Source organism: Lolium perenne, chromosome 5, assembly GCF_019359855.2.
Source record: "Lolium perenne isolate Kyuss_39 chromosome 5, Kyuss_2.0, whole genome shotgun sequence".
Lineage (NCBI taxonomy): Eukaryota > Viridiplantae > Streptophyta > Magnoliopsida > Poales > Poaceae > Lolium > Lolium perenne.
This window is the reverse complement of record NC_067248.2, coordinates 42,259,765-42,331,853: the sequence shown is the minus strand read 5'-3', so window position 1 is coordinate 42,331,853 and position 72,089 is coordinate 42,259,765. Positions and strand designations below refer to the sequence as shown.

Genomic DNA, 72,089 nt, shown 5'->3' with positions numbered 1-72,089 from the left:
ATGATTACTTGTTATATTCTTCAAAAGAATAACTTTTGAAGAACAGGTTCTTTAATAAAGAACAAGTATGATAATTAGACTGGTGGGGTTCTATGGTTGACTATGGTTTCATCTAGTTTCTGAAGTAGTTATTAGATGGATCGCAACCTAGTTGGATTCATCAGCTACTAGGCTGGTATTGTTGAATTAAGCCTAAGCATATTAATTACCAATAGTTGCTATCAAGGTGGTATACCTTGTTGGTGATAGCTGGCTAGGGTTTAGAGGTTCTTATAAGCAGGGTTGATGATGATTCTTTATTTACTTCAAAAGAATAACTTTTGAAGAACATACTTCTTAGGTAATAAGAAGTATTTCAATTATTGGTGTGTATCTAGGGTTTCCTATTGGATTTACTAAGTAAAGAATGGTGGTTTCCTAAATAGGATGATTAATAATTATCTCACACTAATAGGGTTTAGTGGAGTATGGTTAGGTAATGCAAGATACTGGGCATGGTTGCTATTAGGGTTCATCACCATGATGTGATGCTAATTAAAGTTACTTTAGGTTGATAATTCTAAGGATACGAGCTAGGGTTTGCATTTGGTTGACCCTATTTGATCAACCATGTAGGATAGGGGTACATATATGGGGTACTAAATGATTGATAAAAGAGCTCCTACATTTTATGTGGACATAACAAGTATTTAATTGCTAATTATGGTATTGTGGATCAGAACTAAGTACATGATCACATATTCTAACCTAGGTTTAGGTTTAGAAGCAATTTAGGGTTTACATGTAATAATGGAGCTAGGGTTCCTAATGATATTAGGGTTTTAAGGATCACATGAGATGATGAATTCGTGGTTCTATTACTTATGAAATTAGGGTTTTCTAAATACCCTATGGTTCTATGATTAATAACTTCATGGTAAAGTTGAAGTTATTAGTAATTTTGAAATTAAAATAATATTTAATTTGGTATTTTATTATTTTTAATTAATTAATAATTAAGGTAAATATTAATCAGGGTTTAAATCTCTCTAATAATGATTTAACAAATAATAAATAAAGAAAATTAGTTTTAATGTTTTCTTTATTTATTTACTGGTTTTTTATTTACTTTTGGAAATTTTTACTATTTGTTGAATTTTAATTGAATTTAGAATTAAAATTAAAGGTTTAAATAACAAGTAATAAATAATTGAATTTTTATTAAAAATATAAATTTCCTTTTATATTTTTATTTTATAGATATTTCTTTTATAGGAATTTTAATATCTTATATTTGTTTTTCTGAGCTATTATGAATTTTCTAGATTTATTTGAAGTTGCAGCAGTTTTTGAATTTGAATTAAAATGAAAAGAACTGCTAAATGTACCCGGCTACGCCTACCCCCACACACTGATTAATGGGCCCGTGGCCACGTCACACGCCACGGTGGCGTCGACATGGCTTGGGTTCACGGTGGCCGGCGGGGCAGTCGCCCATGGTCGCCGGCGTTCCCGGGTTCCCGCGGGGACGTGCGTAGGCGCGTTGTAACGAGGACGCCGAGGCGAACCTCATGATGGTGGCGCCGCTCCGGTTTGGTCACCGGAGCGTGCCCGGCGACGAGGTATTGCGGCGGTGCCCACGGACTAGCGATGCGGCGGCGCTACGGCGTGTAATCGAGCATGGCGAGCTTGCCACGAGGTAGAGTGGCTCACCGCGAGTATGACGCGCGTGACGGCGAGGTGGATGAAGACTTGTATCGCCGGATTTCATGGTTCTGGCCGTCGGAGTAACGAGGTTGACGACGGCGCTACAAGCTGCTCCGGCTCGATTCCCCCTACACGGTGATGATGTCGAGCATGGCGGTGACGACAGTGGTCACGGCGAGGCTTGGGGCTTCCCCAATCGGCGGCGAGAGGTGGCGGTCCGGGAGCTAGGGTTTCGTCCATTTTCGGGATAGAGACAGAGAGAGGGGAAATTTGAGGGCTAGGGTTTCATCCATGGCATTTATACTTCCCCTCGCAGTCGTCGGCGTTCACGGGGTCAACAATTTCGGCCGGGACGTGGAGCTCCGTCGACGCCGCGGTGTCGATCCCTGGCGAGAGGAAGAAGACGGTTTGCTTCTCTGCCTTTATCCAGACGAAGGGTACGGTGGGCTGTGATGGGCCGGGCTGGGCTCCAGCTGCTGGGCTGCTGGTGGGCTACTCCACGGTCTACACGGCCAGGTAAGCCTGGTAAGTCCTTTTCTCTTCTTTTCTTTTTCTGTTTGATTTTCTATTTTGTTTTTTTTCTATTTGAATTCAGATTTGTATTCATAGTTTAACTCTTTTCTGTTTTGCAGGTATTTGACAATTGGAATTCCATAAGAACTAATACAGGGATCATTGTATTACTGTATTGTTTTTGCATAAACATAATTATATGTGAGTCTTGTTGCAATATTTAATTAGGCAAGACTTTAGGTATTCATTTTAATTTCCTTTCTCATTTGTAATATAACTCCCTGTTGAATAATTAGAGTTGGTTATTCCTTTTCCAATTGTTTTGGAAGTTATTATTGGGACTTGATTTCATATTGGAGGAATTGATCAATGCACATGATTTTATGTGAGCTCCAATGTACTAGGGTTTTATAGTTTCTATCATAACCCCCCTTATTAAGGTAATGCTATTATTATATTTAAAGTATCTAAGTAGGTATTGTTTCCCTCATGGTTCATCTTGATTACAAAGTTAAATGGTTGTTAACCATACCTGGTTTAATTAAGGACTCAGCATTAGGTGGCTCTTTTGTTTTACAATTGAAGCATAGAATCTGATTAATGAACCATTAGGGTTCAAATGTTATTTACCTAATGACACCTGGTTTGAATCTCAATTATGGCCTGGTTTTATAATTGGAGTCACCCAAGTTATTTACAACTAGGTTTGAGATATACTTACGGGTTGTATAGTTGAGATGACACCATATTGCATGTGCTAGGGTTTAATCTCCCCCTAACCATGATAAGGTGGTTGTTTACTTAACATTTTAGGTTCTCCTCTAGTTATTATGATATTGAGAATTAGTTTTATCTTCTACCAATTGGTTTCTATTATTAACCTCAATTTATCATTTAAGTAGCTACATTGATTATAGTTCTTTTTATAGTTAACTTTGGTCTTATGGATATATGGTTTCTCACCATATAAAGTATAGAGTTTAACTCTAAGGTTTGCTTAGTTCCTTTAATTGGGGAATAGTTGGAATATAGATGTGACAGGGTTCTGCTTATGATCACCATGTGGTTCACAAGTTAAAGATAGGATATAAGCCTAGGGTTGCTTACTAGTTATCTTCCTATAATTTTATGTGGGAATGAGATCTACTTATTCTATTAGGTTTAACTTATCCTCACATATCTCAATAGCATGATCATGGATTAGGCATGATCAACTTATTCTTAGTATCTACCTCAAGTTCTTATGGTTTATGATCATCATTCAATTTATAATGATCAAGGGTTGGCTTCCTAATGATCTCTCATTAAATGGGTTTCTCACTTCCATGATCAAGCATTGTCTTGATGAACTAAGGTGTAGCACTTCTATTTTATTTTCTAGGATGAGCTATTATGGTGGCCTCTATAATTGATATCCCAGGAGATTGCCTGAGATATTTCTTAGGATTCTTTCCAGGGAATGATGATATAATCATCTGAGTATATGGATAGCTCTTTTTCCCAAGTCCAAGTGTTGCCTCATTAATTTGAGTGTAACACCATAACTTGAGTTCTCTAATATAGGAATAGTTATTCCAGGGTTTATGGTGTACTCCTAATATTTTAGTGCAATGGTTGTCCTTTATTCTTAAATAGGTAAAGCTAAGATTGGCATGATTGGTCACTCTCTTATTTGGGAAAGACTTTAATACTAACCTAAGGTTAGGCTTCCTAGAGGTTGATGTGATCATCAATGTCTATGTTAAATATAAATGATTTATCTCTCTAGGAATTGTCTTGGATAATATCCTAGGGTTTCTCTTAGAGATGATGATTTGAATACTTGGATGTATATCCAAGGTTTAACTCAAGGTTTGTTATTGCTTCTCTAATATTTATAACAGAACTCTCACCTCTCTAGGTTTGGTGTGTAATAACTTGGAATGGAGAAGAATATCTATTTCTGAAGGGGATCTTCTTGTTATAACTCCAATGTTGAAGTGGAGTGAATACCCTGAGGTTTCATGGTAGGATTAAGGATTAGTTTAAGACATGGAAAAGATAAGTGAAGAATGGTTTCTCCATTTTATTGTTACTTGGTTTGCAGTTGAATTGGTGTTCATATGCTATGGCAAGGATTACCTTATTATGATCTGTTATAAGATCAAGCAATTGATCATTGATTAAAGTGTTGTTGTGTTGATTATTAGTTCCATTTGATCTAACCCCTTAGATCAAATCATCTCTACCCAAAACAAGGTTTTAGCAAAGTCACATTGAGGTTTATGGCGCTTGACTTGATGAGCTACTTCAATTCGACCAAGGTCAAGTGAAACTTCAGTTACTGTGACTGTTTTACTTTAAAGCGCGAAAATTCCCCAGATTTTCTATGCATGAATGCAATGCACACATCTATTTCCTCTATATTTGTAACCCCAATACCTGGGATATTACAGTCTCTACCCCTTAAACTAAACTTCGTCCTCGAAGTTTGATCTCTCTCACGTTTCGGAGTGTTGATCTGACTTGTGCAGATTACGAATTTTCTCGGACTCCGTATTGATCTTACTGGATATAATTGTATATATCCCTTGTCCAGGTTCTTTCTGGAATCCATTAGTATTGGTCTCTGAACATTAGTTTCTAACTCCAGTTCTATGATTTTCTTCCGGGAATCTAATAATACCTGTCTCTGAACCATGGCTTTTAATTATTTGATTTCTTTCAACTATTATAATCTTGTTTCCTTTCTCATTGAATATTCAATGATTAGGACTTCTTCTGGTCCTGACAGTCTTAATTGAGGACTAATTGGATAACAATCTCCTATTTGAAAAAATAGGTCTTTGTTTTCCCTTACTACCAAAAGTGCAGTAATGGTACTTGGTAAGGCACTTACCATGGGAATGGTTGTGATGGTTTATTTCCCTAGGAATGGATTAGACTCATTTAGTCCATCCAATCAGAGTTTATAATTGATACCTATAACTATTTTGGGTTATTTAGGTTCCATGAAAGGAATCATTCTATTAGTCTGTGGTTCTGGTATGGTCAATTTCCTTCGGTCTTTGGGTCTTCTTGAGCTTTATTTGGTCTCCTACAATCCTTCATCCAACTTCCTTAGCCTTAATTTACTTGGGCTATCATACTTCTGAGTAAATATTACTCACTTTCTCAAGTTATAGTCCACTTCTTACTTCCTCGAGGTATGTTCCTCGGCTTCTGGTCTGACATCCTTCTGAAAGTAATGTTCAACAATCTTATAAAAATAAGATCGAACTTCCTCTCAGTTCAGACCTTCTGCTACTATCTAGCTTAGAGTATTGAGTTATTGTACATCAAACTCAATCTTTACTCTACCCCTTAGAGTTTTCTTATAGTCTTCAACTCCTTTTCTTCCAACTATTGGACTTATGGTTGGAATATTGGTCTAAGCATAGCTTTGGTTTGTACTTCTTCTAAGGTCTCATGAAGAATGTTCGTGGTATATCCACTCAGTTGTGGACATCCAATGTGAATCCTTCGACTAAATGATTATAGATCTAGCTATTTGGCTGGCAAGATTTTTATTTGTTCACAAACTTTTGTTACAAATAATTAAATCGTGGACTATTTGTAGTACCAACTGATACCAGCTGTGGTTATTATACCAACTGTGGCTATTTGATATCTAAAAATAGATTCTATTATAGGTTCTGATCAACTGGACGAGATATCTTCTGCTTTATCTTGCAGTATTGATCCTATATCAATTGTGGTCTTCTGATATCAACTATGGTCTTCTTATATCCTCTATGGGTTCATAGGTCATCTTTCTTTCTTCGAGGGTTTATTGTTGCAAGAAAACCACTAGCTGACACTATGATTATAGTATTCGAAGTGATTTCCTATGCATTCCCTCTTCTATGTTGACTATGGATCTGCTTGAGCTTCACCATAATCTCCAGATTTCTCACCTTCATGCTTCTCTTGTACTAAAGTACTCCTCTGTTGAGGCTAAGCATGAGTTTTGATTGATACTTCCTTCCAAGGATTGTGGTTGCTTCCCACAATTCTGCTTACTTTATCTGATGAACCTTCATCTAGTCTTCAGAATCTTCAGAATTCGTCACTTCCTCACACGATTACTATTACCCTCTAGATCTATAGCATCAAGTAAGAACTTGATATAGCAACATGCATTTGCATATCGAAGTCTAACTTCATGTATGGATCTAGTCAAACAATGAAAATCCAATAAAATCCAAGAAGATTCAGCTTTGTGCTTATAATACACACCATCATAGGCCTGAATAAAATAGTTGAGTAAGACATCTCTAAACATCAGGCTCTGATGTGTAGTATATAACACCACATAGTTAGGTTTATATCGTGATACTTAGCACGATTATATGGGATTCTACTATTTGTCTCAACATTTACCTTAATTGCACAATTGCAATGAGATAAACTTGAAACAAAGTGGTCTAGGGTAGTTAAGATTAACTTAACTTCTTTGGAAGTACTACTTAACTTCCATTTTATTGAAGACTATCTCACATGATATGTCTAGGTTCTCACATTGCTACTCTAAACACATAACTATGGAAATATAGCTCCTATACTTCCAAGAGTTTCTACCATAATACTATGGTCATGATGTGCTTGGCACACTTCCCATGGTTTTGGTACATAATTCTTACACTACTGTTTAACATCTGGCTTCTTATTATACTCATCCTACATGCTTATGATGTTCTAGTCTGTAACATAATGACTCTCATGTGAATCTTATATGATTACTATCTCTATCATGTAAGTCGGCATATTTTATTCCTATCTATCTTCCTTACCTCCCATGATTGACTCATCATGGTCTATACTACTTCATATAACTTAGAGTTATCATTTACTATCAATTGTTTCACATGTCTAGATAATTTTAATTACTCATTACTTAACTTGATCTACATCTTCTATTAGGATTTCTTAACTATCTTTATCACTTGATTTACTCCTATTACATGTCTGAATAATTCTTACTTAACTATAACACGTGTTGGTACACATCTTCCAATAGGATATCTTCCTTATGGTTGTATCCTCTCTTTGGACTAACATGTATTGTATACCAACTGTGATCTACTCATCTATTGTTTTAAAGACTTAATGGTATACTACATATTTGGGATTAGCTGACTAACTTTACTTTATCTTGGTAAGCTAGGTAGGAAATGTTGACTCAAGTGTGTCAGGATTATTCTCAAGTGAATATCCATCTCAAGTCATAAGAAGATTTGATTCAACTAAGACAACTTCCTATAGACACTACCAATCCTATAGGTCTCCTTTAAAGGGTTTTAATCCTAAGGTCAAAGCATTTGCTCTGATACCAACTGTGGTGACCCGACATACCACTGCATGGTGTAGTATGCAAGTCTGATATAACACCAATGAAACACCGTTCCACTAGTATTATATCGCTCAGAGTGGTACAACAGAAACATATGCGGGTCCAAGGTATGTCTATAGAATTACAACACCGACTCTGTTACATAAGATCATCACAGCCTCCTACTTTACAATGAGGTAAAACTGCAAATAACTCCAGAAGAACGACTCGTAGTCTAATCTTATCACGAACTCTATTTGTAGAGTATTTAACTAGCTACAGAGGCTAAGAATAGATTCTAGCTAATTAGGAGCTAGGTTTAGGAAGCTAGTTCCCTTCTATGGCTAAACTAGGGTTTCTCCTTGATGGATGTGGTATCTGACTCCTCTGACAAGGTCCTGCATCTTGAAGTAGTTGTTGACTCCTCGTTCTTTGGGTTGCTCTGTAGATACTCCTTCGATGCCTCCATATCTAAGCAGGGGATTTAAGAGTGGGATGAGTACGAGCGTACTCAACAAGTTCATTATAGGAAAGAGGTGTTTAATGCACTAGCTACAGCATTAGACCAGAAAGTCTAATACCAATGCAAGTTTTCATAACCATTTCTTCAAAAGGTTGCTTTTATTCAGAAGAACTATGTCCGTCAGCCTTCACCGGTTTACTAGAACTTCATGGAGCTCCTTTCCGGCCGCGTTCGCGATTCCATATCCCGGAACGAGGAGTGACAGGTCACGGTTCTTTACACTCTGCAGAGGTGTGTTGCTTTACCCATAAGAGATCTTAACCTTGGTGCCAACCGGGCGTACTCCCCGTCCACACTTCCTTTGGTGTGAGGCCCGGTATAAGGTCTAGCCAATCATGTTCCTCCGCTACCTCGAACACCCACCCTTTGTTGCATGCCCCGACCCTGGGTCCTCGTCGGTCCTCTTATACCACTTAAGGATGGACCCCGACCACGACAACAGTTTGGGACTCGTTAACCAAACTCCTTCGCCGGTAGCTGCAACCCATCATAGACCGCAATACCGTGGGGACTTTAGGCTTCCCCAGCCCACCGCTTGCACTTCGAGCGACAAGTGTCTACGGACTATGCCGTGGGGACTTTAGGCTTCCCCAGCCCACCGCTTGCCCTGACAGATACAAGTGTCTACGGTAAAGCGCATCCGTTGATGAACGAGAGGTGGAAACACTTTTGACTACTCCGTCCCACTCCGGATCTTATGGTTAACACGGATATTACGGCACAAGAATCACTGGCGACATTTGTTGTTTAATCCTAGATGGATATAAGCCCGCGCAATGGAACCTCCACCATATCAACACAATCCATGGTTCCATTGCCCACCACATAGTCATATTCATAGTTATGAAAGTAGTGGTTTTGATTTTTATGCAATAGTGATAACCATAATACTTTGCAAGTAATTTGATAGAAATACACAAATGACATGAGCAAGTGATGAACTTGCCTTTCTTGGCTGCAAGATTATGCAGACAAGGTCTTCGATGCGTAATAACTCCAAATTCTGAAATAGCATCATCGTCCGGTAAGGACGATGTTTAAAAGATTGGCAAGGATGCAATAATGCATAAGAATGAGATGCAATCGCTCTAAGCGTGACCTAACCCCGATGATTTAGGATTAGTGAGTGGTAATAATTGATTCAGGGTGTGTTGCACTTTTAGAGTGATTCACAAACAAGGTTCTTATTCAGGTGTGATTATTTGGTATCATGAACAGGTAGATAACAAAGTACAGTAATCAATTAAGCACTCAAAGAATGATAATTGGCATAATGTTAACGTGTAAAGAACAGTTGTCAATTTTAGTACCATATGGCATGGTTAATGATTACTTGTTATATTCTTCAAAAGAATAACTTTTGAAGAACAGGTTCTTTAATAAAGAACAAGTATGATAATTAGACTGGTGGGGTTCTATGGTTGACTATGGTTTCATCTAGTTTCTGAAGTAGTTATTAGATGGATCGCAACCTAGTTGGATTCATCAGCTACTAGGCTGGTATTGTTGAATTAAGCCTAAGCATATTAATTACCAATAGTTGCTATCAAGGTGGTATACCTTGTTGGTGATAGCTGGCTAGGGTTTAGAGGTTCTTATAAGCAGGGTTGATGATGATTCTTTATTTACTTCAAAAGAATAACTTTTGAAGAACATACTTCTTAGGTAATAAGAAGTATTTCAATTATTGGTGTGTATCTAGGGTTTCCTATTGGATTTACTAAGTAAAGAATGGTGGTTTCCTAAATAGGATGATTAATAATTATCTCACACTAATAGGGTTTAGTGGAGTATGGTTAGGTAATGCAAGATACTGGGCATGGTTGCTATTAGGGTTCATCACCATGATGTGATGCTAATTAAAGTTACTTTAGGTTGATAATTCTAAGGATACGAGCTAGGGTTTGCATTTGGTTGACCCTATTTGATCAACCATGTAGGATAGGGGTACATATATGGGGTACTAAATGATTGATAAAAGAGCTCCTACATTTTATGTGGACATAACAAGTATTTAATTGCTAATTATGGTATTGTGGATCAGAACTAAGTACATGATCACATATTCTAACCTAGGTTTAGGTTTAGAAGCAATTTAGGGTTTACATGTAATAATGGAGCTAGGGTTCCTAATGATATTAGGGTTTTAAGGATCACATGAGATGATGAATTCGTGGTTCTATTACTTATGAAATTAGGGTTTTCTAAATACCCTATGGTTCTATGATTAATAACTTCATGGTAAAGTTGAAGTTATTAGTAATTTTGAAATTAAAATAATATTTAATTTGGTATTTTATTATTTTTAATTAATTAATAATTAAGGTAAATATTAATCAGGGTTTAAATCTCTCTAATAATGATTTAACAAATAATAAATAAAGAAAATTAGTTTTAATGTTTTCTTTATTTATTTACTGGTTTTTTATTTACTTTTGGAAATTTTTACTATTTGTTGAATTTTAATTGAATTTAGAATTAAAATTAAAGGTTTAAATAACAAGTAATAAATAATTGAATTTTTATTAAAAATATAAATTTCCTTTTATATTTTTATTTTATAGATATTTCTTTTATAGGAATTTTAATATCTTATATTTGTTTTTCTCGAGCTATTATGAATTTTCTAGATTTATTTGAAGTTGCAGTAGCTTTTTGAATTTGAATTAAAATGAAAAGAACTGCTAAATGTCTCGGCTACGCCTACCCCCACACACCGATTAATGGGCCCGTGGCCACGTCACACGCCACGGTGGCGTCGACATGGCTTGGGTTCACGGTGGCCGGCGGGGCAGTCGCCCATGGTCGCCGGCGTTCCCGGGTTCCCGCGGGGACGTGCGTAGGCGCGTTGTAACGAGGACGCCGAGGAGAACCTCATGATGGTGGCGCCGCTCCGGTTTGGTCACCGGAGCGTGCCCGGCGACGAGGTATTGCGGCGGTGCCCACGGACTAGCGATGCGGCGGCGCTACGGCGTGTAATCGAGCATGGCGAGCTTGCCACGAGGTAGAGTGGCTCACCGCGAGTATGACGCGCGTGACGGCGAGGTGGATGAAGACTTGTATCGCCGGATTTCATGGTTCTGGCCGTCGGAGTAACGAGGTTGACGACGGCGCTACAAGCTGCTCCGGCTCGATTCCCCCTACACGGTGATGATGTCGAGCATGGCGGTGACGACAGTGGTCACGGCGAGGCTTGGGGCTTCCCCAATCGGCGGCGAGAGGTGGCGGTCCGGGAGCTAGGGTTTCGTCCATTTTCGGGATAGAGACAGAGAGAGGGGAAATTTGAGGGCTAGGGTTTCATCCATGGCATTTATACTTCCCCTCGCAGTCGTCGGCGTTCACGGGGTCAACAATTTCGGCCGGGACGTGGAGCTCCGTCGACGCCGCGGTGTCGATCCCTGGCGAGAGGAAGAAGACGGTTTGCTTCTCTGCCTTTATCCAGACGAAGGGTACGGTGGGCTGTGATGGGCCGGGCTGGGCTCCAGCTGCTGGGCTGCTGGTGGGCTACTCCACGGTCTACACGGCCAGGTAAGCCTGGTAAGTCCTTTTCTCTTCTTTTCTTTTTCTGTTTGATTTTCTATTTTGTTTTTTTCTATTTGAATTCAGATTTGTATTCATAGTTTAACTCTTTTCTGTTTTGCAGGTATTTGACAATTGGAATTCCATAAGAACTAATACAGGGATCATTGTATTACTGTATTGTTTTTGCATAAACATAATTATATGTGAGTCTTGTTGCAATATTTAATTAGGCAAGACTTTAGGTATTCATTTTAATTTCCTTTCTCATTTGTAATATAACTCCCTGTTGAATAATTAGAGTTGGTTATTCCTTTTCCAATTGTTTTGGAAGTTATTATTGGGACTTGATTTCATATTGGAGGAATTGATCAATGCACATGATTTTATGTGAGCTCCAATGTACTAGGGTTTTATAGTTTCTATCATAACCCCCCTTATTAAGGTAATGCTATTATTATATTTAAAGTATCTAAGTAGGTATTGTTTCCCTCATGGTTCATCTTGATTACAAAGTTAAATGGTTGTTAACCATACCTGGTTTAATTAAGGACTCAGCATTAGGTGGCTCTTTTGTTTTACAATTGAAGCATAGAATCTGATTAATGAACCATTAGGGTTCAAATGTTATTTACCTAATGACACCTGGTTTGAATCTCAATTATGGCCTGGTTTTATAATTGGAGTCACCCAAGTTATTTACAACTAGGTTTGAGATATACTTCTGGGTTGTATAGTTGAGATGACACCATATTGCATGTGCTAGGGTTTAATCTCCCCCTAACCATGATAAGGTGGTTGTTTACTTAACATTTTAGGTTCTCCTCTAGTTATTATGATATTGAGAATTAGTTTTATCTTCTACCAATTGGTTTCTATTATTAACCTCAATTTATCATTTAAGTAGCTACATTGATTATAGTTCTTTTTATAGTTAACTTTGGTCTTATGGATATATGGTTTCTCACCATATAAAGTATAGAGTTTAACTCTAAGGTTTGCTTAGTTCCTTTAATTGGGGAATAGTTGGAATATAGATGTGACAGGGTTCTGCTTATGATCACCATGTGGTTCACAAGTTAAAGATAGGATATAAGCCTAGGGTTGCTTACTAGTTATCTTCCTATAATTTTATGTGGGAATGAGATCTACTTATTCTATTAGGTTTAACTTATCCTCACATATCTCAATAGCATGATCATGGATTAGGCATGATCAACTTATTCTTAGTATCTACCTCAAGTTCTTATGGTTTATGATCATCATTCAATTTATAATGATCAAGGGTTGGCTTCCTAATGATCTCTCATTAAATGGGTTTCTCACTTCCATGATCAAGCATTGTCTTGATGAACTAAGGTGTAGCACTTCTATTTTATTTTCTAGGATGAGCTATTATGGTGGCCTCTATAATTGATATCCCAGGAGATTGCCTGAGATATTTCTTAGGATTCTTTCCAGGGAATGATGATATAATCATCTGAGTATATGGATAGCTCTTTTTCCCAAGTCCAAGTGTTGCCTCATTAATTTGAGTGTAACACCATAACTTGAGTTCTCTAATATAGGAATAGTTATTCCAGGGTTTATGGTGTACTCCTAATATTTTAGTGCAATGGTTGTCCTTTATTCTTAAATAGGTAAAGCTAAGATTGGCATGATTGGTCACTCTCTTATTTGGGAAAGACTTTAATACTAACCTAAGGTTAGGCTTCCTAGAGGTTGATGTGATCATCAATGTCTATGTTAAATATAAATGATTTATCTCTCTAGGAATTGTCTTGGATAATATCCTAGGGTTTCTCTTAGAGATGATGATTTGAATACTTGGATGTATATCCAAGGTTTAACTCAAGGTTTGTTATTGCTTCTCTAATATTTATAACAGAACTCTCACCTCTCTAGGTTTGGTGTGTAATAACTTGGAATGGAGAAGAATATCTATTTCTGAAGGGGATCTTCTTGTTATAACTCCAATGTTGAAGTGGAGTGAATACCCTGAGGTTTCATGGTAGGATTAAGGATTAGTTTAAGACATGGAAAAGATAAGTGAAGAATGGTTTCTCCATTTTATTGTTACTTGGTTTGCAGTTGAATTGGTGTTCATATGCTATGGCAAGGATTACCTTATTATGATCTGTTATAAGATCAAGCAATTGATCATTGATTAAAGTGTTGTTGTGTTGATTATTAGTTCCATTTGATCTAACCCCTTAGATCAAATCATCTCTACCCAAAACAAGGTTTTAGCAAAGTCACATTGAGGTTTATGGCGCTTGACTTGATGAGCTACTTCAATTCCACCAAGGTCAAGTGAAACTTCAGTTACTGTGACTGTTTTACTTTAAAGCGCGAAAATTCCCCAGATTTTCTATGCATGAATGCAATGCACACATCTATTTCCTCTATATTTGTAACCCCAATACCTGGGATATTACAATATGCTAGATGAATTGAGTGGTGCTGCTGTGTTCTCTAAAATTGATTTGCGTAGTGGTTATCATCAAATTAGGATGAAAGAAGGGGATGAGTGGAAAACAGCCTTTAAAACAAAATTTGGTTTATATGAGTGGTTAGTAATGCCTTTTGGGTTAACTAATGCACCTAGGACTTTCATGAGACTGATGAACCATGTTTTGCGTGAATTTATTGGCAAATTTGTGGTTGTCTACTTTGATGACATATTAATCTACAGCCGCAATGAATCTGAACATACTATACATATTCGACATGTTTTGCAAGTGTTGCGTGATAATCAACTCTATGGTAATCTTGAGAAGTGCACATTTTGCAAAGATAAGGTCATATTTCTGGGTTATGTTGTCTCTAAGCATGGAGTAGAAGTAGATGTGTCTAAAATTGAAGCTATTCAAAATTGGCCTACTCCCATGAATGTGAGTCAAGTAAGAAGTTTCCATGGTCTAGCTGGGTTTTATCGCAGATTTGTGCCCAACTTTAGTACTATTGCTGCACCTTTGAATGATTTAACTAAAAAGGGTGTTGTTTTTGAGTGGGGCGTAGCCCAAGATCATGCTTTTGATGAACTTAAGAGATTGTTAACTTCTGCACCGTTGTTTGCACTTCCTGATTTCAATAAGCAATTTGAGATTGAATGTGATGCTAGTGGTATTGGAATTGGTGGTGTGTTGATGCAAGAGGGTCGCCCAATTGCATATTTTTCTGAGAAACTTTCTGGTGCTAAGTTGAACTATCCTATATATGATAAAGAATTGTATGCTTTAATTAGAGTTCTTGAGGTTTGGCAACATTACTTGTGGCCAAAAGAATTTATCATACATTCTGATCATGAAGCTTTAAAATACCTGAAAGCCCAATCTACTTTGCATAAGCGTCTAGCTAAGTGGGTTGAGTTCATTGAGTCTTTTCCATATATTATTAAGCATAAGAAGGGAAAAGATAATATTGTTGCTGATGCTCTATCTAGGAAGAATATGCTATTAACTCAACTTGATGTTAAAATTCCTGGTTTAGAGATACTATGTGATTTGTATGCTACTGATCATGATTTTGCTGAACCATATCGCTTATGTGCTCTTGGTAAAGCATGGGAAAAATATCACATACATGATGGGTTCTTGTTTAGAGCTAACAAACTATGTGTTCCAGAATCGTCTGTGCGTTTGCTCTTATTGCAGGAATCACATGCTGGAGGTTTGATGGGTCACTTTGGGCGTGAGAAGACGCTACTCATGCTAGCTGACCACTTTTATTGGCCAAAGATGAGGCGGGACGTGGATAGATATGTGAGGAGATGCATTACTTGCAACAAATCCAAGTCCAAGCTGAAGCCTCACGGTTTGTATACTCCTTTACCGGCACCTACTACACCATGGGAGGATATTAGTATGGATTTTGTGTTGGGATTGCCGCGTACTAAGAGAGGCCTTGATTCTATATTTGTGGTAGTGGATAGATTTTCTAAGATGTCCCACTTTATTGCCTGCCACAAGAGCGACGATGCGTCGCATATTGCTAACCTGTTTTTCAGGGAGATTGTACGTCTACATGGAGTCCCGAAGACTATTGTTTCTGATCGTGACGTGAAGTTTATGAGCTACTTCTGGAAGACGCTTTGGAGAAAGCTGAGGACGAAGCTGTTGTTCAACACTACTTGTCATCCCCAAACTGATGGTCAAACTGAAGTGGTGAATAGAACATTGTCACAATTGTTGAGATCCATGATCAAGAAGAACCTGAAGGAGTGGGAAGAGTGTTTGCCGCATGTGGAGTTTGCTTACAACAGGGCGGTACATTCTACCACAGAGCTATGTCCTTTTGAGGTGGTGTATGGTTTCAAACCCATTACTCCACTTGACTTGTTGCCTTTGCCCATACATGAGAGAGTTAATATGGAGGCATCAAAGAGGGCAGATTTTGTGAAGAAGATTCATGTGAAGACTAAAGAGTTGATTGAGAAGAAGGGCAAGAGCAATGCTGCAAGAGTGAATAAGAAGCGCAAGGAGATGTTGTTCAAGCCTGGTGATTTGGTCTGGGTACATTTTCGCAAGGATAGGTTCCCGAAGCTGAGGAAGTCTAAGTTGAAGCCTCGTGGTGCTGGACCTTACAAAGTGCTTGCCAAGATCAATGATAATGCATACTCGATAGATCTTCCAGAGGATGAGTTTGGTGTCAGTAATTCTTTCAATGTTGCTGATTTGACACCATATGACGGAGAAGACCTTGGAGCGTCGGGGTCGACGCCTTTTGAAGGGGGGGGGGAGATGATGAGGACATCCCTACCTCACTACTACCTCCGTCATTACCAACAGAAGATGAACTCGTGAAGCTCAAGTCCAATGAAGTCAGGATTGGACCAATGACACGAGCTCGTGCGAAGCTACTTAAACAACAGGTGAACTTGTTCCTAAACGATACCTTGATTGATGAGAACTTTATACTACCTAAGTCCTATTACTTATGTATCATCAGGTATGAAGAGGAGACAAGCATCGCACGAGGAGGAGAGGAGCAGCTGGACGTGAAGATGGACGTGAAGCTGGACAAGGAGCTGGACATGAAGATATCTCATGGACGCGCGAGGGAGGAGCGGGAGGAATGCGCGAGAGGAGAAGAAGAAGTCCAGGCCGGTCCAGCGCCGGTCGACCGGCCCCCACGCCGGGCCACCTGGTCCCCAGCCCGGTCGACCGGCCGCCAACCGGCCGCCAACCGGAGGAGTGCATCGTGCGGGCAGAAACCGGAAACTTCGCAGTTTCCCGGTTGGCGACCGGTTGACCGGACCACCGACCGGACCGGCCGGTCCACAGCCCGGTCGACCGGATTCCAGACCGGACCAGTCCGAGTCTGTCTCGACCAGATCTATTCTGGGTCGGTTTTACTTGTATTTTTCGACCAGAACTCGTCCCGGACGCCTATATAAGTGCCTTGGACGACCCCCTAGCTGCTTTAGACCACGTTTAAGATAAACCCTAGTTCTTAGTTGTTTGCTCTGCAAAACTATTGAATTCCCTACACCATATTGCTTGGATATTGTGTAGATCCTGTTTAAGTCTTGTGTGATCTGCTGTTCCATTGGGAATTAGACGATTGCAACTTACCGCTTCGTGGTCGGCGGCTACGTGCGCAAGTGTGTGGAGTTGCGAATATCTTGCAGGGTTGAGAGCTGTTGCATCTGGCGACAGGGACCAATCGAGAGATCTCGTTGCGTCATACAAGTTATCATCCACTACATCGTCGTGTTTCTCCGCTGCCATCACCCCGTAATCATCATCACCACCGTTGCTTACTGAGAAGATCGGGCCACCCCTTATCAATGCAAGTTCTACTCTGATGCTACGTTTGCGAGTGATCCTTCAGATCGACGGCCCCTTTCAGCCTACTTTATTTTTCTTGGTGGTTCTCTCATTCCATGAAAGACAAATAAGCAGACCGTTGTTTACCGTTCGAGTGCAGAGGCTAAGTTGCAATCTATGACTCTTTTGACTGACGAGGTGACTTGGTTACGGTGGTTACTTGCAGATTTTGGTGTCTCCGTTAACCGACTCCTCTCTTGTCTGATAGTACAGGTGCTATTAGTATTGCACGTGACCTTGTAAAGAATGAACTTACCAAGCATATTGGTGTTGATGGGCGGTGTGCAGGATCAGCTTATTGCGCTGCAGTATATGCCTTCAAAGTTGTAGTTGACGGGCATAGCTTTCTACTCTCCAAACTCAGTATTGTTGATTCACCATGAATTTGAGAAGAGGTGTTAAAGAGATATTTTAAATATTGTAGTTTCCCTAGTAGCTAGGGGGTTCCCTAGATATTTCCAAAGTTTTAAATAGCCGGCTATAGCTCCGCTATAGCTTTTTAGGAGACCTGCCCGCTGCGGCTATGCTATTTATAGGCTAAATGAGAACACCTCTAATAGCCGGTTATAGTTCTATTTAGCCTTTTAACGCTAAACCTCATGTATTTTGAATTTCTCTTCTAATTTCTTTTTTATTTTTTCTTTTCTGAATTTCCGTTTAATATGATCAGATAAAATTTGTGAGTTGAATAATTGAATACTTGTTTTCCTTGAATAGTTTTCATCTTTCTTTCTTTTGTAAGATATGACTGAACTATTTCAAAAAAAAAAAACGCTAAATGGAATAGCCCACTATAGCCCGACTATAGCCTTTCAGAGCCTTCAAAAATTTCGAGGCTAAATAAAATAGACCGCTATTTTAAACCATGCATATTTCACACATATACATGTACTACATATTCTTGCTGACATACGACAGGTTTTGGAATTGATTTATGAAATGCTCATTCTTGAGCTAAACAAGAAGTGGCTACCCAACACCTGTATAACACACACGGACACATACACACATATTTACTTGCTAACCCTACATCACACAATACTAATCCAGCTGAATAATGCAACAAGTGAATATAGTGAGTGCTTATGAAGAGAGAGAGAAAAAGTAGACTAGAGATATTTTTCCTGATAAAAAGGGGAGCAAAGCTCCCCAATTTTATTTCAGAAACTGCATGCCAACATAACACCCCAGCAGAGTACACAAACAGTACTGTTGATGTGAAGGAGCTACACTTTAAACAAACTCAGTAGGAGATTCACAGCACATTGGCAGTTTGGCACACCTCCATCAGACTGCAAACTATATGATCGGCAACAGACATCCCTGAATTAAGCCTAATATGTGCCCAGGCAGCCATATTACAGACAGTAAAAGCTTCCTCTAAAGGAAACAGCACTCAATTTACTAGCGGTACTTCTTCTTTGACAAAGTTTCACAACAATTAGATCCATTATGCAGCCAAAAAAATATCTGCATAACAGTCACATGTTTTTTCCCCAGCTAAATCTGCTACATGTGTGTGTTTATTATAACAACTTCATGATATCCAGACAGCCAGATTCAAGTCATCTATTGTAGAAAAAACATTGTTCAAATTACTGACAATACAAACAGTTTGCCAGCTGGGAATCACGGACCAGATTCATTATTCAGGAAAACAACATTAGCATAACAATCCCTGGTTTTTTCTTGGCTAAGTATGTTACACGTGTGTGTTTACTCAAACAACTAGCAATAGCAAGCGTGCTAGCTCCTACATCCAGAATGCTGCATGCAAAAATGTCTGTAGATGCCTGGGCACAGCATAGGATTTGGTGGTGCGGCGGTCCGTAACTTGCAGCTCCCCCTTACGATCGTACTTGAGGCCAAAGAAGCTGACATGGAGCGCGCAGCCGTCTTCCAGCTCCACATCTTCGTGTATCACCCTCTCGACGAGGCAAAACTTGCTGTCGCCCATGTAAGTGAGAGTGGCCCCGAGGTGTCTCTCCGGGGACACCTCCTGGAACAGCTTGCCCTTCACCGTGGTCCATTCCGGCTCCGCCCTGCCGCTGCGCAGGGGGCGTGAGGCGACCTGGCAGGCGCAAACGGAGTAGCCACGGTGGCCGTGGCGGAGCCCGACCCACGCGTCCAGCTCGCGGTCGAAGTAGCCCTGGCCGAGGAAAGGCAGCACCCACCGCCCGTGTGACCTCCACTCCCCGCGGACAGCATGGAAGGAGTAGGTGCACCCGCGGAACCGGTCGTTCGGGTCCTTCATCTTGGTGGAGAAGAAGATGGTGGTTTCGTCCGGGTGCACGGCGTAGGCCGCCATGGACTCTTCGGTGCCGCTGAACGGCGCCGGAGGTGGGGCGTCGATGTCCCAGAACCACCTGTGGGCCTTGTTGCTCGATAGCCCTCCGCAGCGCACCCATGACAGAACCTCGAAGGACACCCGTATGTCGCCGGTCTCATCGCTTTGCCCCGACAACGCATACAGCTTCTGCTGCTGCTTCTCTCCGGCGACGACCGTCAAGCCGTAGAGGTTTCCGGGTAGGCTGGGCCCCGTGGTCATCGCGGCGGTCTCGGTGTCGTAGGCAAGGGTGCAAGCCTGTTCATTGTACGCCTCGCCGTTCGCAACCAAGATCTTGCTCCCCAGACAGGCGATGAACGCGTCCTTGGCCTGGCCTGAATGGGCTAGCCGTGCTGCCGGGGGCTCGGGGAGACGCATGAGCCCGACTCCGATGCCATTGTCCTCAGCCTCGTCGTCGCTGTCGATGGAGAAAAAGTTGCCGGCGTCAAGCTTGTGGATGCTGTACCCGTCCTCCCAGTCATCCAAGACGATGTAGAGGTGCTTGCTCCGCCGCCGGCTCGCCGGCTCCGGCACCTTGCCACAGCTGCAGCGGCACAGGTGGTGATTCTGGTCGGCATGCCGCTGCCGCTTCGACATGAGAGTTCTTTGTCCCGAGTTGCAGAAGCTTGAAATTTGTGTACTACACGAGTGCTGAATTCTGGTGGGCTGCCTCCGTTGGCGCTGGTGGATCTGCCTACAATCAGCAGCCGGCGGTATTGTTATAGAGGTCGAGGGGAATCCGAGTTGGGAAGGAAGCCAAATCGTACGCGGCGGATTAATCCGAGACCAACACGTATACTGCTATACCTTACGAGCAAGGGAAGATCAGCAAGTGCCAAACAACAAACCGAGTGGAATCATCAGGAACCGGCAGGCCGGCGGCCGCCGGCGACGTTGACGCCCGGCGCACGAGGAGGGCCGAGCAGATCGGAGATCACCGTGGGTGCCCTCGCTATCGTAGGATGGGAGGAATCGATTCGTATGGGGAGGCAACGCCGGCCGCCGACCACCAATTGACCGGGTGATACGGGCTTGGGTTCGTCGGCTCACTCTCTCAGTCTGCCCATTGCCTGCACTCGAAAGTCCCGTGTAAGAGTTTGATTCGAATTTGGAAAGTTATAATTATAGTCATATCATACGCAGACATTTCAAACATTGTAAACCAAAAATAGTCCTGCTAAATAAATTACTCGTACCATGAATTGGGCTCCCTCCAGTTAATAAGACATTTATTTTCTTTTATTTAAATCAAGCCAAGTAAAGTTTAACCAAATTTTAGCAAAACCTACCAACAAATACGATATCCTATATAGATATCATATGAAAATGTATTTCACGATTTATCTAATAAAATGCTGATCTTGTACTTTCCATGTTAATATTTATTTTATAAAAAATTGGTCAAAAATTACATGATTTAACTTTTCAAAAATAATACAACTCTTATTCGTCATAACAAAGGTAGTTTAAACTTAGAAACGGAACCTACAGGGCTGGTTCAAAGAACGATTATGGGGCATATGTTGGAAAAAATTGAATGTCATATATAGGTTCCAAGACAACATTTCCAATGATTTGTTTCATCTAAATTCTTGTGTGCAAGTTTTACTTGGGTTTTAAAATAACAATTATGATCAAAAATTGTAACCAGAAAATAAAAGGCTGGGCTAAATAAATTACAAATGACATTCATGAGCCGTACATGTTTCTTAGTGAATCCCTACTAAATCTGGACATGGGGAGCCCAGCAAGTGCTGAATACATAAAATAGTTGATTTTACATCTGTACGAAATGAAATGTCTTTCTTTTCTTCTGTTGTCTACTACCTTTATTTTAAAATAAGTTTTATAGTTTTGTATAGGTATGGATGTACATATACTTTTTTAAACGAGGCAAAATGACTTGCATTTTCACTAATAGAGAAGGAGTTTGATGGAGTTTTATTGTCTAGAACAAGCCCTAGGATTTTCAGATAAAAGTCTACTCTCCCGGCATAACATTACTCAAAAAGAACACTTCGGCTAGGCGCCATGCTATTGCCTCATCTTTGATTCTTATAATAACAATAGTCATGGGAGACGAGTGATGCCGAAAAACTCTCGCATTGCACTCATTCCAAAGTTCTCAAGATACTAGCATGGTGAGAGAGGCCATGGATTTCCTTTATTTTCCTTTGTCGAGAGCCATCTTTGTCCACCAATCATCAATGGTAGTTTTTTCAACCCATAGAGCTATAGGTGGAGAAATGCTTTGGATGCCACACCATGAGAGAATTTCCTTCTAAGTTCTCGAGGTAAATCTACATTTGTATAGAAGACGAGAAGCTGATTCTTGGACTTGGTTGCATAGATAGCAATTCCCACAATTTGTCCATCCCCTAGCTTGAAGGCGGTATGTCGTCCATAACCTATTTTGCATGGCTAACCCTGCAAAAAAATTGCACTTGGTGGGCCCAAACTTTCCACACCGAGGCATTATGCGTTGTGTAGATAAGACATTCGTAGACACATTTTAGTTGTAGATACATCCGTATCTAGATAAATTTAAGACACTTAATTTAGAATGGATGGAGTAACTAATTGCAAACTTTTGTGACTTAGACAACACTAGTGAAGATTGTACACAAGAGGGACTTTAAAAGTCCACCATACACTCAATACCTCATTTGAGATTATCTCGCGGGTCTTGGTCGGCTACATAACCGCCTTGACCAAATTAGGAGATAGAACTGCCTCCTATCATTTGGAGTCGACACCATCATTATTTGGGTGGCTAAGTTCAACTTAGATGGATCTTTATCTTGTAATGATGTGAATTGGTTGTTGAAATGGTTTGTTTGTGATCACATTCACACCACAACCTACATTGGTTTTCTGAAGTGGTGCTTCCTGGTGTTGTGGATCAATACATGCTAGAAGTTCTAGCCTTTCCAAGAGTCTCTAGCGCCCCCAGAAGATCTCTTGATCCATCTATTGAAAGTAGTGTTCAATTGCAAGGAAGTGGTGAATTTTTTCGATAAAGGGCGCTTTATTACTCAAAAGATTTTAAGCATTACACCCAGCCTCTGCATAACCAGGATGCACACAGCCGTTTGATAATCTAGTATGTAGCACAAAATAATGTGAAAAACGAAAGGAAAAAAGCCAACTAGTCCGAATCTCCATTGGCTTCGATCCTGCGGCTATACAGCCACTCATGTTGGGGAATAAACTCCTTGGCCGTATTCTCCAACCGTGAAGAGACATCCATAAAGAGTTCGCGATCCTCCAAACGGTGAAGTGGCCACCATGAACGGAGCAAAATTGTACACCGGTAAATGACCTGCATAATATAAGAATTTTTATCATCAAAAACCTTGTCATTTCTACATAGCCAAAGCGACCATGCAACTGCAAGCGCTCCCACTCTGATAATCGTTTTGTACGTAGAATCCATTCCATTTAGCCAATTGCCAAAAATATTTGCAATACTACGAGGTGGATACAAGGTAGAACCTATCTGAATGATTGACCATATAGACCTAGCAACCCGATAATTGAAGAAAATGTGTTTTATTGTCTCTTCTTTGTGACAGAACACACATTTCATACAACCTTGCCAGTTATGTCTTGCAAGGTTATCTTTAGTAAGAATCACCCCTCGACAAAGATACCATGCAAAAACCTTTGTTTTCAGCGGTATCTTCATCTTTCAGATGTTTTTATTATTTACGACCGGTTGAGTCGGAATGCATAATGCTTTGTACATGGAACTTACGGAGAATACACCATTCTTAGTGAGACTCAACGAAACACATCGGTCCCTGACCCAACTGGATTGAATCCAACCACTCAAGCAGTTCATTCCAAGCAAGTAGTCGGGGACCAATAATATCGCGTCTGAACGTCACAGAGGGAGGAGAAGATTCCATCACCTTCTTCAAGGTATCCCTTTTATGACAAACAATATTGTACAAAGCTGGATACTGTTCGGGAAGAGTGGTTGTTTCCAACCATCTATCTTTCCAAAACCTTATCTCCGCCCAGTTTCTAATAGAGAATGAACCCAACTGGAAAAAAGTGCTTTTTAGTTGCCATAATGCCAGCCCAAAAGTGGGAATCTCATGGTTTCCAAAAAATCTGAGAAATCGCCTTTGAGCCTACTTACTTTTTCCGCAGTAGTTGTTGCCAAACTCCATCCTCCATTAATAACTTGGCCATCCTTTTACCTAGCAAGGCCCTGTTCTTAACCTCAAGATCGTGGATACCAAGTCCGCCTTGATCTTTTGGACGGCAGACAACACTTCATTTAGTCAACCGATATTTTTTCTTCTCACTATCTCCTTGCCAAAAGAATCTTGATCGGAAGTAGTCCAATCGTTTCAAGACTCCTTTGGGTAATTGGAAGAAATAAATCATATACAGTACCATATTCGTAAGTACTGAATTTATGAGGACTAACTTTTCCCCAAGGGATAGTAATTTTCCTTTCCAACTAGTAAGACGTTTCTGAAGTCTTCCTTCAACAATTTTTCATTCAGCCAACGTGAGTCTCCGATAATGGATCGGAATACCAAGATGGCTGATTGGAAAACAAACAATCCCACAGCCGGATAATTCAGCGTACAGGTTGGCATCATCTTTAGCCTCGCTAAAATAAAACAACTCACTTTTATAAAAATTAATCTTAAAACCTGACAACTGCTTGAATGCTGAAAGGATTAGTTTCAGATTTCGTGCCTTTTCCAAATCATGATCCATAAAGAGAATTGTGTCATCGGCATATTGGAGGATAGATAAGCCCCCGTCAACTAAATGAGGAACTACACTTTCAATTTGGCCATCGATCTTAGCACGCTCTATTTATTATAATAGCAAGCATATCCGCCACAATGTTAAAAAGCATTGGGGATAGTAGATCGCCTTGCCTCAACCCTTTTTTTGTTTGGAAGTATTTACCGATGTCATCATTGATCTTAATGGCAACACTTTCTTCAAAAATAAAGTTATTAACTAGAGCGCGCCATTCCTCGGAGAAACCTTTCATCCCGAGGGCTTGTTGAAGAAAATACCATTTAATTTTATCATAGGCTTTTTCAAAGTCGATTTTGAGTATTACCCCATTCAACTTTTTGCGATGCATCTCACGTATTGTCTCATGCAAAGTGACCACCCCATCTAGGATGTTCCTTCCTTGCATGAAAGCGATCTGAGATGGACGCACCACTTGATCTGCCACTGAATTAAGTCTAATAGTCACAACTTTTGTGAAAATTTTAAAGCAAACATTTAGCAGACATATCGATCTGTACTGTTAGATACGTTCTGCATTATTAATCTTTGGTGGAAGGAAGTGGTGAATGCCATCTCCGAAGGATATATTAGGTGGAACGCTGCGGCAACATCCTCAGGGAAATTTGCGATCACTCGTGGACCTTGGCAATTGCGGATTCATCCACACATGTCAAACCTCCAAAACAAAAGATCAAAACCCAGCCAAGTTTGCTACATCGCTCAATCTAGGACCGTCATATTGGACTCCCGGTACCTTTTTTGATGCATATGTTATCCCTAATAGCCATTTTGTTTGAACAATCAAACCTACTCCCTCCGTCCATATTTAAACGCCGAACTGACAGTTTTGTAAAAAAATCCTTAATCTTTTTCCGACCGAACCCTCGGTCCACTCCCGTCCATATTTTGGCAAAAACGAATATGAACTGCGGGTTGGCGTTTAATTATGGACGGAGGGAGTAACAGTTTTTCCTAGAATTAACTAATTGTAAAATGTAAAACCTTGCTGGATATTTTGGCAAATAAAAAAAAGTTCACTAAAATTTCTGTCTTTAGAACCTTTTTGTCTTTTGGCACGGGTTGGGCCCGAGTGAAGCCCACTACTCACCCACTTCGGGTCCACTAAAATTTCTGTTCCCGCTCCCTCTGTTCGTCGGCCGGTCCGTTTCCCCCAAAGTCACCGGAAAAAGGAAACCCAAGGAAAGAACCAAGAAACCCCACCGGCGCCGCCGCCGCCGCCTCCGCCAGCCTCTCCTCCTCCCTCTGCCCCCCTCCCACCGGAACAAGCAACCCCGTCACCCCGAGCGGACGGAGCTCTCCCCCTTCGGCGCGCCCTGCTCCCCCCCCTCCACCGGACTCGGGGACTCCCCTCGCTGGTGAGCAAGCCCTAACTTTTCTTGGATTGCTCCCCTCGGGCAGTTGCGTCAACCCATGCGTTTCCTCCTCGAGTCCGATCTCTAGAATCCGTAGATTGACCTGTCGCTGGTTTTCCCTGGACTAGCGAACTGGTGCTACGAGTTGCGCCATGTTTGGGGGAAGATTCGGTGGTTATTTTTTCCCGGTTCTTGGATTGCTTGTACTGGAGATTGGGGATCTGGTGGAGCGTAGTAAGGAGATCAGGGTCTTCTTCTCCCCAAACTTTGGTTTACATAGGGTCATTCGGTTTGCTGGGCAGCGTGCTGAAAACTGGGGATTTTGTTTGGAAGTACTAGAAATTGAGGCTGTTACAAAAGGGCTGTCAGCAGTGCGCTGCTGATTTCTGCTATTAATTGGTAGTGTCATTCACGCAAGTATTGGGGTTTTAATAGTAACTTTGTGTATTTCTCATCATGTATAGGATGTTACTCATGATCTCCATTTTAGTAGTTAGGTGTGCATTTCCTTTTATGGCTTGTGCAATTTGTGCTCCATTTGGTGTTGTGTATGCTTTTGGTACAATGTTGTGGTGACAAATGAAGTCAATGAATGATGTTGTGTTTGTCACTTTCGAATTGAATAGACCATACTATGTTGACCAGCCAAAGTTATTTACCTACTTCCAGATCTGGCTACTGCTTTTACTTGGTACTCATGGATTTTCTTTTGTTTCTTGAATATGTCCAGTGTATGCAATGGGTAGGAGTTTCAGAGCGGGGCACCAGATGGAACTGGAAGATTCTGTGGCAGATCCTTTCAACAAAAACCAGTCCTTCGGAGGGTTGAAGCTGTATGTGAAAGAGCTCGATGCAAACACACTTCCACCCTTTCTCGCGCGCCTTTGTGACCCCGACAAGCCATGCAGATACACCGAGGAGGAGGTCTTATGTGTGTTTGAGACTGCTGCAGAAGTCCATGGATGCAACATTGTACCACATATCAGCCGGATCGTTTCAACCATCATCAGAATCATGTCATCAGTCACAGGGTCCTTGCATAGTGTTGGTTGCTCCAAGGTGATATGCGCAATATCCCGCTATGGCCTTGATCCCCTGGGAACAGAACAGGAGAAAAGTGGGATCATTAGTTCTCTCTGCAGTCCGCTTTCTGGTTGGTTGATGAGCAGTAATGAGTGTGTCTCTTCTGGTTCTGCTCTCTGCGTCACTGCACTTATCCAGTCCAACAATTGGCAATTTGCATCTCATGAGTTGATTAATGATATCTGCTTAAAAGTCTCAGGGGCACTGGAGGAGGTACACTGCCAGACTATTTCACACTTAGGCTTGGTGGTTGCTCTATTAAAACAGAATTGGTTGACACTTGAGCCTTATGGGCGGTCTTTGATAAGATCAGGCTTAAGTATATTGGATGAGAGTACTAAAGAAAGAAATTCTCAGATGGTCATATCATCCATTCAAATGATACATTCCATCATGAAGAATCTGGATTTGAGCATCATATCTTCTGAGATCAGTAGCATTATCCAAGCTATGGAGCGATTGCAGGATGATTCAGTACCAGAGATCAGCACTCCAGCTTTTCAGGCAGCCGAGACTGCTAAGAAACTCTGCAGGCAGGAAGATTGTGGGTATGGCAGAAGAATTAGTCCATTGGCAAAATATGGTGGAAGACATAGCAGGAAGGGATCATATTCACATTCTGTTATGGATGATGCAGAGATAAGAGACAGTGATTCAAATGAATCTCTTTCTGATGATGTACAATCTGTTCATCGTTTTAGAGACCATGATTCCCAACCTTCATTGGGACAACACTCGGTTGTACCTGGAAGTGCACGGGCAAGGAGGCGACTATGGAGTAATGGATCTGACAAATCACATCAAATTTCTAGCGATGACTTTTCTCACACTATCATACCTGATCATCATGATAGTGCTGGTGTGATAGCACAATCTAATTCTGCTGGTCTGCTTAAGTCACTGAGGAGGTCTTTAGATGTGCCAACAAGAATTGCTGATCCATGCCCTACGTGTTTGACACCCCAAACTACTAATCGTTTCTCTCAGGTACACAACAGAACTTAATTTATTAATCACTTGGTCATCTTCTCACTTGTATGAACAATTATAGAACTTTGGGACTTATCATGTCAAGATTTGGTGTATGAGTTAGCGTTTGTACTTTGTCCTGGAATAGTATATCTTTCAAATGATAGGAACAACAAACCTTTTGACTTTTGGTACAAAAGAAAATAATTTCATGTGCAAAATAGATCATCCCCATATATGTTCATAGATTGCTCATGGAATTTCCTTTGATGCATTGAAGGGCTATCTCTCAGTGGTCCCAGTTTATAAAACAATTTTGGGCTGTAGAGCGAAACTGCAGAAGCTTGACATTTTGTGATGCAAATTAATTTACAGCTTTATCTCTGTCCCTCTCATGGACTCGTAACTTGTTTCAGATATCTAGGCGAGGAAGTTTCTCAGAAGACTATAGGATGCAGTCAACCCCAAGGAAGCAGCTCCAGTTTTACAACTCCTGCAGCAATTCAAAAAGAGATACTCACAGATTACCTGACAGCCCAGCTTTCAGACAGATACGGCGCTGTTCAGGACAGTGTACAGATGGTGAAGTTGCGGAAAGGAATGGCTACTGGGATTCCATTCAGCATGACAAGCAATGTCATGTACAGAATGATGACACCTTGATAGAAGACCTCAAGTTACCGACCAACGGTGAGCGTTCTGATAGTGCAGGCGAATCACCAAGTGCAGAATGTCAAGCTGAGAAAGAGAAGATGACCAGAGGCAAGAAAGGGGGCACCAACTGCTCTCGTGCTCTTCTTCTTCTCTTCATCTGTGCTGTAGCAATGGTCGCGCTCTTGTTAGCTTGGTGGAAGGAGGGTCAGAGGGAGCTGTATGTTGTGCCAACTTAGTGGCATCATCTGTCTGAAAGGCGATTGTTCTGTGATATGTGCATTGGCTTTCTGCAATCGTTGGACGACGGTGTAAATGCCTAGTTAAAGTGGGGTAACTGTTTAGAAGTTGTGGCAGTTTAGTAGAAGTGATAGTGTGATACTGTGCTGGATTGCACATTCTGTAAGAAAATGCTATAACTAATTCAAGAAAAATATTGAATTAGTTGTAGCATATTCTGACAGAGTATATGTAGCTTTTGTGGCAGAGACATGAGTGGCTGTAGTCTATTAGTTTTGATGGCGTTGTTCACATAATGTCATTATCATCTGAAGATAAATATCCTTTCCAGGAGCTTAGATTAGCAAGAACATATGAATGTCTCCCCAACCTAATGTTCATATGCGACTGGTTTTGGATAAATTTTGGTTTAAACTTTCTTTGTTGTTTCAGCAGTTTGTTTGGTTTAAACTTCTTTGTTATGTGGTGGCCATTAGCTATCTGGCATGTTTATTTGTTTGTTGCACCAGTAATATTTCAACTGAAAATATACCACTATCTATTTGTTGCAAATTCGTCAGTAAAACCACCATTTTGTTCTAACCGGTTATTTTTGTTTGCTTTTATTATTCCACAAAATGGTTTTTCCAGAACACTATGCACAACATAGACACACACACTGCACCATCATACTTACCCAGAGACTTGAGACGTTGCACAATAACCCATGCGTTGTTCACCAAATGTCATTATTATCTGAAGATCAATATCTTTTCCAGGAGCTCAGATTAGCAATAACATTGGCTTCCCAAGCTAATGTTCATATGCGATACTACCACCACTATTCACACTGGTATCCTGTGCATTTGCTAGTCCATTGTAAGATGTTATTCTTCAACACCATCATTGGTTTCTGTGATTGATTGTAGATCCAATATCTGACCCAAAAAGCGTGAACTTTTCTGTCAGTTACCACGTAATGGGCCCTGCTTTTTCTATGAAAGAACCACACAAGTCTGAATACATCTCGGGTTACCAGTTCTGCCAAGCAGCGCAAAAAGAGAGAAAAACGAGTGCAAATAGTAGAAAAGCCACCAAAACACACTGAAAACCTGATATATGTCCACACAGTGACTACATTATACAACTCCCTACTGAACCAATGTTCTGCGACACGTGGTCAGATGCAATCTTCTTCAGCTTGTCCACCAAAGACTGTCCACTTCATCGTTACTGGCCCTGAACTTACCCTGTGAAAGCAAATTGATCATATTATAAACATTGTGAAAAGGGGAAGTGCAACTTTACCATTGAAATTACATCGTTTCTAGAAGTCCAATTCAACTAAGACAAAGCCCCAAACACCCCCAGCCCATCAGATTAGCTCTAGCCCCTGTTGCACGAAGTGTAACCTGGATGAAATCAACAAAACCCAGTGGTGCCCTTTCCGAGCCCAACGCATTGTCAGGGACTAGTAGTGCTATGGACTAGTGGGTTATTAGCTGTAAGGGTAGTATCGGTATTCCACCTATGTTGTTATGTTGTAGTTGGTTAGGTCTATATAAGCTTATCCTTGTATCCCCTTGCAATCAACCAAGAAATATGAACCCTAATTTTATCTTTATTTTTCAGCAATTTATCTCTTTTTATCCTCAATTATCCTCAAATTCTTATTCTTGGTGATCCTTTTCCGGTCAGATCCATCGGGATCCTGACAAAGTGGTATCAGAGCGACCGATTCTCAGATCCAAAACATTTCCCCTGTGGCTTCTTCTTCTCCCCAGCTCCGGATTCGCATCCATGGCGGCCCTGCCTTTTACCTCCTCCTTCCCCACCACCACATCAGTGTTTGGAAGCTTCCTTGATCCCGCTTACGCCCCCTACAGCCTACCCTCCGCCGCCCCCTACCACCACCCTTACCCCTCCTCAATCCCCACCCAAATCGACCCAAATTGGTCACTGCTCGCTCGTCCTCCAATCCATGGCAAACCTCACCTCACATCCCCACCCACCTTCCGCTACGGCGGGTTCTCTACCTCCCCATCAGCTTGCTCCTACCCGGCACTAGCACCGTCGCCTCCCTACTCCTTTCCCACGCCAGCGAGCGGTTTTCCCTCCTTCCCCGCTCCAGACTGCGGCTGCTCCACCTCCTCGGCCGTCTGCATGTGGAGATCAACTAGCGCCACCATACCCCTCTTCTGCAGCACGCCTAATGAGGTCGTCCCTGTCCCCACACCAACCTCACACGCCGACCCTTCCGACTCCAAGGCCGCGTGTGTCCACGTCGCGAACGAGGTGCGTACGACCCTGGCCACCTACGGCAACGACCCTGCCTCCCCAACCATCACCAACAGGATGCAGCCGGACTGCGTTTCCGCGGGCCTCAATGACTTCGCGCTGCAGCTCAAGCTCGCTCAGAAGTCGCTCCTCGACATCAGTCAACGATTGGATGAGTACCATGCTCAATCAAAACGTTCTTTTGCATCCCTGAGAAGTGGAATCTCCAAACTGGTGGACATGGTACCCTCGTCCAAGTCAAACACCATGACTAACCGGAAACAATCTGTCGGCTTCACACCATCATCGGCAAGCATAGCAATGGCTGAGTCTACGTCAGTACTCTCTAATATTGGTGCAGCAGAAATCTCCCCAGCTAGCTCTAGTAGCGCTTCTTTTGGTGGATCTTTTGATGTCCCAAAATCAGCCAGTGCCTTGACTGTGCCAACAGCTCCTGCTGCCCTCCAGGTGCTTGACGAAATGCCAGAATGTTATAGTCTTCACAGTCTCAATTGCCACAGTCTGTTCCGAGCAGATGGAACTGAGCACAAGTATTTTACTCTGCCGGCGGATTATCCCTTAGAGCGAGATGTTCCCAAGCCAGTGTTCGCTGTCTTCGATGATGATGAGTTAGATGGCGGCTCCAATGAGTCTGTTCACGTGTTCACTGATACTCCTGAACATCAGATATATGAAGAAGAGAACCAGGAGACTTTTGAGGCTCTCAAGTGTTGCAGCAAGACAACATTCAGTGCTAGGAAGCCCATAGTTGGTACTGTTGGTATATTTAGTTTGGAAAATGATGCAAGGGCGTGCAATTTTTCAGTACTAAAGGCCTCAAATTCAGTTTCCACAAGGTCTAACCAGCTCAGTATTGAGCATTGCAAGAGAGAATCGAGACTGCTATGGGATCCACGAGCTTCAACATTTCTTGTGACCCCTCTGAAGAATGACAGCAGTACCGACATATAGTGCTGGACTAGTATGACATATAGTGGCATCTCCTTATCTGAATATCCATACACCATGATCTTCCTTCATGACCAATGGGACTTTATCCAGGAGATTTACAATCCAAAGTTGCTGCTATCTTCACAGGACTGTGCTAAGGTCCAAGAAATGGATGTTATCTTCATTACATTTCTACCTCCTTGATACGGTAAATGAATTCTGGTGGATAATTGATGATGACGAAAGTTTCTGAAGAAACTTGTCCATTGCTGAGCAATGGTCTTGAGGGGGGAGTAATGTCAGGGACTAGTAGTGCTATGGAGTAGTGGGTTATTAGCTGTAAGGGTAGTATCGGTATTCCACCTATGTTATGTTGTAGTTGGTTAGGTCTATATAAGCTTATCCTTGTATCCCCTTGCAATCAACCAAGAAATATGAACCCTAATTTTATCTTTATTTTTCAGCAATTTATCTCTTTTTATCCTCAATTACCCTCAAATTCTTATTCTTGATGAACCTTTTCCGGTCAGATCCATCGGGATCCTGACACGCATCTTTCATACACCACCAGTTAAAATGAGAAACTGGACACTCAGAAATTGAATGACCCGCCGTCCCCACCTCCCCACATAAAGAGTACCCTACCTCACCCGGCCAGCCCTTGGCTGCTAAATCAGCAGTGACCTGGATGTCACCCACATTTCCATTTTCCTGTACACGGCAGCACTACTAACTTGAGATATTAAAGGCATAACTATACCAGACCTGATCCACCGATGCTTCCAGTAAGTATCCTACCAATGCTTCCACCAATCTATGAAGACAATGAATCAAGAATTTATATCAGTTTTTTTAACTGAAAGAAGGGGTCAGAGGAAAGGGCATAATAAGACTAATTAGGCCAGGATTGAGCAGACCGATGTACCTTTGTGAATTGCATGACAGTAATGATAGTGAACTTCCTTTTCCTCTTCTGTCCTAAGCCTGACATCGCACTCGGGGACATCACATTTCATGGTCCTTGTTTCATGCTTGGTCTGGCAATGCAAAATCATCTGCAAAGTGGAAAGCATATATGATGATAGGATTGATATGCTTACAGCTGCACTCGAAATACAATATGACAAGTCCATAACTCACATTTCCCTTGAAAAAGTCATTCTTATAATATTTGTGTGCCTCAAAGACACACAAATGACAAATATCCTTTTTGACTGAACATGTTGATCTGAGATAACAATAATCAGCATAGACGTCCACCGTCTCCCGTGGAACTATCCGTTTTCCCATTATCTACATAAAAACAAATTAAATAAATTGCCCCAGCAGTAGTTCAATGCAGATATAGCATATTACCTGAAGGGGGCTGACCGCCTCCTCCGTTTTCTTCTTGGTAAACTTTTGATATTTGTTACTGTAGAGAACAGATTGTGGTATTGTGATTGCAGACTTCCCTTTATCACCTTTACCTAATATGATAACACAAGATTAATTAATGAACGATAATAGTATCTCAGGCTTCCGTGTATCCAACCATGGATACACGGAAGCCTCGGGTGCATCGATATGTTGCCTAAACGGTCTCATGGTTTTAGCCCTTTTTTGCTAGTTCAAATTTTTGTACTAAACAGTTAGCAAGGATTACGAGTCGCCGAGTCGAGCCGAGTCGTTGGGGTACCGACTCATAGACTAGTTGAGACTATTCATAGACTAGCCGACATGTAACAAAACAGCCAGTATATACTATATGGTACAGAACACATGTAACAAGAATACAAAATAGCTAGTAATTTTAAAGCATGGTTTGAGCTGCAGCATCAGCTGAGCAAACCACTTGAGATATCTGTACGTTGTAGCTGGTAGCTCAGACCTCAAGATCTGAGCCTTGTATTAGGCAAAATTTGAGTCGAACGACTCAGGAAGGAGGACTAGTCGAGACTAGTCCAGAAATAGTCGGTCAACTCAGGAAACTAGTCGAAATGACCAACCTAGTCTGACATTGGAAAAGCGACTTGTAGATCCATGACACGAAGTCGGGATTGAATAGTTACTTTTTATTCGAGATTGGCACAAACTCATACCTTTCTCAGCATTCTCTTCCAGGACATTTATAGGTTGCTTCTTTGAGGAGGTACCTGACATTAGACAGAAAAAAAACGACATTCAGTATGTGCGTAGCGTGTGGTGAACCAGATTCAATAGTTTTTCTTTTTTGAGAAGGGCAGAAACTCATACTTTTCTCAGCAATATTCTTGTTCTCAGCATTCTCTCCCAGGACCTTTATAGGTTGCTTCTTTGAGGAGGTACCTGACATTAGACAGAAAAAAAAACGACATTCAGTATGTGCGTAGCGTGTGGTGAACCAGATTCAATAGTTTTTCTTTTTTGAGAAGGGCAGAAACTCATACTTTTCTCAGCAATATTCTTGTTCTCAGGCGTTTTTCCAAGGACCTTGATAGGTTGCTTCTTTGAGGAGGTACCTGACACGGAAACAGATTAGTGCATACTCAGAGTGTGCATGCAAATGATGTAACGACACAATACATTTTTGCTCCCTCGGAACTGGCTCTCCATGTTTCAGCTTCAGGTTGAGATCTTCCGACAGGCTTTTGTTCAAGTCATCAACAAGACCCTTTACTAGGCACTTGAGTTCAGGATCTTCGGGTCTAAGGCAGAGAGCCTGTTGAAGCTTCTCAATCTCCTCAGCATCAACGACTTTCTCCTCACTTTTCTCCAACAGATCGATGAGCTTTTCAAGGACAACTTGTGTTCTCTCAGTTCGCCCAGACCCAGAGGCAGAATCTGGCGGGATGACCTGCGAAACAGGATCATCTGGCCTCGTAATCGTGAGTCCGCGGAGGCACTCTACTGATGCATCTAGATATCGCTCCATTGCAAACAGGACTTCAGCTCTAAACAAGGATATCACTATAGATGACGGGAACGTGTCAACAATCTGAGCAACCTCCCGAAGCACCTGTTTATACTGTTGCACCTTTGGTATCGTACTTGAAGATGTACCAATGAAGGATCGCATGAGATATGGCAGAAGCAGATTCGCACGTGCAGAGAAGGGGTACTTTGCAGCAAGATCGCGTGCTTCATTCCTTGCCTTGACCCCAGGAGTGCCTTGGCGGAGGTTGTACAGCAGATCGCGGCAAGCTGTGTACACCCTGGTGTCCGAAAGATGGAGGAAACAGTTAAACTCATCCTGCGCCATGGCGATCGCGGACAGCTTCTTCTCTTCGTCTGTCATTACATCGGTGGAATGCATCCAGGGATTGTTTCTATCAGGAACCTCGGGGTTGCGGATGTGAACGGCAGCGCTAAACTCCTTGTACGCCTCTGCGGTGTGGTCAGACATACCAAGTACTCTGGCACAGTTCGCCCGCGTGTAAGGGCATCTGGGGGCGAGCTGGGAAGCCCTCCGGTACCAGGCGACGCACCCCTCTTGACAGGCCGCCATGTGGGATATGGCGACTTCCCTCTCATCAGCTCTGGCGCGTTCCTCCGCGATCCTCGCGGGATCGGGATCAGCATCGGCATGCTGCCCAGATCGGGCCCTGACGGAATCCTGCTGCTCGAGTTGGTACCGTACCTTGGATGTGGCGGACTCCATCAGATAGCCCACCAAGTTGCAGGGGGCCGCGGACTTGGGGTGCTGGTCCACAAGCTTCAGCGCGAGGCCGCTCGCCCCGGCCGTGTTCCCCTCCTCGTTCAGGCGCAGGACCTCCTCGCAGCTACGGCGGAGCGACTCTTCTGCCGATGCCGATGCCGCGGCCACAGCAGCACGACGCTCTCGTCGGATTCCTCCCATCTTCTCCGAACTCTGGTGGCGATGTGGATCGGAAGGTGGGATTTCTCTAGGGTTTAGTGGAGGTTTTTGGAGGAGGGGAAGAGGGGAACGCGGGGAGCAGGTGGGAGAAATGCCGGGCGCCGCGCAGTTGGGGAAGAAGGGTGCGTGTCCCGTCCGCAAGGTGGCTTTTGATTTTGGAAAATGAATCCTCAATTTGTATGCTCCGGACGACCAAAATCCCAAATGTTCGACGCCAAGCCGAAATTTGAGTAAATTACAGAGATCTACCACAAATTAAGGCGAATCGGTGCCTGTTTTGGTAATTTTAACATGTCCGTACCTACATTGGGGCGGAGAGAAGCACATCGCGTAAAACCGTCCCAGAAAGCGAAATTAGCACTTTGGTCCGGTGCCAACTGGCCAAACGGCCGTTTCCGCATGCGTTAGTGCACCGAGCCACTTAGCACCCTGCTCCGACCCGGTCGGAACCGAACTCGTTTTCTCGTCCCCATTCCCCGTGCTAGTTAGGTCTCGACCTTGCTCAAGTTCATCGCCGCCGCACCGCCAGGCCTGCCTCGTCGCCATGCCCTCATGGAACGATGGGGAGAGCAGCTAGGACAACCTGCTGTCGGATTTCGACCAGGGGCACGACATCAGTCCGCACCGCCCGGCAAGTGCATAGTTAGGGTTAGGGTTTGCTGTGATTTGGGATTTTTTTTTGGTTCGAAGCTGCCTTTTGCCGCGATGTGAGCGTTGCCTACCACCGCAAAGCATTGGACGGCTCCGACGTGTCCTAGCCCCATCATGTCATGGCCCCACCCCGATTTTTGGTATTTTAGGTTTAATTCTTGTTTTCTCTGCCAATAATTTAGATTCTAGAGAACATTGTAGACCAAGATTTCACTGGATATGAGGATTCTGACATTCGTTGCAACCATGACATGCCGATGTACAAATATGTTTGCTTTGAAGCAAAGAATACTGGAAGGAGATTCCTTAGATGTGGATGCAAGGTAGGTCAAGTTGATTTTTGTTAGTAGAAATTGCTATTTCTAGTGACTTCAAATTTTTGTCCGTACAAATTGCTGTTGTGCATGCCTAGTTCAAATATGTTTGCTAAGTTAAAAGTTGTTAGTACAAATTGCTATTGCTAGTGCCTAGTTAAAAATATGTGCTAAGTTAAATGTTGTTGTTGATGCAGATACAGCTCAGTTAAATTTATTTCTTGCCTATGTAAATGTAGCTAAGTTAAATGTTTTAAATTTAGCTAGTTTATATCTTTTTGTGGTACTGCCTAGTGAAATTGCTATATAATTTTGTGCTACTGACTAGTTAGTTTATGTGTCTACTTGTACTGCCTAGTTTAATTATTTGTGTAGCGTACTAAATTTCAGTTAATTTGTAGGAGCAGGTGATGTGTGATAAGGTTGTGTGGGTAGACCAGGAGTGGCCATTGCCACTTAAGAACGTGTTGGTTAAGTTGTGGTCTATGTATGAGTCAGAGAGGCACTCCAGAATGCATGGGAGTGTGGAGGCTGCTACAAAAACTACCAGCTAGTCTTAAAGACTAGGGAATTAGAGAAGAAAAACTTGGAGCTGCACAAGCAATTGGGTGACACTTTGGAGTATGTTGCAGAGGCTACCACTCATGAGCTTGAGAATGCTAAGAGGCAGCAGGCAGAGCTCAAGTTGCATGTTTGAAGGAAGACAATCAAAAGCTGGAGTTGGAGGCTGTGAAGATGCATAAGTTAGAGGAACAAGTTGGCAGGCTTGAAGAAGAGAAGAAGAAGCTGGAGTTTGAGCTAGAGGCTGCGAAGATGCGGAGTGGAGATGGGCAAGTTGCTAGTTTGAAGAAAGAGAAGAAGAAGCTAGAATATTATGTTGTGGCCTGAAAGCTCACCATGTCAACAAGGAAAAGATGAAGATGATTGCTGGAATATGCCAGGAATGATGTCTTTAACTACTATGTTGTATCTTGCTGAAGCTAGACTAATATGTGTTAATTCGTGTTGAACCATGTTGTGTACCTTTGAAGTTAATATATTGACATTGTAAGCTATGTATGAGACTGTTATTCTTGTTATGGTTTGATACGTCTCAAACGTATCTATAATTTCTTATGTTCCATGCTAATTTTATGATGATACTCACATGTTTTATATACACTTTATGTCATTATTATGCATTTTCCGGCACTAACCTATTGACGAGATGCCGAAGAGCCAGTTGCTGTATTCTGCTGTTTTTGGTTTCAGAAATCCTACAAAGGAAATATTCTCGGAATTGGACGAAATCAACGCCCAGGGTCTTATTTTTCCACGGAGCTTCCAGAAGACCGAAAGGGGTTACGAAGTGGGGCGACGAGGCGCCGACACCACAGGGCCGCGCGGCCTGGGTGGGGCCCACGCCGCCCTATGGTGTGGGGCCCTCGTGCCTCCACCGACGCTGCCCTTCCGCCTACATATACTCTCCGTCGCGAAAACCCTATTACCGGGAGCCACGATACGGAAATACTTCCAGAGACGCAGCCGCCGCCAATCCCATCTCGGGGGATTCAGGAGATCGCCTCCGGCACCCTGCCGGAGAGGGGAATCATCTCCCGGAGGACTCTTCATCACCATGATCGCCTCCGGATTGATGTGTGAGTAGTTCATCCTTGGACTATGGGTCCATAGCAGTAGCTAGATGGTTGTCTTCTCCTAATTGTGCTATCATGTTAGATCTTGTGAGCTGCCTATCATGATCAAGATCATCTATTTGTAATGCTACATGTTGTGTTTGTTGGGATCCGTTGAATATGGAATACTATGTCAAGTTGATTATCAATCTATCATATATGTGTTGTTTATGTTCTTCCATGCTCTCCGTTGCTAGTAGATGCTCTGGCCAAGTTGATACTTGTAACTCCAAGAGGGAGTATTTATGCTCGATAGTGGGTTCATGCCTCCATTGAATCTGGGACAGTGACATAAAACATCAATGCTTTGTCTAAGGATATTTGTGTTGATTACAATACGCACCATACTTAATGCAATTGTCTGTTGTTTGCAACTTAATACTGGAAGGGGTGCGGATGCTAACCCGAAGGTGGACTTTTTAGGCATAGATGCATGCTGGATAGCGGTCTATGTACTTTGTCGTAATGCCCTGATTAAATCTCATAGTAGTCATCATGATATGTATGTGCATTGTTATGCCCTCCCTATTTGTCAATTGCCCAACTGTAATTTGTTCACCCAACATGCTATTTCTTATTGGAGAGACACCACTAGTGAACTGTGGACCCCGGTCCATTCTTTTACATCTGAATACAATCTACTGCAAACATTGTTCTTTACTGTTCTTCGCAAGCAAACATCATCTTCCACACTATACATTTAATCCTTTCTTTACAGCAAGCCGGTGAGATTGACAACCTCACTGTTACGTTGGGGCAAAGTACTTTGATTGTGTTGTGCAGGTTCCACGTTGGCGCCGGAATCCCTGGCGTTGCGCCGCACTACACTCCGTCACCAACGACCTTCACGTGTTCCTTGACTCCTACTGGTTCGATAAACCTTGGTTTCTTACTGAGGGAAACTTGCTGCTGTACGCATCACACCTTCCACTTGGGGTTCCCAACGGGCGTGTGCTTTACGCGTCATCATGGTGCTACTTATATATATGGTATCTTATGTCGTTGATTTTGTCAAACATCCTATGTCGTTGATTGAGTCTCAGTTTTATATGGTACTTATATATGTTAAAGGGCAGGGCGGCGCCACCCGTTTGTGGTTGCCGTCGTCAGCACGTCGACGGCGGCGACACTTAATGGTCGCCTAGGTTATTATTCAACAGCTACGACACTAAACATGTGAAATTCAGCCCAAGTTTCAATTTTGTGAGCCTCTTGTTACAATTTTGTGACAAGGGCACGGCGGCGCCGCCCGTTTGTGGTTGGCGTGGTCAGCACGTCGACGGCGGCGTCGCCACTTAATGGTCGTATTCGACTGATAAATTTAGAACATCATTCAACTGCTCGACTGATAAATTCAGAACAACATTCGACTAATAAACTCATAGCAGCATTCAACAGAATGTCTTCATCACTTAAAGTTGCCAGGTCGCTCATAGCTCGGTAGATTGACATCGAATGGAGTAATGCAATAAGGTTGTCCATTACAACATAGATGTTTGACAACATGAACATCTGTTTCTAGCCACAATTGTTTGAAGATTGTCCTTCCGCTTCATGATTGACATAGCCACGGTTGAAGTATCCCCATGTTCTGCTCCTTGTGTAAGCTGGACCTGGTACTTATTCTTGTCGCCCATCTTGTGCAACCATCCTTGGTGGCACAAAAGGTTGTCTAGGAGCATGTGGAGCCGCTTGAGCTGCAGCATGTGGAGCATGTGGAGTAGCATGTGCTGCAGCATGTGCCGCAGCATGTGGACTCGCTTGAGCAGCATTAGATGGTGGAGCTTGTGTTGCAGGCTATTACAAGTAAAACAGGAGATACAAGTTAAATAGGTAAGACAATTATCAAGTCAAATGTGTACAAAAGCAAAACAATTATGAAGTCAAATATTTACCACATGCTTGTTTTTTCTGATCACAAGATCTGGCCTCAACTCCTTGAGGCAGTTGGTATACTTGTGTCCCTGGAGATTGTAGTTCGAGTAAGTAATGGTTCCCATTCTTGATGCGTATTTGGGTTTTGTCACCTCATTTTTTCGCTTCCTCCTCTTCTCTGCCTTCCTGCCTTTGGAAATGTAGAACTCTGGTGGTATGATGTCTGGAGTTTCTGTCTTTGTCCAATCATGTTGTCCCAAAACTGGGTAGATGATTGGCTTGTATGCTTCAACATACATCTACTTCTTGAAAAATGGGTTCACATACTCCTCTGAAACTTGCTTTGCTTTGATTATAGCACTCACAGCATGGTTGCAAGGCATACCAGTGACATCCCATCTCCTATATCCACAAGTCCTTGCAACCAGATTGACTTCATGAATTGCATCAACCTTCCTATTAGTAACTTGCCACAAATCAGCATCTGAAATCCTTGGTGTGCAAAATGTAGAGTACTTCTTCGACAGCTCAAGCATCTATGTGGAGTGAGGAGTAATTTCCCATCTAGTTGTACCTACACCTACCGTTTTTTCATGATGCCTAGTCATCTGCTTGTTCTTTATCCCTTCAATCATGGTTTTGATTGACTTCTTCCTTACATTCAGAATGTACCTATTGAATACTTTGTTGAGGTTGTTCGCGACCAAATATGTCTTGCAGTTGGTGTCGAAAGCATGCATGGCCCATGTGTGCACAGGGATTTTACTTAGCCATGTCCAAGCTTCTTCACTCTCTGCCTTCAAATTTGCCATGGCAACATCAAAATGATCTTTGTGGTAGGCATAAGCGGCTGCATCCATGCATTTCTTCAAATCCTCACCCCTAAACCCAACAGTTTGAAAGTTGGCATATATATGCCATAGGCAGTAACTCTGAGGATAGTTAGGAAATACTTGACTTATTGCTTAATTTATGAAGGCCCTATATACATAGAACATAGGAAAAATATAGCTCAGACAGTCGCATTTGGTACTTGACAATGTAAAGGGAAGAGAGTTGGTACTTCACAATGTAAAAGGAAGAGAGTTGCAAACCTTTTGTCTGTCTGACACAATAGTGTAGTAGCCAAAATCTCCTGATTCCCCACCTAAAGCATATTTCGGATGAGTCAAAAACCATCACCAGTTGGTTGTATCTTCTTTAGGAACCACAACAAAGGCTATAGGGTACATATTATTATTTCCATCACGGCCAGTTGCGGCTAAGATTTGAGCCCCAGTGCATAGTTTAATAAAGCAACCATCCAACCCTGCATCTATGAAGTTTAATAAATCAGCCATGCATCTACTACCATTCGAGAATGCAAACCATTTATTTTGTAAGAAAATCTCACCTATGAAAGGTTGGCAACCTTTTAGAAAACCCTCCCTGGCTCCATTGATGCGGAAGAAAAGTCCATGAAATGTAGACCTGGATGAGGGTTCTGTAAAGATGGAGCTGGAGTGACAGTTGTTACAATACATAACCCTACTGCCAGGGTTAGTATCAACTACTGTTTGGGCAAAGTATCTTAGCCTCACACCTTGTGATAACCTAGCACAACATCAACATCCATCCACGTTGCCCTGTAGGCAGTCATCTTTGAGACTTCGACACCATAGTGTTGCCTTGCACTATCAATCAAAGTCTGAATTCTTGTGTTTGTATCTGATCTGAACAAACTTTCATATTTATGTGCCAACCATCTAGCACTGACCCTTGTTGAATCAGTGGTTGTAGGAAAGGTATGGTGAATCTTCATCTTACGAAGCACAAATGTCTTCTCACCTTTGATCTCAGATGCTGACATGTAGAAAGGACACTTCTCCTTTATGCACTTCACAATGATCCTTATGTTGGAGTTCATGTGGTACATGTAGTTTCTGCTTTTTTCTATGTGCAAATCAATCAAAGCATTTATGAATTGTTGCACATATATTGGTAAAACACATTTTCAAACACAATTGTTCATGTGGTTGAAGCCTCTTCTCCTCATACCATTTTCTTGGGGGGATTTTCTTCCTTCGACTCTTTCTACCCTTTGGTGACACCATTGTGATTGGTTGAAAATAATAATCATCTTCATCCTTTAGAAAACCAGGGAACTCATCTTCATCCGATGATGGCATGTAGTCTAGTACTAGAAGGACCTCGCGCGCGTTGCTGCGCCGTTTTTGCTATTTACGTGGTGTTCCATATTATGAATGATGGGCACTAAATGAAATGGCGGAAGTAAATCTGTATTATTTTCTCAAGAACAACAATGGATCTCAAAATGGATTTGACAAAGGATTGCACTTGAAAATAGTTTGTTTTTCAGCTTGAGCAAAATTCATAGACTGAGCAAATAGCATATGGTTCTGGGGCATAGTTGAGAAGATAACAATGCAAGCCAAGATGAAAAGAAAAGGAAACCAAATTTTTTGAAAGAAGGTTTGCTCCTTGGTAAAGGATTGTCGCGAGCGAGAGAGAACGCCATCGCCTTCGATTTGTCGCGCTGCTCCTCCCCTCCCTTTGAATGCAGCCAGGACGCTTGGCGTCCTATGACATCGTCCTCATCTTCCTCCAACGGTTTCTTCTTGTGCTCTGCCATGTTGGGTACTACTTTGCGGGCAGCTTCGTGGACCTTGGCATTTCTGTGATCTAGGTCGTCTCCGTTGCGTCGCGAGTCTCGTGGTTTTCGCCATCCTCGTGCTCACGAACACGCCGGCGCCGGTCGTGCACTGTGTGCCGTTTCCGGTGCTCACGCCGGCTGCGTTCGGGATCCGCTGTGCACACATTTCGCCTATCGTCTGTGCGGTCGTTGGCTGCCATAGTTGATAACTGAGCCGTACTGCCCGCGCAGCTCGCTTCCGGCGCCGCCGTGAATGTGCGTGGCAATGGGGACATCCGCAAGCTCAGGGGCAGACCCAGGTACAGCTGAGTGGGGGCCTAAAATTTTGAAATCCCTTAGTAGTTATACATGTTTTGAAGAGAAATTACTTAAATTATGAAAATTCATAGCAAAAGTGCCCCCACTCAAATAGTCAAATAGTATGCCCCCAGTCAAAATTTTCTCTGGGTCCGCCCATGCGCAAGCTTGAGAAGTACCCTGCGCCCGGTGCTCGTCGTGCTCACCCTCTATGCTGCTGGCCTGGGCCCTATGTCGTCGACGTCGCACCGGCCAAAACGCACGGTCACGCTTGCCGCACGGACATTCACCTGCGGCATGTGCGCGCTCATCACAGCCATGTTCGGAATCGCCTTCCAGCCAAGGAGGCAGCTCAGCTCTAGGGAGAGCTGTATCTTCACGTGGCTGCTCGGACAAGCGGCGCTCGTTGTGCCATTGGAGGCGGCATGCAACATTAAGACCGTATATGGACTCGTTTAGCAAGAAGAGGGACCGTGATGGCACAATTCCTTAGTATGGGAACCATTTTGGACATCGTCCAATAGGTTGTCCAAGACCTGTCGAGGGTCAACCAAATGATCAGTAAAACAAATCCAATCTTCTGTTCACGTGGGGCCTATGAAAGTGACCTGCGGAGGAACCGTAAGCTCTCCCAACCCTGGGAGCTTAGTGCTCTTAGAGATGTCATCAATTTGCACAGACGAATGACATCTCGTTGTTGGTCCGGGTCCTCTTTTAACCGTCTTCTGCTTTTCTTCATAGGTTCAAGTTCCAGTTCAGGTTCGTTAGCTGCTTCATTCAAATCTGGAACTACATAAATATCTTCAATATCGGTGTCACCTTCACAGTGAAGAAATGGATCCTCTTGAATCCTTCTCATCTCCTCAATCTTCTCAGCTATTTCCACTTCTTCCATCCTTCTTAGCTCATCCATTGCAGCAAAGTCTGCCTCTCCCATGTCGAAAAATATATTGGCATCATCTTGTGCATCATTCTGTACCGTCTTTCCCTTCTAAACACTTATACCTTCTTGAGTGCACATGTAAGGAAATTGAGATCCTACATTACTGGCAGCTTGACTTAACAATAGTTGGCCTTCATTGTCATTGTCAACTACACTGCCACTTGGCTCTGCACAAGTCTGCTTCTTACCAACAACAGCTCTTCTCTTTAGAGTCAAGCTTAACACTCGACTAGATTGAAACATGTCCAGCAGTTCATAGATTCTTGCACTGTTCTCAACTAATACATCATGCCCATCTAGGTGTCTGCAATAGATGTTATCTAAAATGCTATATCCCCTGACCTCAATCATGGCAACAATCTGCTGATATGTAATGTCATCATGCCCTATTCTCCTCTCAAGGTTATCTACCCCATCCAAATTTATTATGACCTCCCATACTTCATTATCCAAACTAGACAGACAAAATAAAGAGAGCACATTTTAGCAATCACTCATACGGCAAACCCTAATCCAAAAAAGTACAGCGATGCGGGAGATAATCCAACCTACGAGAGTGGGTACAAGATCTTACTCTAAGCCGCCGAAGCCGTAGGTGAAGCGCTCGGAAGTCGCGGGATTGTCCACCCATACCTTGGTGAGCAAATCCACCGCCGTCGATGATGGGCAGAATGGCCACAGCTCGTCCAGATCTTCGACAACGCTCTCCGTGTTGGTACTTGCCACTCCTCTAGTGCCGCAGCTACTCTCGCCGCGCTGATGGCCGCCAGCGGGGTTTGTCGGCTCCTCCATCGCTGCCGCCACCAGGTGATGTGGGTATTACCCTTCGGGTAACTAGTATTGTACTACCTGTTACGGCCCAGCCAGGGGCCCATGAAGGCACTCGACTACCAGGTGGTCCGTTACGTCGGTTCCGAAGAAGGATTCTTGAAGGACAAGGCAAGAAGATGAAGAATACAAGGAAAGTTTAGATCTAGGGCTCTTTGTAACCTAGTCGTACCTGGACAATACTCTCGAGACCTGGCTCCCAATATAAGGGCCAGGAGAGGGGTTGCCGAGGGACACACGCAATCATAGTAATCATAGCCACCGCAAGTCTAGAGCTAGGTCATTACAGAACTTAGTCTCTCGACGAGATCATAGCCGAAATCTTCGGCACCCCATTGTAACCCGATATTTTCATAATCAAGATCAGACAGGCAGGACGTAAGGGTTTTACCTCATCGAGGGCCCCGAACCTAGGTAAATCGCTCTCCCCGCTTGTTTGATAATCGATGTCTCGTGTCAGCCTAGAGGATTCCATCTACCCTAAGCCCTAAACGGAGGGCATTGCCGGGGAGTACCCTCGACAATTGGCGTCGTCTGTGGGAACCCTGTTGGCACAAGACCCAGCATCGGTAAGTTCGATCATGTCATCGGCAGCTTCGTCAACACCGCCGACGTCTCCGCCGGCTTCTTCATCGCCAAGCTCGGGGAACTCGATTCGATTCGGGTCCTTCGAGTTTACTCCACATAAGGAATCGTCTCGCCCGACCTTTTCGGATCTGCAAGGAGGCTTAGGCTTGACGTTCGGAAGTGTCCACTATAACATTGATACGTCTCAAACGTATCTATAATTTATTATGTTCCATGCTAGTTTTATGACAATACTCACATGTTTTATATGCACTTTATATCATTTTGATGCATTTTCCGGCACTAACCTATTAACAAGATTCCGAAGCGCCAGTTCCTGTTTTCTGCTATTTTTGGTTTCAGAAATCCTACACAGGAAATATTCTCGGAATTGGACGAAACAAAAGCCCATGGTCTTATTTTCCACGGAGCCTTCCAGAAGTCCGAAGAGGAGACGAAGAGGGGCGACGAGGCGGCCACACCATAGGGGGGCGCGGCCCCACCCCTGGTCGCGCCGCCTTATGGGGTGGGACCCTCGAGCGTCCCCCGACTCTGCCCCTTCGCCTATATAATTTCTCCGTCGCGAAAACCCTACTACCGAGAGCCACGATACGAGAAAACATACTGAGACGCCGCCGTCGTCAATCCCATCTCGGGGATTCTGAAGATCGCCTCCGGCACCCTGCTGGAGAGGGGAATCATCACCGGAGGGCTCTACATCACCATGCCCGCCTCCGGACTGATGCGTGAGTAGTTCATCCTTGGACTATGGGTCCATAGCAGTAGCTAGATGGTTGTCTTCTCCTCTTGTGCTATCATGTTTAGATCTTGTGAGCTGCCTATCATGATCAGGATCATCTATTTGTAATGTTACATGTTGTGTTTGTTGGGATCCGATGAATATGGAATACTATATCAAGTTGATTATTGATCTATCATATATGTGTTGTTTATGATCTTGGATGCTCTCCATTGCTAGTAGAGGCTCTGGCCAAGTTGATACCTGTAACTCCAAGAGGGAGTATTTATGCTCGATAGTGGGTTCATGCCTCCATTGAATCTGGGACAGTGACAGAAAGTTCTAAGGTTATGGATGTGCTGTTGCCACTAGGGATAAAACATCAATGCTTTGTCTAAGGATATTTGTATTGTTTACATTACGCACAGTACTTAATGCAATTGTCTGTTGTTTGCAACTTAATACTGGAAGGGGTGCGGATGCTAACCCGAAGGTGGACTTTTTAGGCATAGATGCATGCTGGATAGCGGTGTATGTTCTTTGTCGTAATGCCCTAAGTAAATCTCATATTAGTCATCATGATATGTATGTGCATTGCTATGCCCTCTCTATTTGTCAATTGCCCAACTGTAATTTGTTCACCCAACATGATATTTATCTTATTGGAGAGACACCACTAGTGAACTGTGGACCCCAGTCCATTCTTTTACATCTGAAATACAATCTACTGCAATCATTGTTCACTGCTGTTCTTCGCCAACAAACATCATTCTCCACACCATACGTTTAATCCTTTGTTTACAGCAAGCCGGTGAGATTGACAACCTCACTGTTAAGTTGGGGCAAAGTATTTTGATTGTGTTGTGCAGGTTCCACGTTGGTGCCGGAATCCATGGTGTTGCGCCGCACTACACTCCTCCACCAACAACCTTCACGTGGCATTCATCTCCTACTGGTTCGATAACCTTGGTTTCTTACTGAGGGAAAACTTGCTGCTATACGCATCACACCTTCCTCTTGGGGTTCCCAACGGATGTGTGCTTTACCGTCACAAGCAACTATTTTTCTGGCGCCGTTGCCGGGACCTGAAGAAAAGTTACACCATATAGATTTCTAACTCCCACGTCAACTGCACGCCAGCAACTCTTTTTCTGACGCCGTTATCGGGGATATCAAGACACGCTGCAAGGGGAGTCTCTCACATCCAATCTCTTTACTTTGTTTATTTTCTTGCTTTACTTTATTTTATTTTATGTTTTGTTTGCTTTCTTTATATCAAAAACATAAAAAAAATTAGTTACTTACATTTAATTTATTTTGTTATCATGACTAGTCATGTACTTGTTACTCTGTCACCTGAGGAATTGATCTTTACTTTTAAACAAGGGGATGAGGAGAGTTTTAAAGAAGCTTGGTCTAGAATTTTTGATTCCTATGGTAAAACTGAACCTAAAATGACTCTAAGCCTGCTTCTTAGTAACTTTTATTTTGGGCTTATTCTTCGCTATAGATATGCCTTGGATGCTGTAGTGGGAGGAGATTTCCTTCACTGCGATGGGGATCAAGCTTTTAATGCCATAAAAAATTGGTTGCGTCATCTAGCTCAGCTAATAAGTCTGATTCATCTCTTGCATGTATTTATAATAGATTAAACACTCTCGAGACAAATATATCTTGTTTAAAAGAAGGGTATAGTCAGATTCGTGAGCATTTTGATTATGTCCCAGTAAACTTTGAACCTTCAATGTGGGACCCTGCTATTAAAGTTGCTATTTGTGGTGAAACTTTTTATGCCCGTTGTGATATTATGTCTGAGTGTGTTCACAACCTTTCTTGGAAGAACGGTATCCACTGATTATCTCATTATTGAATGTGTAGGGACAGGACAAATCACACTTGGAAGATCCCTGCTGAAACTCTTGGGAGCAACCATAGATGTGGGGAAACGCACTCTAAATTTTAGGGATTTCCATTTCCGTGCCCTCGGTTCCTTAGTTGTGCTCAGTTTTCCCCAGCTCCTTAGTTTTTCCTCAGTTTTCCCCAAGACCTTGTCTGAAACCATCACAGGTGCTGTAACGGCCGGTTGCCCAACGGTTGACCGTTATCTTCTGACTAGTGAGGCCACGTAGAGCCCGCAAAGACACGTCAGACCATCCATCTTTGTTTGACCATAAGCATCGCTGTATCCCTGACCAAAACGTGCACGAGTGGGGCTTCGGTATATCGAATGACAAGTGGGCTATGGCGCTGATACAAGGGGCAATACACGGGTAGGAATAGATTTTTAAACGGAGCTCTACAGCGATGGCACGGAGGAGGTGGCCTGCGGGGTGCCGAGATGAGATCGACGTCCACAAAGAACTGCATGAGGCGAGACCAGACGCATTAGATAGATATGAACTAGACGCGTTTAACCATGCAAAGAAGAGAAGAAATGGTCGACGACATCGACGACTACCTCAAAACTTTGACTGACCGTGTCCGACACGAACGCGAGCAATGTAGAGAAAACTAGTGTCTCTCCTTTTTGGCGTGTATAGATGGGTGCTAGAAGAGTGTGGTGGCGAAGGGAAAGACCTCGCGGTGGTCTGTGGCGTCCAGCATAGCGGGGCGGCGTGCATGCATGTTCGGCATTGGCATCAGCATGTACGTTCGGCATTGGCCTCGGCGGTATCTCTGGTGTGTCAGTGATCGAATGAGGGGACGGGATTGAGGGTGCATCCCGACGGTGACCTAGCAGTGGCGGCGAGCATAGCCGTTCTGACCATGCCGATATCGGCATCGGCAAAGTTTAGACGCTGTGGTGCTCGAATCAAGGTGGGATTTGTTTCTTGTACGCCAAAAGTGATTTGAAACAAGTTTCGTGTTGAAGGTTAGGTAACGAAAGTTTGTAACTAAGCCCAAAATTATACTAGCGCCATGGTGAGGTTCTTTTTGATAGAGCTATACGGTTGGGCAAACTTTTTGACACTTTTTAGATAGGGTTCCTTGTTGTTACACGTATGGCATCATGTATAGCAAATTTGGGTTCATTTGGAGATGTTCGAAAAAAATCACTTTGCTTAAACGCATGCTGTTTCGTCTCACTGAAACCAGCTTTTCTAACAAGGTGATTTATTCTACCTTCTCTAAATGACCTCAAATTTCATACAGCTGATCTTCTATACATAGATAGATAGATTGTTTCGTTTTTATATTTTCCGAACTTTTTATTTCCCTTTATTATACCCAATTGATTTTCAGGTCAAAACCTCGAAAAACAGCATCAGGTATGGCATCATTTTCGCCCTAAATTTCAAATTTTGTAAAACTTTCCCTTTCAGTTATAGATATGGCATAATGTATGCCAAATTTGGTTAGGTCTCACTGAAACAAGCTTTTGTAACAAGTTAGGTTTTTTCGACCTTCTCAAAAGGGATTTTTTTCTACCTTCTCTAAATGACCTCAAAAATCATACAGATGATCTTCTATACAAAGATAGGTAGATTGTTTCGTTTTTACATTTTTTTGAACTTTTTATTTCCCTTTATAATACCCATTTGTTTTCAGGTCAAAACCTCGAAAGTTAACATAACTAGATGGTGAACCCTTCCAAACTTCAAATACAGAGATAGATAGATTGGTTCGTTTATCATTTTTACTGTGAATAGTAATGGCTACAAGAAATCGGTGATGATTTATCATTTTTTGCGTGAAAAGTAATGGATACAACAAATCGGTGATGGTTTATCATTTTTTTCGTGAAAATTAATGGCTACAACAAATCGGTGATGGTTTATCATTTTTTGCGTGAAAATTAATGGCTACAACAAATCGGTGATGGTTTATCATTTTTTGCGTGAAAAGTAATGCCTAAAATAGTTTATAATTTTTAGCGCGTGAAAATGAATACAGAAAACCGCCCTTTAGCATACTTAGAGAGTGGAAGGTAACCGCCGACAGAGAGAGAGAGAGAGGGGTTATCCTGCCCGTTAGATCATACGATCAACGATCGGCGGGCACGATCCGCGTGACATGGGCTAGACCAATCAGGGCAATGTTGCACGTGTGAGAGAATTTGTGGAGGGAGAGGGCAAAACTGAGTAGTATCAAGAAACCAAGGGCACCTATGTAATAAACAGACTAAGGGATTCAAATATGAGATTTAAAAAATGGAAAATGCGTGTTTTGTACAATGAAACCCACCTTGGCCTATCTCAAACTATTTGCAATACAAATATACATGAGTGTGAGAATTGTGGCCTCATTTAGACAAAGTATGTTTTGGGGAAAGCTGTTTTGGGAAGGGCTTATTGTGGAAAACCATGCACCTTCATAGCTACTAGGTGATTTGAGAAGGCCTTTGAGAAGTGACAATTTGTGGTAAAACTTGATTTATCTATGACTTATCTATGTTTTGAGAACTGGAAATTTGTGGTAAAGACTCCATGAGTATGTGCCACTATTTTTCGGAATTTTTTGCACATTAAATGACTCATTTAACTAGTTAATCTCATTTGTTGACTTTCTGTTGACTAGTTACTTGAGGGTAAAACTGAGCATATTGCACTAGCCAGTATTAACACTCAAGGGGAAAACTAAGCACACAAAAAATGCTAGTATAATACTCGAGGTTATACCTGAGTATATCTAAATTTCCAGGGTTAGACTCGAGGACTGATACGTCTCCAACGTATCTATAATTTATGATGTTCCATGCTTGTTTTATGACAATACCTACATGTTTTGTTCACACTTTATATCGTTTTGATGCGTTTTCCGGAACTAACCTATTGACAAGATGCCGAAGGGCCAGTTGCTGTTTTCTGCTGTTTTTGGTTTCAGAAATCCTACAAAGGAAATATTCTCGGAATTGGACGAAATCAACGCCCACGATCTTATATTTCAAGGAAGCTTCCAGAGCATCGGAGAAGGGCCAGAGGAGAGCCAAGTGGGCCCCACACAAGGTGGCGGTGCGGCCTAGGTGGGGGGCGCGCCCCCCTATTGTCTGGCCCCACTAGGGCCCCTCCGAGGCTGCCCTTCCGCCTACTTAAGGACTCCGTCGCGAAAACCCTAAAGGAATAAGCCACGATACAAGAAAAGTTCCAGAGCCGCCGCCATCGCGAAGCCAAGATTCGGGGGACAGAAGTCTCTGTTCCGGCACGCCGCCGGGACGAGGAATTGCCCCCGGAAGGCATCTCCATCGACACCACCGCCATCTTCATCGCCGCTGCTGTCTCCTATGAGGAGGAGGGAGTAGTTCTCCCTCGAGGCTAAGGGCTGTACCGGTAGCTATGTGATTCATCTCTCTCTCTCCCATGTACTTCAATACAATGATCTCATGAGCTGCCTTACATGATTGAGATCCATATGATGAGCTTTGTAATCTAGATGTCGTTATGCTATTCAAGTGGATTTTACTTATGTGATCTCCGGAGACTCCTTGTCCCACGTGTGTAAAGGTGACAGTGTGTGCACCGTGTAGGTCTCTTAGGCTATATTTCACAGAATACTTATTCACTGAGTTATGATTTGAGTTGGATGTTGATACGCGTACAGCACGCGACCGTTGGGAACCCCAAGAGGAAGGTGTGATGCGTACAGTGGCAAGTTTTCCCTCAGTAAGAAACCAAGGTTTATCGAACCAGTAGGAGCCAAGAAGCACGTTGAAGGTTGATGGCGGCGGAGTGTAGTGCGGCGCAACACCAGGGATTCCGGCGCCAACGTGGAACCTGCACAACACAACCAAGACACTTTGTCCCAACGTAACAGTGAGGTTGTCAATCTCACCGGCTTGCTGTAACAAAGGATTAGATGTATAGTGTGGATGATGATTGTTTGCAGAGAACAGTAGAACGAGTATTGCAGTAGATTGTATTCGATTAAAAGAATGGACCGGGGTCCATAGTTCACTAGAGGTGTCTCTCCCATAAGAATAAGCATGTTGGGTGAACAAATTACAGTTGGGCAATTGACAAATAAAGAGGGCATGACCATGCACATACATGTTATGATGAGTATTGTGAGATTTAATTGGGCATTACGACAAAGTACATAGACCGCTATCCAGCATGCATCTATGCCTAAAAAGTCCACCTTCAGGTTATCATCCGAACCCCCTCCAGTATTAAGTTGCAAACAACCGACAAATGCATTAAGTATGGTGCGTAATGTAATCAACAAATACATCCTTAGACATAGCATTGATGTTTTATCCCTAGTGGCAACAGCACATCCACAACCTTAGAGGTTTCTGTCACTCCCCCAGATTTAATGGAGACATGAACCCACTATCGAGCATAAATACTCCCTCTTGGAGTTACAAGCAAAAACTTGGCCAGAGCCTATACTAGTAACGGAGAGCATGCAAGATCATAAACAACACATAGATAATAGATTGATAATCAACATAGCATAGTATTCCATATTCATCAGATCCCAACAAACACAACATGTAGCATTACAGATAGATGATCTTGATCATGTTAGGCAGCTCACAAGATCCAAGAATGATAGCACAATTAGGAGAAGACGACCATCTAGCTACTGCTATGGACCCATAGTCCAGGGGTGAACTACTCACTCATCACTCCGGAGGCGACCATGGCGGTGAAGAGTCCTCCGGGAGATGATTCCCCTCTCCGGCAGGGTGCCGGAGGCGATCTCCTGAATCCCCCGAGATGGGATTGGCGGCGGCGGCGTCTCTGGAAGGTTTTCCGTATCGTGGCTCTCGGTACTGGGGTTATTATCAACAAAGGCTTCTTATAGTCGGAGAGGTAGGTTTAGGGGCGACGCGAGGGGCTCACACAGTAGGCCGGCGCGGCCAAGGCCTAGGCCGCGCCGCCCTAGCGTGTGGCCGCCTCGTCGCCCCACTTCATATCTCCCCCGGTGTTCTGGAAGCTTCGTGGAAAAATAAGATCCTGGGCGTTGATTTCGTCCAATTCCGAGAATATTTCCTTACAAGGATTTCTGAAACCAAAAACAGCAGAAAACAACAACTGGCTCTTCGGCATCTCGTTAATAGATTAGTGCCGGAAAATGCATAAATATGACATAAAGTATGCATAAAACATGTAGATATCATCAATAAAGTAGCATGGAACATAAGAAATTATCGATACGTTGGAGACGTATCAGCATCCCCAAGCTTAGTTCCTACTCGTCCCGAGTAGGTAAACGATAACAAAGATAATTTCTGAAGTGACATGCCATCATAATCTTGATCATACTATTATAACCACATGTAATGAATGCAGCGATTCGAAGCAATGGTAATGCAATGAGTAAACAACTGAATCATATAGCAAAGACTTTTCATGAATAGTACTTTCAAGACAAGCATCAATAAGTCTTGCATAAGAGTTAACTCATAAAGCAATAAATTCATAGTAGAGGCATTGAAGCAACACAAAGGAAGATTAAGTTTCAGCGATTGCTTTCAACTTATAACATGTATATCTCATGGATATTGTCAATGTAAAGTAATATAACAAGTGCAATATGCAAGTATGTAGGAATCAATACACAATTCACACAAGTGTTTGCTTCTTGAGATGGAGAGAAATAGGTGAACTGACTCAACATAAAAAGTAGAAGAATGGCCCTTCGCAGAGGGAAGCATTGATTGCTATATTTGTGCTAGAGCTTTGGTTTTGAAAACAAGAAACAATTTCGTCAACGGTAGTAATAAAGCATATGCATTATGTAAATTATATCCTACAAGTTGCAAGCCTCATGCATAGTATACTAATAGTACCCGCACCTTGTCCTAATTAGCTCGGATTACCTGGATTATCATCGCAATACATATGTTTTAACCAAGTGTCACAAAGGGGTACCTCTATGCCGCTTGTACAAAGGTCTAAGGAGAAAGCTCGCATTGGATTTCTCGCTTTTGATTATTCTCAACTTAGACATCCATACCGGGACAACATAGACAACAGATAATGGACTCCTCTTTAATGCATAAGCATTTAGCAACAATTAATATTCTCATATGAGATTGAGGATATTTGTCCAAAACTGAAACTTCCACCATGAATCATGGCTTTAGTTAGCGGCCCAATGTTCTTCTCTAACAGTATGCATGCTCTAACCATTCAACTCATGGTAAATCGCCCTTACTTCAGACAAGACGGACATGCATATCAACTCACATGATATTCAACAAAGTGTTGATGGCGTCCCCAGGAACATGGTTATCGCACAACAAGCAACTTAATAAGAGATAAAGTGCATAAGTACATATTCAATACCACAATAGTTTTTAGGCTATTTGTCCCATGAACTATATATTGCAAAGGCGAAGAATGGAAATTTTAAAGGTAGCACTCAAGCAATTTACTTTGGAATGGCGGAGAAATACCATGTAGTAGGTAGGTATGGTGGACACAAATGGCATAGTGGTTGGTGATACGTCTCCGACGTATCGATAATTTCTTATGTTCCATGCCACATTATTGATGATATCTACATGTTTTATGCATACTTTATGTCATTATGATGCGTTTTCCGGAACTAACCTATTGACGAGATGCCGAAGGGCCAGTTGCTGTTTTCTGCTGTTTTTGGTGTCAGAAATCCTAGTAAGGAAATATTCTCGGAATCGGACGAAATCAACGCCCAGCATCTTAGGATTGCATGAAGCTTCCAGAACACCCGAGAGCCACCAGAGGGGGGCCACAGGCCCACCAGACGATAGCCCAGCGCGGCCAGAGGGGGGGGGGGCGCCCCCCCTATTGTGTCGCCGCCTCATCAGCCCTCCGACTCCGCCTCTTCGCCTATATAAAGGTCCCTGACCTAAATCTTCAATACAAAAAAAGCCACGGTACGAGAAACCATCCAGAGCCGCCGCCATCGCGAAGCCAAGATCTGGGGGACAGGACTCTCTGTTCCGGCACGCCGCCGGGACGGGGAAGTGCCCCCGGAAGGCTTCTCCATCGACACCGCTGCCATCTCCACCGCCATCTTCATCACCGCTGCTGTCTCCCATGAGGAAGGAGTAGTTATCCATCGAGGCTAAGGGTTGTACCGGTAGCTATGTGGTTCATCTCTCTCCTATGTACTTCAATACAATAATCTCATGAGCTGCCTTACATGATTGAGATTCATATGATGATGCTTGTAATCTAGATGTCATTATGCTAGTCAAGTGGATTTTACTTATGTGATCTCCGGAGACTCCTTGTCCCACGTGTGTAAAGGTGACAGTGTGTGCACCGTGTGGGTCTCTTAGGCTATATTTCACAGAATACTTATTCACTGTTATGGATAGCATAGTGAAGTGCTTATTTATATCCCTTTATGATTGCAATGTGCTTTGTATCACTACTATTCTATGTGCTACTCTAGTGATGTTATTAAAGTAGTCTATTCCTCCTGCACGGTGTAAAGGTGACAGTGTGTGCATCGTGTAGTACTTGGCGTAGGCTATGATTGTGATCTCTTGTAGATTATGAAGTTAACTATTGCTGTGATAGTATTGATGTGATCTATGCCTCCTTTCGTAGCGTGAAGGTGACAGTGTGCATGCTATGTTAGTACTTGGTTTGGTTATGTTGATCTGTTGTGCACTCTAAGGTTATTTAAATATGAACATCGAATATTGTGGAGCTTGTTAACTCCGGCATTGAGGGTTCGTGTAATCCTACACAGTTAGTGGTGTTCATCATCCAACAAGAGAGTGTAGAGTCTAGCATCTATCTATTTATTCTGTTATGTGATCAATGTTGAGAGTGTCCACTAGTGAAGGTATAATCCCTAGGCCTTGTTCCTAAATACTGCTATCGCTGCTTGTTTACTGTTCTACTGCATCTGTACAGTTCGCAATATTACCACCATCAACCACACGCCAGTCCTGGGCAGCAAAGCACTTTTCTGGTTTCGTTACTACTGCTCATACTTATTCATACCACATGTATTTCACTATCTCTTCGCCGAACTAGTGCACCTATTAGGTGTGTTGGGAACACAAGAGACTTCTTGCTTTGTGGTTGCAGGGTTGCATGAGAGGGATATCTTTGACCTCTTCCTCCCTGAGTTCGATAAACCTTGGGTGATCCACTTAAGGGAAACTTGCTGCTGTTCTACAAACCTCTGCTCTTGGAGGCCCAACACTGTCTACAAGAATAGAAGCACCCGTAGACATCAGTTGGCTCAAGGATTTTGGATGCATGAGAAGTATTCCCTCTCGATACAAGGCTTAGGCTAGCAAGGTTATTTGAAACAAACACAAGCATGAACCGGTGCAGCAAAACTCACATAAAATACATATTGTAAACATTATAAGACTCTACACCGTCTTCCTTGTTGTTCGACCCTTACTAGAAATTATCTAGACCTTAGAGAGACCAATTATGCAAACCAAATTTTAGCAAGCTCTATGTATTTCTTCATTAATAGGTGCAAAGTATATGATGCAAGAGCTTAAACATGAGCACAACAATTTCCAAGTATCACATTATCCAAGTTATTATTCCAATTACTACATGTAGCATTTTCCGTTTCCAACCATATAACAATTTAACGAAGCAGATTCAACCGTCGCCATGAATATTATGAGTAAAGCCTCAGGACATATTTGTCCATATGCAACAGCGGAGCGTGTCTCTCTCCCACACAATGAATGCTAGGATCCAAATTTATTCAAACAAAAACAAAAACAAACAAACGCTCCAAGCAAAGTACATAAGATGTGATGGAATAAAAATATAGTTTCACTAGAGGAACCTGATAATGTTGTCGATGAAGAAGGGGATTCCTTGGGCATCCCCAAGCTTAGACGCTTGAGTCTTCTTGAAATTTGCAGGGGTGAACCACCGGGGCATCCCCAAGCTTAGAGCTTTCACTCTCCTTGATCATATTGTATCATCCTCCTCTCTTGACCCTTGAAAACTTCCTCCACACCAAACTCAAAACAAACTCATTAGAGGGTTAGTGCATAATCAAAAATTCACATGTTCAGAGGTGACATAATCATTCTTAACACTTCTGGACATTGCACAAAGCTACTGAAAGTTAATGGAATAGAAAAATCCATCAAGCATAGCAAAACAGGCAATGCGAAATAAAAGGCAGAATCTGTCAAAACAGAACAGTTCGTAAAGATGAATTTCTAAGAGGCACCAGACTTGCTCAAATGAAAATTCTCAAATTGAATGAAAGTTGTCGACATATCTGAGGATCACTCACGTAAATTGGCAGAATTTTCTGAGTTACCTACAGAGAATTAGGCCCAGATTCGTGACAGCAAGAAATCTGTTTCTGCACAGTAATCCAAATCTAGTATGAACCTTACTATCAAAGACTTTACTTGGCACAACAATGCAACAAAACTAAGATAAGGAGAGGTTGCTACAGTAGTAACAACTTACAAGACTCAAATATAAAATAAAAGTGCAGTAGTAAAATCATGGGTTGTCTCCCATAAGCGCTTTTCTTTAACGCCTTTCAGCTAGGCGCGGAAAGTGTATATCAAGTATTATCAAGAGACGAAGCATCAACATCATAATTTGTTCTAATAATAGAATCAAAAGGTAACTTCATTCTCTTTCTAGGGAAGTGTTCCATATCTTTCTTGAGAGGAAATTGATATTTAATATTACCTTCCTTCATGTCAATGATAGCACCAGCAGTTCGAAGAAAAGGTCTTCCCAATATAATGGGACAAGATGCATTGCATTCAATATCCAAGACAACAAAATCAATGGGGACAAGGTTATTGTTAACGGTAATGCGAACATTATCAACTCTCCCCAAAGGTTTCTTTGTAGAGTTATCAGCAAGATTAACATCCAAATAACAATTTTTCAATGGTGGCAAGTCAAGCATATTATAGATTTTTCTAGGCATAACGGAAATACTTGCACCAAGATCACACAAAGCATTACAATCAAAGTCATTGACCTTCATCTTAATGATGGGCTCCCAACCATCCTCTAGCTTCCTAGGAATAGAAGCTTCGCGATTTAATTTCTCTTCTCTAGCTTTTATGAGAGCATTTGTAATATGTTTTGTAAAGGCCAAATTTATAGCACTAGCATTAGGACTCTTAGCAAGTTTTTGTAAGAACTTTATAACTTCAGAGATCTGACAATCATCAAAATCCAAACCATTATAATCTAAAGCAATGGGATCATTATCCCCAATGTTGGAAAAAATTTCAGCAGTTTTATCACAAGCAGTTTCAGCAGTTTTAGTAGTTTCCGGCAGTTTTTCACGCTTTGCATTAGAAGTGGAAACATTGCCAACACCAATTATTTTACCATTAATAGTAGGAGGTGCAGCAACATGTGGAGCATTAGCATTACTAGAGGTGGTGATAGTCCAAACTTTAGCTATATTATCTTCTTTAGCATTTTCTTCTTTCTCCCACCTAGCACGCAATTCGGCCATCAATCTTATATTCTCATTAATTCTAACTTGGATGGCATTTGTTGTAGTAACAATTTTATTATTATTATTTTCATTAGGCATAACTTTCGATTTCAAAAGATCAACATCAGCAGCAAGACTGTCGACTTTAGAAGCAAGTATATCAATTTTCCCAAGCTTTTCTTCAACAGATTTGTTAAAAGCAGTTTGTGTACTAATAAATTCTTTAAGCATAGCTTCAAGTCCAGGGGGTGTGTTCCTATTATTGTTGTAATAATTCCCATAAGAATTACCATAACCGTTACCATTATTATAAGGATATGGCCTATAGTTGTTACTAGAATTGTTCCGATAAGCATTGTTATTGAAATTATTATTTTTAATGAAGTTCACATCAACATGTTCTTCTTGAGCAACCAATGAAGCTAACGGAACATTATTAGGATCAACATTAGTCCTACCATTCACCAGCATAGACATAATAGCATCAATCTTATCACTCAAGGAAGAGGTTTCTTCGATAGAATTTACCTTCTTACCTTGTGGAGCTCTTTCCGTGTGCCATTTAGAGTAATTAATCATCATATTATCAAGAAGCTTTGTTGCGTCGCCTAGAGTGATGGACATAAAGGTACCTCCAGCAGCTGAATCCAATAAGTTCCGCGAAGAAAAATTCAGTCCTACATAAAAGGTTTGGATGGTCATCCAAGTAGTCAGTCCATGGGTTGGGCAATTTTTAACCAAAGATTTCATTCTTTCCCAAGCTTGGGCAACATGCTCATTATCCAATTGTTTAAAATTCATTATGCTACTTCTCAAAGATATAATTTTAGCAGGAGGATAATATCTACCAATAAAAGCATCCTTGCATTTAGTCCATGAATCAATACTATTCTTAGGCAGAGATAGCAACCAATCTTCAGCTCTTCCTCTTAATGAGAAAGGAAACAATTTTAATTTTATAATGTCACCATCTACATCCTTATACTTTTGCATTTCACATAATTCAACAAAATTATTAAGATGGGCAGCAGCATCATCAGAACTAACACCAGAAAATTGCTCTCTCATAACAAGATTCAGTAAAGCAGGTTTAATTTCAAAGAATTCTGCTGTAGTAGCAGGTGGAGCAATATGTGTGCATAAGAAATCATTATTATTTGTAGTTGTGAAGTCACACAACTTAGTATTTTCAGGAGTACCCATTTTAGCAACAGTAAATAAAGCAAACTAGATAAAGTAAATGCAAGTAACTAATTTTTTGTGTTTTTAATATGGAGAATGCAAACAAGACAGTAAATAAAGTAAAGCTAGCAACTAATTTTTTTGTGTTTTGATATAATGCAGCAAACAAAGTAGTAAATAAAAAGTAAAGCATGACAAAAACAAAGTAAAGAGATTGGAGGTGGAAGACTCCCCTTGCAGCGTGTCTTGATCTCCCCGGCAACGGCGCCAGAAAACAGTCTTGATACGCGTACAGCACGCGACCGTTGGGAACCCCAAGAGGAAGGTGTGATGCGTACAGCGGCAAGTTTTCCCTCAGTAAGAAACCAAGGTTTATCGAACCAGTAGGAGCCAAGAAGCACGTTGAAGGTTGATGGCGGCGGAGTGTAGTGCGGCGCAACACCAGGGATTCCGGCGCCAACGTGGAACCTGCACAACACAACCAAGATACTTTGTCCCAAGGTAACAGTGAGGTTGTCAATCTCACCGGCTTGCTGTAACAAAGGATTAGATGTATAGTGTGGATGATGATTGTTTGCAGAGAACAGTAGAATGAGTATTGCAGTAGATTGTATTCGATTAAAAGAATGGACCGGGGTCCACAGTTCACTAGAGGTGTCTCTCCCATAAGAATAAGCATGTTGGGTGAAAAAATTACAGTTGGGCAATTGACAAATAAAGAGGGCATGACCATGCACATACATGTTATGATGAGTATTGTGAGATTTAATTGGGCATTACGACAAAGTACATAGACCGCTATCCAGCATGCATCTATGCCTAAAAAGTCCACCTTCAGGTTATCATCCGAACCCCCTCCAGTATTAAGTTGCAAACAACAGACAATTGCATTAAGTATGGTGCGTAATGTAATCAACAAATACATCATTAGACATAGCATTGATGTTTTATCCCTAGTGGCAACAGCACATCCACAACCTTAGAGGTTTCTGTCACTCCCTGCATTTAATGGAGACATGAACCCACTATCGAGCATAAATACTCCCTCTTGGAGTTACAAGCAAAAAACTTGGCCAGAGCCTCTACTAGTAACGGAGAGCATGCAAGATCATAAACAACACATAGATAATAGATTGATAATCAACATAGCATAGTATTCCATATTCATCAGATCCCAACAAACACAACATGTAGCATTACAGATAGATGATCTTGATCATGTTAGGCAGCTCACAAGATCCAAGAATGATAGCACAATTAGGAGAAGACGACCATCTAGCTACTGCTATGGACCCATAGTCCAGGGGTGAACTACTCACTCATCACTCCGGAGGCGACCATGGTGGTGAAGAGTCCTCCGGGAGATGTTTCCCCTCTCCGGCAGGGTGCTGGAGGCGATCTCCTGAATCCCCCGAGATGGGATTGGCGGCGGCGGCATCTCTGGAAGGTTTTCCGTATCGTGGCTCTCGGTACTGGAGTTATTATCGACGAAGGCTTCTTATAGTCGGAGAGGTAGGTTTACGGGCGACGCGAGGGGCCCACACAGTAGGCCAGCGCGGCCAAGTCCTGGGCCGCGCCGCCCTAGCGTGTGGCCGCCTCGTCGCCCCACTTCGTATCTCCCCCGGTGTTCTGGAAGCTTCGTGGAAAAATAAGATCCTGGGCGTTGATTTCGTCCAATTCCGAGAATATTTCCTTACTAGGATTTCTGAAACCAAAAACAGCAGAAAACAGCAACTGGCTCTTCGGCATCTCGTTAATAGGTTAGTGCCGGAAAATGCATAAATATGACATAAAGTATGCATAAAACATGTAGGTATCATCAATAAAGTAGCATAGAACATAAGAAATTATCGATACGTTGGAGACGTATCAAATGTCTCTATGAAATTGTGGTGTGTTAGTACCTCCTATAAATGCTCACAGTGACAGCGTGGGGTGTTTATTAGTACTTGGGAATACATCTTTAAGGTTTGCCTACATGATGAATTAGAGTTCGTTATCTTGCCAGAGAGTAATTCAGAATAGCATAGTGAAGTGCTTATTTATATTCCTTTATGATTGCAATGTTGAGAGTGTCCACTAGTGAAAGTATGATCCCTAGGCTCTGTTTCTAAGCATTGAAACACCGTTTCCAACAAGTTCTGCTACATGTTTGCTCGCTGCCATATTTTATTCAGATTGCTATAACCACGCATATACATCCATATTACTTGTATTTCACTATCTCTTCGCCGAACTAGTGCACCTATACATCTGACAAGTGTATTAGGTGTGTTGGGGACACAAGAGACTTCTTGTATCGTGATTGCAGGGTTGCTTGAGAGGGATATCTTTGACCTCTTCCTCCCTGAGTTCGATAAACCTTGGGTGATCCACTTAAGGGAAAACTTGCAGCTGTTCTACAAACCTCTGCTCTTGGAGGCCCAACACTGTCTACAGGAAAATAAGCCAACAGTAGACAGCAAGCTATTTTCTGGCGCCGTTGCCGGGGAGGAAAGGTAAAAGGCACTCACACTCCGGACCCCGGCAACTAAGCTATTTTCTGGCGCCGTTGCCGGGGAGGTAAGGTAAAAGGTATTCACATCCTCCGACTACTAAGCTATTTCCTAGCACTGTTGCCGGTGTGTGAGTGCTCGAAGCTATTTCCTTTAGATCCTGCAATTGCATCTTTTTGTTTCTTGTTTTTCACTAGTTAGGCATAATGGAAAATAACAATGAGCTTTTTAATCTATTTCATGAGTTAAGACATGGATTGTTTGATGCGAAAATTAAAAAACCTATGGAACCTTATTTGCATGCTAGTAGCAATGATATTAGTATGAACGCTTTGAACACCATTGTTGCTAATGATATGGAAAATTCTAAGCTTGGGGAAGCTGGTTTTGATGAGCATGATATTTTTAGTCCCCCAAGCATTAAGGAGAAAATTTTCTTCGATGATACTTTGCCTCCTATTTATGATGATTATAATGATAGTGGTCTTTTGGTGCCGCCTACTATGGAGGATAAATTTTATTATGATTATACTATGCCTCCTACACTTGATGAGAATAATAATGATAGCTACTTTGTTGAATTTGCTCCCACTACAATTAATAAGAATGACTATGCTTATGTTGGGAGTAATAATAATTTTATGCATGTAGCTCATGATAAGAATGTTTCATTTGATAGTTATATCGTTGAGTTTGTTCATGATGCTACTGAAAATCTTTATGAGAGAGGAAAATATGGTTGTAGAAATTTTCATGTTACTAAAACACCTCTCTTTTTGCTGAAAATCTTGAAGTTGCGCTTGTCTAGTCTTTCTATGCTTGTTGCATTATGCTTCATGAATTTGTTTGTTTACAAGATTCCTTTTCATAGAAAGTGGGTTAGGCTTAAATTTGTTTCATACTTGCCTCTTGATGCTCTCATTTGCTTCAACTACTATTTCTTGAGAGTGCATCATTAAAATTGCTGAGCCCATCTTAATGGCTATAAAGAAAGCACTTCTTGGGAGATAACCCATGTCTTTATTTTGCTACTGTTTTGTTGTGTTTTGGAAGTTGTTACTACTGTAGCAACCTCTCCTTATCTTATTTTATTGCATTGTTGTCCCAAGTAAAGTCTTTGATAGTAAGGTTGATACTAGATTTGGATTACTGCGCAGAAACAGATTTCTTGCTGTCACGAATTTGAGTAGTATTCTTTGTAGGTAACTCAGAAAAATCTGCCAATTTACGTGAGTGATCCTCAGATATGTACGCAACTTTCATTCAATTTGAGCATTTTCATCTGAGCAAGTTAAGTGCCCCAGAAAAATTCGTCTTTACGGACTGTTCTGTTTTGACAGATTCTGCCTTTTATTTCGCATTGCCTCTTTTGCTGTGTTGAATGGATTTCTTTGTTCCATTAACTTCCAGTAGCTTTGGGAAATGTCCAGAAGTGTTAAGAATGATTATGTCACCTCTGAACATGTGAATTTTTGATTATGCACTAACCCTCTAATGAGTTTGTTTTGAGTTTGGTGTGGAGGAAGTTTTCAAGGGTCAAGAGAGGAGGATGATACAATATGATCAAGAAGAGTGAAAAGTCTAAGCTTGGGGATGCCCCCGTGGTTCATCCCTGCATATTTCAAGAAGACTCAAGCATCTAAGCTTGGGGATGCCCAAGGCATCCCCTTCTTCATCGACAACTTATCAGGTCACCTCTAGTGAAACTATATTTTTATTCCGTCACATCTTATGTGCTGTACTTGGAGCGTCTGTGTGCTTTTATTTTTGTTTTTGTTATTTTCATTCTCTGAATAAATTCATGCTTGTGTGGGAGAGAGACACGCTCCACTCGTTCATATGAACACATATGTTCTTAGCTTAATTCTTAATGATTCATGGCGAAGGTTGAAACTGCTTCGTCAATTGTTATATGGTTGGAAACGGAAAATGCTACATGTGGTAAATTGTATATGTCTTGAATAATTTGATACTTGGCAATTGTTGTGCTCATGTTTAAGCTCTTGCATCATATGCTTTGCACCTATTAATGAAGAACTACATAGAGCTTGCTAAAATTTGGTTTGCATGATTGGTCTCTCTAGAGTCTAGATATTTTCTAGTGAGGTGTTTGAACAACAAGGAAGACAATGTATAGTCTTATAATGCTTGCAATATGTTCTTATGTGAGTCTTTCTGTACCGGTTCATACTTGTGTTTGCTTCAAATAACCTTGCTAGCCAAAGCCTTGTATTGAGAGGGAATACTTCTCGTGCATCCAAATCCTTGAGCCAAAAACTATGCCACTTGTGTCTACCATACCTACCTACTACATGGTATTTCTATGCCATTCCAAAGTAAATTACTTGAGTGCTACCTTTAAAATTCTATTCTTTTTCTTTGCAATATATAGCTCATGGGAAAAATAGCTTAAAAACTATCGTGGTATTGAATATGTACTTATGTATCTTATTTCTTATAAGTTGCATGTTGAGAGGTAACCATGTTTCTGGGGACGCCATCAACTATTACACTTTTTTGAATATCATGTGAGTTGCTATGCATGTTCGTCTTGTCTGAAGTAAGGGTGATTTATCATGATCAAACGGTTTGAGTATGCATATTGTTAGAGAAGAACATTGGGCCGCTGACTAAAGCCATGAATCATAGTGGAAGTTTCAGTTTGGACAATTAATCCTCAATCTCTTATGAGAATATTATCTGTTGTTGAATGCTTATGCATTAAAGAGGAGTCCATTATCTGTTGTTTATATTGTCCCGGTATGGATGTCTAAGTTAAGAATAATCAAAAGCGAGAAATCAAATGCGAGCTTTCTCCTTAGACCTTTGTACAGGCGGCATAGAGGTACCCCTTTGTGACACTTGGTTAAAACATATGTTATGCAATGATAATCCATGTAAATCCAAGCTAATTAGGACAAGGTGCGGGCACTATTGGTATACTATGCATGAGGCTTGCAACTTATAGGATATCTTATACATAACACATATGCTTTATTACTACCGTTGACAAAATTGTTTCTATGTTTTCAAAATGAAAAGCTCTAGCACAAAAATAGTAATCCATGCTTCCCTCTGCGAAGGGCCCTTCTTCTACTTTTATGTTGAGTCAGTTTACCCATTTCTTTCTATCTTAGAAGCAAACACTTGTGTCAACTGTGCATTGATTCCTACATATTTGCTTATTTGCATTCATCATATTGCTTTGCGTTGACAATTATCCATGAAATATACATGTTGAAGTTGAAAGCAACTGCTGAAACTTATATCTTCCTTTGTGTTGCTCCAATGCCTTTACTAAGAATCTATTGCTTTATGAGTTAACTCATATGCAAGTCTTATTGATGCTTGTCTTGAAAGTACTATTCATGAAAAGTCTTTGCTATATGATTCAGTTGTTTTATCATTATCTTTACCATTGCTTTGAATCACTTCATTCACCTCATATGCTTTACAATAGTATGATAAAGATTATGTTAGTAGCATGTCACTTCAGAAATTATTCTTTTTATCGTTTACCTACTCGAGGACGAGTAGGAACTAAGCTTGGGGATGCTGATACGTCTCCAACGTATCTATAATTTCTGATGTTCCATGCTTGTTTTATGACAATACCTACATGTTTTGTTCACACTTTATATCGTTTTGATGCGTTTTTCGGAACTAACCTATTGACGAGATGCCGAAGGGCCAGTTGCTGTTTTCTGCTATTTTTGGTTTCAGAAATCCTACAAAGGAAATATTCTCGAAATTGGACGAAATCAACGCCCACGATCTTATATTTCAAGGAAGCTTCCAGAGCACCGGAGAAGGGCCAGAGGAGAGCCAGGTGGGCCCCACACAAGGTGGCGGCGCGGCCTAGGTGGGGGCGCGCCCCCCTATTGTCTGGCCCCACTAGGGCCCCTCCGAGGCTGCCCTTCCGCCTACTTAAGGACTCCGTCGCGAAAACCCTAAAGGAATAAGCCACGATACGAGAAAAGTTCCAGAGCCGCCGCCATCGCGAAGCCAAGATTCGGGGGACAGAAGTCTCTGTTCCGGCACGCCGCCGGGGCGGGGAATTGCCCCCGGAAGGCATCTCCATCGACACCACCGCCATCTTCATCGCCGCTGTTGTCTCCTATGAGGAGGAGGGAGTAGTTCTCCCTCGAGGCTAAGGGCTGTACCAGTAGCTATGTGATTCATCTCTCTCTCCCATGTACTTCAATACAATGATCTCATGAGCTGCCTTACATGATTGAGATCCATATGATGAGCTTTGTAATCTAGATGTCATTATGCTATTCAAGTGGATTTTACTTATGTGATCTCCGGAGACTCCTTGTCCAACGTGTGTAAAGGTGACAGTGTGTGCACCGTGTGGGTCTCTTAGGCTATATTTCACAGAATACTTATTCACTGAGTTATGATTTGAGTTGGATGTCTCTATGAAATTGTGGTGTGTTAGTACCTCCTATAAATGCTCACAGTGACAGCGTGGGGTGTTTATTAGTACTTGGGAATACATCTTTAAGGTTTGCCTACATGATGAATTAGAGTTCGTTATCTTGCCGGAGAGTAATTCAGAATAGCATAGTGAAGTGCTTATTTATATTCCTTTATGATTGCAATGTTGAGAGTGTCCACTAGTGAAAGTATGATCCCTAGGCCTTGTTTCTAAGCATTGAAACACTGTTTCCAACAAGTTCTGCTACATGTTTGCTCGCTGCCATATTTTATTCAGATTGCTATAACCACTCATATACATCCATATTACTTGTATTTCACTATCTCTTCGCCGAACTAGTGCACCTATACATCTGACAAGTGTATTAGGTGTGTTGGGGACACAAGAGACTTCTTGTATCGTGATTGCAGGGTTGCTTGAGAGGGATATATTTCACCTCTTCCTCCCTGAGTTCGATAAACCTTGGGTAATCCACTTAAGGGAAAACTTGCTGCTGTTCTACAAACCTGTGCTCTTGGAGGCCCAACACTGTCTACAGGAAAAGAAGCCAACAGTAGACAGCAAGGACGCGTGTTGCGGTGCAGAAATGGAAGACGTGCAATTGTTGACGTGTAGACGCGGGTCGCGGTGCAGAAGTCGAAGACGTGCAATCGTGGACGCGTGTCGCATTGCAGAAGTCCAAGACGTGCAGACGTGCAGCGGTGGACGCGTAGGACGCGGGTCGCATTAACCACCCCTTGCCTTTATAGATGCCTCCTCCCACTATCTCTGTCACTCTCACTCGCCTACGCAACGCCGCCTCTCTCACGTCCCATCATCTTCTCCAAAGCAAAAAACCCTCTCCCTCTCCCTCTCCTCTGCTGGCGAGATGGACAAGGAGAATGCCAATCCCATCGTCCAGGGCGCCGTCGGCTCCAAGCGCGACGCCTCCCTCTTCGACGCCGTCCCCTCAACGGACGTCGCCGCCGTCCCCTCAACGGACGTCGCCGCCTCCTCCGCCGGTGCATCGGAGGCTGCTGCCGCCGGTGGCGCTCAGATCCCGCCGGGATGGGACCCCTACGAGGAGGTGCGGCACGTCCCGCCCCCGAACCCCTACGACACCTCCCTGGAGGATACATGGAACGGGGTAACTACGGTTTGCTTCCTTTTTTGTTCCCCATTCCTTTTTGAACCCTATTTTTGCTGGTGTAGATGGATCTGTGGATGGATGAGTATTGGGCTAATATTTGCGCCGATTTTATTCCATTTTTCTTTGATCCCTCCTTGATTTTGTTTAAGATTTGGGGTTCGGCCGTTCGGTTAATTTATGCAAGTAATAATGGGATCTCAATCAGTTAATTTATGCAAGTAATCATAGGATCTCAATCAGCTATTTTATGCACGAATCAAAAGATATCAACCGTTTAATTTTGCAAATAATCTGGAATGTGTTCAAGTTCAGATCTGGAATCTATTTCTTTGCCTATGATGAATCGGTGGGCACAGATTTTTACAGGGAGGGTTCAGCGAACCATTTCTATGTACAAATCTGTTGTGCATGAGCTTTGGTTCGCTGACTACATCCCTGTAGACATATAATCGTGTCCACTCTAACTGAGGCTGCCTCTGTTTTTCCTAACTTTTTTATCATGCACGTTAGTCATCGTTGCAACTCATTCACTAATAGTTCCCGTTTGATATGGATCAGCTGTCTGGCAGCGACGTCGGCAGCGACGACGAGCACCATGACATCAAGACTCGCCAGGTGCTGCAGAGGCTGCGGGTCGGCCAATACGTCTCCTACTTCGCCATCGCCAAGGGTGTCTACAGGTGCCCCTTCACCACTAGGAGGCTCGGCGGCACTAACTTCAACTGCCTCCTCACGCATGCTGAGAACATCGGCAACACCAACCCCAAGGTCGGCGCGTCGGTGAACCCCTACTCCTCCCGCGCCAAGCACTTGGCGCTCGGCATGCACCTCCACAGCATCCAGCGGGTGGAGATCTCCGCCGGGCGCATGCCTCCGCTCAAGCCCAAGGCTCCCAAGGGGAGCAACAAGTGGAGGCAGAGGCAGATGGGGTAGGCGGAGTCCTGGACGTGTGCTGCTGCTGCCTCCTCCATTTTGTTGTTGGGATCCCTTTGTTGTTAGCTAGGGATCCCTCGTTGTTATGTTGTTAGTATGATGGTGCTGTGAAGAACCTCGAACCCTACTATGTTTGGTTGCTGAATGCAACTTATTATATAGGGAGGGATCTCTATTATCTATCCCTATTCTACTATATGACCTTGTGAATTTATCGTACATTCCCTGTAGATTTGCTTCTAGATTTAACTACATACATATGGACCAGGAGTAAATACTAGATTGGGCTCCCTACTAGATTTGCTGCCATATTGGGCAAACAACGAGGGCCAAAAGGCACAAATAATAATTGAAGAAAGACAGAAATGCAAGCTTCTCTAGATTTGATACTAATTAGGTGAAAAAAGCAGAGAGAAGGAGGCAGAAAAGGTACTCTTAAAAGGGAAAATGCCAATTTGGGCCGAGAGAGACAAAACCCAGCTCCTGCTCACGTGCAACCAAACGCTATCTCGTCCTGTCCCATGCGGTCCCTTTCTACCAGCCCCACGCGACGCGGGCCCACACGATGCAGCCCCACACGTCAGCACGGAACGGTCAACTTAACGGGAATCCTGCCGTCTGAGCTGCTTCTGCGGGTTTCAAACAAGCAGTTGGGGAAAACTGAGGAAAAACTAAGGAGCTGGGGAAAACTGAGCACAACTAAGGAACCGAGGGCACGAAAATAGAAATCCCTAAATTTTACCTCTACCCCCAGATGCGGTCATGTATTCCCTAGACCAAAGAGTAAGAATAAGAGTAGGAAGGGTAGGCGCAAATCCCCTGGTAATTGAAAGATCGAGATGTCGCCTAGAGGGGGGTGAATAGGCAATTAAAAACTCTTGCGGATTTGTCTTGTAAGAATGCGGAATTAAACTAACATTTAGTTTACAAGCACAAACCCTAAATATGCTAAGCTCAACTAAGTGTAACAATAGCAACAAGAGCTAAGCAAGATAGGCACAAGATATATGTAGCACAAGTGATAGCAAGATATATGTACTTCAAGCACGATGGCTATCACAAGGAAAGAGAGATCGGGTATAGAAATAACCGAGGCACGCGGAGACGAGGATGTATTCCCGTGTTCCCCTCCTTTGCAAGAAGGTACGTCATGTTTGGAGGAGTGGAGGTCCCACGAAGGATTCCCCGTGCCACGAAGGCTCACCCTATTCTCCGAACCACACCCACGAAGGATAATGGCCCTTTCCTTATGGTTAGCTTTTCCTCCGCTCCGGAGATGGCAAGCTCCACAACCACTTCACAAGCTCCACGAAGGAGAAGCACGGGCCTCTTCACAATCTTCTTGAAGAGATCACCGGAGCACCAACCACCAAGCCAACTAAGAGGTCTCCCTCCAAGAGTAACAAGCTCACGGTCTCTCACTCGAACTAATCGTGGTGGAGAGCTCAACACTATGCAATGATGCAAAGCAAGAACACTAGAGGTGTTCAAATCCTTCACTCTCAAATCCCACCCAAACAACAAATGCTAGGATGAGATTGGAGAGGAAGAACAATGGGGAAAGTCAACAAAAGACTCCAAGATCTAGATCCCAAGAGTTCCCCTCACTTAGAGAAGAAATGGATTGGTGGAAGTGTAGATCTAGATCTCCTCTCTTAGATCCCTCAAGAATGAGCAAGAATCATGGAGGGGAGACAAGAGAGAGAGCAAGTTCTTCAAAGGCAACAATGGAGGTGAAGAAAGGGGAAGAACAAGCTCAACTCAAGGTGGAAGAAGCCTATTTATAGCTAAGGGGGAAATAGAACCGTTGGGGAAAAAAACAGAGAAAAACGCAAGAAATTCGGGCAGAAAATCGCCCCAGCCGGCGGCCCAGCCGGCCAACCGGAAATGGCGCTGAGGAGGTCGGCTAGGCATTCGGCCCAGCCGGATCAGCAACATGGGCCGCGCGGAGGGGAAAATCCCAGCCGGGGCGAGCCGGCCGCGCCCACCGCGCGTGGGCGGCGTGTAAGGGACCAGGCCTGGGGTCCGGTCGGGCCGGGCGCGCGCCGGGGGCCCGGTAGGCAGCCGGCGCTGGGCCGGATGGGGCAGCCAGGCCCACGGGATTCCGCCCGGATGGCATGAGCGCCCGGGCCGGTTTCGGCAGGGTGGGCCGGCGCGTGGCCCGGCAGGCCGGTCGGCCGGCCGGCTGCCCCTCCCCTTTTTTCTTTTTTTATTCTTTTCTCCTTTTTCCTTTTTCTTTAATAACTAATGCTCCCGAACTCCGATTGACTTGAAACCAATTTTGTTGGAGACTCCTCACAGAACATTTTAGATGATTTTAGAGAGGGAGTCTCCCACCGTCAACAAACGGTGAAGACGTCCAAACCCGAAAACGCAATAGAAGATGCATGCGGATTCAGTTTTCGATGAACTTGGGCTTGTTGTAAAGCTAGAAACAAGCTCAAGAACCTCACACGGAGAAACACCAAGAAGCAATAAGGATATGCAAAGTATGCAAAGGATTGAGCTAGACGATGTGATCAAGTTACCCAACCGAAAGCCCCTCTTAATAGTGCGGCTATCTATCCTATAATCCGGTCTCCCAACATCCACCTTGAGACCGGTAAAAGGAAAACCTAGCAAGGCCATACCTTTTCCTTGCGCATCCCGCTTGATCTTGATGATAAATCTTCAAGCTTCACTCAAGCCGGAATGCCTCACTTGAACAATGTTGCTTCGTGAAGACTCACAAATGCTCCCCCATATACTATGATGGGAAAGCTCCATTGATGCACATCTTCGCATGTCCATTATCACCAATGGACGACAAGCTTCAAGCATGTGATCCACTCAAGATGCTCATCTTGAAATTTCCCAACTCAACCTTGTATCTTCTCATACTCACTTAAGATAGAGCAGGGCTAATATTGAGTTCCACATAAGAACTCCATCTTCATTTCATCTTCTTGATCATATCACATATGTATCTTTAAATCGATGATCTTGATGCCAATACACAAGGTGTATCTTTATATTCATGGCATCCATACTTGAATCCAACACATGGAATACAAGAAGTACCTATGGAATATTCCTTCATATAAACTCAATGAAAATATTAGTCCATATGGGTTGTCATTAATTACCAAAACCA

General features: G+C 42.6%; 2 protein-coding genes across 3 annotated transcripts; one reads left to right on the top strand and one right to left on the bottom strand.

The window, feature by feature from the left end:
• Positions 1 to 25,690: 25,690 nt before the first annotated feature.
• Positions 25,691 to 29,187, top strand: LOC127298502 (uncharacterized). Its single transcript, XM_051328351.2, has 3 exons — positions 25,691 to 25,897; positions 26,625 to 27,964; positions 28,363 to 29,187. Exons 2-3 carry the CDS (start codon positions 26,633 to 26,635, stop codon positions 28,834 to 28,836), a joined length of 1,806 nt encoding a protein of 601 aa, XP_051184311.1. The 5' UTR covers positions 25,691 to 25,897; positions 26,625 to 26,632; the 3' UTR covers positions 28,837 to 29,187.
• Positions 29,188 to 29,769: 582 nt separating this feature from the next.
• Positions 29,770 to 36,023, bottom strand: LOC127298503 (uncharacterized). Of its 2 annotated transcripts, XM_051328352.2 has the most exons (9): positions 34,589 to 36,023; positions 34,453 to 34,524; positions 34,280 to 34,351; positions 34,126 to 34,179; positions 33,401 to 33,513; positions 33,185 to 33,337; positions 32,970 to 33,099; positions 32,810 to 32,858; positions 29,770 to 30,066 (listed from the first exon to the last, which is right to left on the bottom strand). In XM_051328352.2, exons 1-8 carry the CDS (start codon positions 35,859 to 35,861, stop codon positions 32,839 to 32,841), a joined length of 1,887 nt encoding a protein of 628 aa, XP_051184312.1. In that variant the 5' UTR covers positions 35,862 to 36,023; the 3' UTR covers positions 29,770 to 30,066; positions 32,810 to 32,838. The 2 variants fall into 2 exon arrangements, with proteins under 2 accessions (XP_051184312.1, XP_051184313.1); XM_051328353.2 differs by lacking the exon at positions 34,280 to 34,351.
• Positions 36,024 to 72,089: the final 36,066 nt, after the last annotated feature.

Bases quoted from the DNA above. Each gene is read 5' to 3' on its own strand.
- LOC127298502 (XM_051328351.2), top strand. From the start codon at position 26,633: ATGGGTAGGAGTTTCAGAGCGGGGCACCAGATGGAACTGGAAGATTCT. The intron at 27,965-28,362 runs GTACACAACAGA...AACTTGTTTCAG, and splicing joins CTACTAATCGTTTCTCTCAG to ATATCTAGGCGAGGAAGTTT.
- LOC127298503 (XM_051328352.2), bottom strand. From the start codon at position 35,861: ATGGGAGGAATCCGACGAGAGCGTCGTGCTGCTGTGGCCGCGGCATCG. The intron at 33,514-34,125 runs GTATGAGTTTGT...TTATCATATTAG, and splicing joins GGAAGAGAATGCTGAGAAAG to GTAAAGGTGATAAAGGGAAG. The intron at 33,338-33,400 runs GTAATATGCTAT...GTTTTTATGTAG, and splicing joins AGGCGGTCAGCCCCCTTCAG to ATAATGGGAAAACGGATAGT.